The sequence below is a fragment of the Ceratotherium simum genome, chromosome 33 (genome assembly GCF_057802395.1).
Source record: "Ceratotherium simum simum isolate JZ-2026a chromosome 33, ASM5780239v1, whole genome shotgun sequence".
Classification (NCBI taxonomy): Eukaryota; Metazoa; Chordata; class Mammalia; order Perissodactyla; family Rhinocerotidae; genus Ceratotherium; species Ceratotherium simum.
In genome coordinates, this window is record NC_141932.1 from 7198489 (window position 1) to 7270577 (window position 72089).

Below are 72089 nucleotides of genomic sequence, written 5' to 3' on the forward strand. Positions count from 1 at the left end.
AGAGGTGAGCAAGCCAAAAAAGATCACAGGATTCAAGGACTCACATTCTAATCGAGAGCACAGACAATAAACCAGTAGAAATTTCAGTTTGGGATATGCACCAGAAGCAAATAAACAGTGACACGATATGGAGAACTGCAGGGAGATGCCTTAAGGCTTATTTTCTCAAAAAAAAAAAAAAAAAAGAGCCTGAAGCAAGGATTATGTACAGATGCTTTGTTGGGCAGTGAGGAAGAACTTGTCAGAACTACTCTGATGCCCAAGTGGCAGCCACTGGGAGATGATTAAGGTAACAGTCCAAAGAAAGCAGAGTTTGAAGGTTTTTAAAGTTGAAATCATGCAAGAAAGGGGACTTTCTTGTAAAGGGAATGAAGGTCTGAGGCAGAAACATGGGAAAGGCTGAAATGCTGACCTGAAACAGGCTACCAAGCAAAAAAAATGGAAATATTGGTCGAGTTGCACAGTACTGGAAACTACAGCAATTTTCAAATGAGTGACACCAAGCACTGGAAAAAGCAATCTGAATTGAGTGCAGAATGCTAATGAAATAGTACAGTGTGCTGAAGCCCCAGAACTGAGGACTAGACAGACACTTAAAAAGTATATATAAAGTATGGTATTAGAAATTATATATGGTATTAAAGTAGCATATATTTCTTATTTTTTGATGGACTATTGGAGACTATATGAACTGTTTTATGTAAAATGGAAGTTGCAGGCAATTTTATGACAAACTTTTGAGCACTAGTAAGCAGAAAAGAAAGCCAGGCCAAGGTTGCAACATGTCACTAGCAACTTACCTTGATAAATCTCTGAGTGTATGAACCCTCCCTCGCCCCCCAAATCCAGAATCTTATGGCTCTTTGTAAGGGTAATTTTAAAACTGAAAAAGGAAAAGAAGGTTCGAGATGCTACCCCAGCCCCTGCCCTTACACACACACCCAGGGGGGTTCAGCCTCTCCTGAAACCACACCCTCATCTGAATGTAGGAATGTCCTGGTTCCTGCTCTGGCGTGGACAGCTGCTGATTCTGCCTGTCCAGTATCCCATCAACTTACGTGAGAGCTCCTGACATTCTTGTTAACATCCCGAGCCCTACCCTCTGTCTGTGACCCTCAGGTGAGCTCCAAGGTGGTTACGAGGCTCGGTTGCCACCTGAGACGTTTGGAGTCCACCTCGCCGTGGGGATAGTTCCCAGGATAGACTCATGAACCAGTCAGTCTGTGAGACTCCATTCTGCAAAACCTGTGGAAGCTTCTGGGAGACTTTTTCTTCCTGGTACTGCAAGCTCTAAGTATGACGGATCCTGGTGTCGTCAGGCCCACCGTGTGCAGCCTCAGCATAAATGCTACTCTAAGACAGCAGAGCCAAAACTCAAGGCAGATGTCTTGAGGTTTTGTGTGAACCCTGGGTCCCCCTGTGGCTACAGCCAGCCAGGGATACCTCTGCATGAGTCAATCACTTCTTATTCTCCCTACTGTACCCTCTTAGGCTACTCTGAATTACGTTTTTGCTCCTTGAACCAAGAGTCCTGACTAGTACATACTCTTCCCCTATTTCCTTCTCCATTACCCGTCCATCCAGGTGGTGTCCTCGCATCTCAGCTGTGTTCACCAGAGGCCTCCGCAGTACTGCCTCTCTCCGTGTGGCTTCCAGTTTCTCAGTGTTATCTCCACCATGATCCTCACTGTCCTCCCTCCTCACACCTTTCACCCTCTTCATGGTCCTCCTTCCCCTGCTAACACTCATCTTCCAACTCCTCCTCACACACCTCATACTCCTTCCCCTGCCCCTCCATCTCCTTCTCTGTTGAAGCAGGAATGTCTAGAAGGACAGCACCCATCCATGCCTGTAGACTGAAGCTGGAGGGGACCCTGGGCCTCTTCTGCTGATATTGGCATAAGGTCCACAGGAGAGGGGGCACTAAGAAGGATGAAATCTCCTACAAGGATGATTATTAGGGGTGCTGAAGCCTAGTCCAGAAGGACACCCAGCTCTGATACCCAGGTCTGGCACTCCACCCCCTGAACATGTTCCATGTTCCCTCATTTTCTTCTTCCCCTAGAGGATTCAAATCCCTAACCCAACTCTAACACTAAGGTATAGATAACCCAAGGACTAAATAGCTTTGAAATGTAACCCCAACGCTGAGATTCTGGATTCTCTGTCAGCCTTAATAGGACACTGCTCTGGACGCCAACCACACCACATCCTGTGCCCAAGGTTCTCCCACCGGCTTTAGCATCCACCCTAGGTCTCCCAGGCTACTCTCCTTTTCTTCAGTCCCAGGACCTATTCCCGAGTCCTTCCTTCTCCATGCACCAGGCGCTCTCCCACCCACCAGGCCCCTCCCCAGCTTTTCTAACCCGCTCTCATTGGCTCTAGCCCTCCCCCACCCATATTCTCAGATTCCCACCCTGGGCTCTAGTCTTTTTTTTTTTTTGAGAGGAAGATTAGCCCCGAGCTAACATCCTATAAGAGTGGCCCTGAGCTAACATCCATGCCCATCTTCCTCTACTTTATATGGGACACCGCCACAGCACAGCTTGATAAGTGGATGCGAACCCTCAAACCCCGGGCTGCCGAAGCAGAGCGTGTGCACTTAAACACTATGCCACCAAGCCGGCCCTGGGCTCTAGTCCTTTCCCCAAGACAACCCACTCCCTTCACTCTAGGACTGACCTATCTTAAGACAGCTCAGGTCTCTCCCAAGTCTAACTGCCCTCAATACTCGATCCTGGGCCTGGCTCCTTCCCCAGGACAAGTCCGCTCACCTCCCTCGAACACCATGCCCCTGTCCCTGCTGTGGGACCTCCAGGATCTGGTAGAGGTCCAGTTTGCTGGCCCAGTTCCTTCCTGAACAGCTCATGTGTGAATGTCCAACAAAGAGACCTGTTCTTACACAATTTTAATTTTAGCCATTCTGGTGAGCATCTAGTGACATCACATGGTGGTCTTACTTTGCATTGCCTCGATGAGTAATGATGCTGGACACATTTTCATTGACTTATTGGCATTTGGTGATCTTTAGTGCTTATTCAAGTCCACCTCCTCCCCTTCCTTAACTGATTTGTTGTTTGACTGCTGACTTGAAGGATTCTTTATATTTTCTACGTGAGTCCTTTGTCAGGTGTACATAGAGTGAATATCTTCTCTCCTTCTGCTTCCTGCTTTTTCACTTATCTTCCTGGTGTCATTTGATGAACACAACTTTGTACTTTTGATAAAGTCCAACTTATTAACTTTTTATTTTGTTTCGTGTCTTTTGTATGCTAAAAATCACTGTGTAGCCCAAGACTGCGACAATAATCTACATTTTCTTCTTGAAGTTTGATAGTTTTTCCTAAACTCATTGCTCCCATAGGGGTCTTCTTGTAATAATTCCCTAAGAGCAATGTGGTAATGATGAGAACAACAGCAGCAGCTACTATTTATTGAGCTTACACAATATTTCAGATACACTTTCAAGGAGTTTACATGTACCAAACACAACCACCACAATAGCAGTGTTAGGTGTGCTTCTCCCCACTTCACAAAGGATGCACAGTGGTAACAGGTAATTTGCCCAGTGTCTCACAGGGAGTAGAGGTGGGATGGTGATAACAGGTGGGGTATGTACCATGACAAAAGGCTTCCCCACAATACATCAGCACAGTTATTCCCTAGAATGAACCTGAAATGTGATAGAGATGGAATGGTACTGGAAAGCTTCTACGCATTCATTAAACTAATCTATCCAGTAAAAAAATCTACACTGAGTATGTTGTGATCGTTAGGGGTGACTTCTCCATTCTCCAAATTTACCTCTAGTATGACTATTCTGATATTTTATAAGTAGAAGAGTGACCAGTGAAGGCTTTCTTACGTTAATTTGTATCACGAATGTTCCTCATGTTGTGGAAGGCATGAATGTTGTATAGAGGCTTCCGTACATTCTTTGTATTCAAAAGGTTTTTCAACATTATGGATTCTCTGATGTTCCCTAAGATGGTTTACATGGTTACATGCCTTTCCACATTCCTTACACTCATAGGGTTTCTCACCAGTATGAATTTTCTGATGCTGTGTAAGTTGATGGCCGTGACTAAAGGCCTTCCCACATTCTTTACATTCATAGGGTTTCTCCCCTGTATGAATTCTCTCATGTTTAACAAGGCTTGACCCATAAATAAAGGCCTTTCCACATTCCTTACATTTATAAGGCGTTTCACCAGTGTGAATTCTCTCATGTTGAGTAAGGTGATAGCCACAGTTAAAGGCCTTCCCACATTCTGCACATTTATATGGCTTCTCACCCGTATGAATTCTCTCATGTTTAACAAGACTTGAACCCCAACGAAAGGCCTTCCCGCATTCCTTACATTCATGAGGTTTCTCACCAGTATGAATCTTCTGATGTTGAGTAAGATAATTGACACGAGTAAAGGCCTTCCCACATTCTTGACATTCATAGGGCTTTTCACCGGTATGAATTCTCTTATGCTGAACGAGGCTTGAGCCACAAATAAAGGCCTTCCCACAGTCTTTGCATTCATAGGGTTTCTCACCACTATGAATTCTCTTATGTTGAATTAGTTTATACACACGGCTAAAAGTCTTCCCACAGTCCTGGCATTCATAGTCTTTCTCACCAGTGTGAAATCTCTGATGTTGAGTGAGTTCATCACCACGTCTAAAGGCCTTCCCACAGTCTTTACATTCATAGGGTTTCTCCCCTGTATGAATTCTCTTATGAATAACGAGGCTTGAGCCCCATCGAAAGGCCTTCCCACAGTCCTTACATTCATAAGGTTTCTCACCAGTATGAATTTTCTGATGTTGAGTAAGTTGATTACCCCAACGAAAGGCCTTTTTACATTCTTTACATTCATAGGGTTTCTCACCAGTGTGAATTTTCTGATGTTGGGTAAGTTGATAGCCACGACTAAAGGCCTTCCCGCACTCCTTACATTCAAAGGAATTCTCCCTATTTTGAAGTCTCTGCTGTGGTCTAGCAGAAGTATTTTCTCTGTAAGTGGGTGTTTTCCCATAGTTGATTATCATCTGATTGAAATATCCCTCTTGAGGGCCATGTGGTCCTTCAAACTCACCTTCACACATCCAGTCAAGGCCAATGGATTTACGTTTTCCATTTGAGTTCCTTTTGGAAAAATTTATTTCATAAATGCCCTTTTCTGTAAGTAAACTCTTGGTCTCATAGGGTGACTCCAAATCTGGAAAAAAATAACATATTTTGTTTCTTTTTAAGGAAAACAAAAACAAACAAACCTAACTGCAAACCAAAAACTTCTCTGATAGAAATAAGACTTCTCTAGTGGAAAAAATATGAATCTCCCAGGGCTCCTGTAAAAATGTAGAGTCCATGTCTGGCACCACAATTCTTAATAAGGAAACACTGGAGACAGTCCTGCTAAAGTCAAATGAGAAAAAGGTACTATTAGTCCTACTATTTCCTATCAGCTGACGCCAGTAAGCAGAAGAAATTAGAGGGGCAAATCTCAAAAATGAAGATAAAAAGAGCACAATGTGTAGATGATGTGATGACATACCTGGAAAACTCAGGAAAATCAAATACAGAACTACTGGAAAAAATAAAAATATACAGTTGGATAGTTGTGTATAAAATTAATATTCTAACATGGATATATGTACATGAAAGTAATATAATTAAAAATAATTCTGGATAAAAAGACCCAACACTCAAAAGCAATAAGAAAGACAATGTGTAGGATTAAGTTTAATAAAAATCTAAAACACCTATGAAGAAAAGGTTAGAAAATCTGAGCATTGACAAGTATGCAACTGCAAGGGACCGAAAAACATCAAACATGTTTAAATCCATGAGTTCGCAATGATACTAAAGAGTGTTAAATGACCAACTTTGGAGCATGCTAGGAAACCTGCCCTTTATAATAAAAACTAATAATTTTTTCTCTAAAGAACAACCTTTTTATCCTTCTTATGGAATATGAACAGTGTCACTACATAACCAACTAGCAGATGGAGCACAGTTTCTCTTTAAAGAATTACTGCAGTGGGTAAATGAAGAAGCAATGATAGGCTCTCACCATTCTGAACCCCCAGTGATACTGTGAATCTACGCACTGGGTGTCAGTGACTGCTAACAGCACAGAGGGCCATCGCCAGATATTGCCTCGTGATGGAAGAACATAGCAGCACCCGGGAAGCAGTGGGGCCCAAAATTAGATAAAAGGAAAAGAAAAAGCACACTTGAAGATAGGATAACGATCAATTTTCAGGAACTACCAAGGGCACAGGATTACATTATCTACATCCTTGCTACTCAAGGCGTGGTCCACAGACCAGCAGCATCAGCAACACATGAAACGAGTGACATATGAGAAGAAAACAAGGTGAGACGGGAACGGAGTGAAGATCAAGTTCATGTGGTGACTTCTCTCCCTGAGGCCTTGGGCCTTGGGCCTTTGTAGGAGCTTTCCAAACGCCTCAGGGGTGAGCCAGCTCCCGGCCCGCTGGGCTGCCAGTCGTAACCATGGCTTGCCCTAGGCAGCCTGGCTCCCACTCTCCTCTGCACTGTCGTTTTGTCTTTTCCCTCTCAACCATCAACGTACTTTCTCCCTTGCTTCCAAAAGACAATCGCATCTGGCTTAGAAATGCAAGAGCCTGCTTTCAAAGAGAAAAAAAAAGCCACGTGACGTAGAACTTGGGAAAAAACGGTAAGTTCAAAAGTTTTTTGATTGAGCCTTAGTCACATTCTTGACAACCTAAAAGTCAAAATGATAAAGACTTCAAAAAAGAGAAAGGATTAAAGTACAAACAGGACCCCAGACAGGGAGGGAAAAGGTCTTATTTTAAACTTCTGAAGGCCTTATCCCCGGAGGCAAGTAGAACTTGGTAGTTGACAGTATGGATTCTGGGGCCAGAATTCTCAGGTTCAGTTCTTGCTTCTGCCTCCTCTGTCCGACCATGCCACTTTGTGCCCCAGCAAGCTCATCTACAAATTAGACGTAACAATCGTGCCTATCTCATGAACTTGTGAGAATGAAATGAAATGTATTTATACATACACACATACATGGTGCTTAGAATGATTCCTGGTTTAGAGTAAACACAATATTAGCCATTAGTATCATGGGTGTTATTTTGCTAACAGAAAAATAAGAAATTTCCTGAGATGTTTACAAGATATTATCATCGGATGTTTAATTCAAAGTTCATGGATTCTGACTTTCAACCTCACTTCAGGTACAACTGGTAGGAAATGGAATATGCTCAGTTTGGGTTTACGTGGATTCTGTTCATTCAGTCCTCCTCTATGTCAAAACACAGAGGTGAGTCTACTAGAGAAAATCAAGTCACTCTATCAAGCCGCCATCCTGACAGAGGGATCCCCAAAGTCCTGCAGGCCCAATAGCAATTTGGGTGTAAACATATCATAGGATGAAGCTTAGTGTCCCTGAAGGTGGTTGTGAAATAAATATTCCAGAATTGGAATTCATCCTTTGGTCATTAAGGAAGAGAGGTAATTACAGGAAGGGCCAGACGAAGGTGGGAAGATCACTGATGGATGAGGAGGTGAAGGTGCATAATGCCCATTTCCAACTCAGCAAAGCTCAAAGCATTCCTTGGGCACAGGAAGAAGAAATTCAACTAGTTTCTTGAAAGACAGTCCTCATATCCACAGTGGAGGGAGCTGACATTCCAGGGAGCAGAGTCTGAGTTGGCTGAGGCAGGCAACTTACCCAGAGAGACCAAGTTACTGTAGTTCTCCAGCATCACGTCCCAGTACAGGTCCCTCTGCGTCGAGTCCAGACAGGCCCACTCCTCCTGAGAGAAGTCTATGGCTACATCTGAGAACGTCACCAAACCCTGAAAATACAAATGCACACATCCCTGATGAAATGAAAGGACACAGTTTCAAGATGAAGGGAAGGAGAGGAAGGGATACCCTCTGGGCAGGGTGGATACAGTCAGCAGACTGAAAGCCTGTGACATGGCTCAGGGTCAGAGAGGACATGACCATGACTGAAGCAGAATCCTCACATTACTGAAGAGCCCTATTGCTGCGGAAAAAACCCTACACCCTGTGGATTTCTTAATCACCCCAGCCTGTCAGGAAATGGATAAAACAATCCAAGTTTTCCTCCCATTCACAAGCATAGAGCCTGCTATGTGCCTGCCTCATAAATTCCTACAGCATCCTTTTCCCTTTACAGGGAAAGAAAACAATTCCTAGGGTTTTGTTTCCCACATATTTCTTTTATATTCAAAAATAGTGTTTGCATGTCTGAATGCTTTCGAGTCAGGTTATCTTTCAAGCAGTTTTCCTTTGTAATGACAAACGCATTTTTTTTTTCTTTTTTTTGTGAGGAAGATGGGCCCTGAGCTAACATCTGCCAATCTTCCTCTTTTTGCTGAGGAAGACTGGCCCTGGACTAACATCTGTGCCCATCTTCCTCCACTTTATATGGGATGCCGCCACAGCATGGCTTGACAAGCGGTGCGTTGGTGCGCGCCCAGGATCCGAACCGGCGAACCTCGGGCTGCCACAGCGGAGCGCGCGCACTTAACCGCTTGCACCACCAGGCCGGCCCCACAAAAGCATTTTTTAATTCCATCATATGGACGGGTTAGACTTAATTATTATGGTTTACATGCAGGTTGAACACAACGTCCAGGTTTTTCCCCAGTTCTGGGAGTATATGATCGTCTACTACTTCTGCGCTGGATGACCTGCTGATTGTTACCATCCACCACCCTGCCTTTTCTTTGTTCCTGATTTATAGGGTACTGGTATCAAATAGTGCAGAAGCATACAGAGGTCTGGCAGGTCTGTTCAACAACCAAATTTATGTCTCGGGTTCCCTGGTAAGAACATGATCTCTAAGTCCACGGGCCCTTATCACAGCCCTATCCAATTCTAAAAGCTTCGTCAACCTCGAGCTCTCACCACACACTAAGACTGAGACCAACGGATGTGAACATTTCCTCTCATCTGCTTAGAAAAAAGATTAGCAGAGAATTTTAGTTTTCTCACGTGGTCAAACGGGACCAACATCTCTAACACATCAAACCACAGACTTGACTCAAATAGTTCTCTCAAGGCACTTTCTTCCTCCATTGTCCCAACACTACTTGTGACAAAAAGTGAGCACAAAGGACATATTGCATAATCAGCTCAGTGGTTAGGTGAGCATTAGCTGCACAGGTGGGCACAGGGCTACGTGGCATCATCATTCATTGGAACAGGACGAACTGGGAGACACGTAATTAGATGGGACGTGCTTGGGCAGGAGGCTTCAGGGGAATTCATAAAACTATCAACAGGACCTAAATATCATATTTCAAGAAGGAAACAGAAATACATACTTACGTGGGCCATAGTTTTAGAAGTCAAGAACTGATCAGTCCTCTTGGGGTTTCCTTGACCAAAGACACAAAATCCAGAGAAGCCAGAACTAGATGAGGAAAAGGAAGGATTAAAATAAGTGTGCCCTGGTCCCAAATGACTTTATAAAACCTTTTTACTCCCCCATCTTTGCTTCCAAAGAAACCCCCAGCCTCTTCCCCCACAACATGCCTACATAAACACAACACAACTGGAGGAGATTAAAAGGATTCTGGAAAAAAAACAAGCTCTCCCTGAAACCCCAGGAAACCCAGCCGCACAGACAGAGCCGACGAGCTTTTATGATTCATTTTTTGCCTTGAAGTCAGACCCAGACACTTTAGCAGGAGGATTCTGGCCAGCTCCCCGTTGGGGGTACATATTAAGAATCTGGCCTTGATGTCTGGCCTTTGCTCTCAGCTTCTGAGAGGTAACCTACATCACTCCTGATAGGAATGTCTTTGTTTTGGGTAGGGGCTGGCCATACCCAGCAGCCTTAGGGTGGGAGCTGGCCACGCCAGAGAGACCAACCAGGTGATTCAGGGTGGGGCTTTGGGTCATGGGGTATCAGTTAACCTGGAGACCGAGATTAACACCTGGGCAATGAACCAATCAATCATGCCTACATGATCAGTCAACCAATCACGCCTATGTGATGAAGCCCCAACGAAAACCCTGGACATTGAAGCTCAGGTGAGCTTCCCTGGTTGGCATACTCTGAGCATCTTGTCATACACTGATGTCGGCAGAATCACGAGTCCTGATGTGATGGGGAGAGGACGCTGGAAGCTCCGTGATGGGAACCCTCCTGGACTTCACCTTATGTGCTCGTTTCCTTGGTTGATGTTAATCTGTATCCTTTCCCTGTAATTAACTGTAACCACGAGTAGAACAACTCTCAGTGAGTTCTATGGTCCTTTCAGTCCTGAATTATTGAACCTGAGGGTGGATTCAGGAAACTTAACTTGCAGTTGGTGTCAGCACTGACGGTGGTCTTGTGTGGAGACTGTGCCCCTAAACCTCATAGTCTGGCTAACTCTGGGCAGAGGGAGTGTGATCTGGACCTGAGACTGGGTGTGTTTGGGGTGCTCGGTCTCACTCTGAGCACACCCTGCTTCCTACAGTCACACCGTCCAAGTGAAGGAGGGCTGCATCATTTAAACTCGAACTTATTCTGCCTCTAGATAGAGTGATGACAGTCAAGACAGGGCAGGTGGAAGGAAGGAGTGGAGGAGGAACTGCTCAGGCATCATTCCAAAAACCTAACCACACAAATACATGCAGAATATTAGAGTAAAACATTGGTATTAGTGGTTATTAAATGCCAAGTTGGAAGAAACACTTAAAGACATGAAAAATATTTCAGATATATTGTGCAGGAAAATCAAGCTACCAAAACAAAATGATACAATAATACATTTGTAAAATGCGATATATGAATATATATACACATATATATACATACATAGATATATGAATATATATATAGACACACACATACACAAACACACAAAAGACGTCAATAGAAAGATATAAAACTAAAAATAGAGATATAGAAAAAGCTTGGAAAGAGAACCTTTGTGCAGAAAAGAGTTAAGAGTTGGTCTGAAGCTGCTATCCTTAGGCCTGCTTGCAAGATTGGCTGGGCTTCCAGAGTGTTCCCACATTCCCTAACTGATAAGAGTGGCTCCAGTTCTTAAATTGTTTGTACAATGTGGTTTATGCTGAACACTTGCTTTTCTCCGACTCTGGAATTTTATGTGTTAGGCACAGGGTGCCTATGTGACTGACCCCTGATAAGAACTCTGGACTCCTAGGCTCAGGGGAGCTTCCCTAGTAGACTACACTGCATACTGCTGTCGTAACTCCTTGCTGGAGGAATTAAGCACGTCCTATGTGACGGCACTGGGAGAGCACTCCTGGAAGCTTATGCCTGGTTTCCTCTGGACTTTGTCCCATACGCCTTTCCCTTCGCTGATTTTGCTGTGTATCCTTTCACTATAATAAATCTTAGCCAGGACTAAGACTATACACTGAATCCTGTGAGTCCATTTAGAGAATCACTGAACCTGGTGGTGGTCTCCACGATCCTGACACATCCTTTGACCCTGGTTTTCTTGTTTTAAGTATACCTCATTGGGCCTTTTAACAACAGCCATGCACTGGCTTGACATATACAAATGTGTGTGCATTCTTTTAAATTTATTAAGAAGCAGTCAGACTCTCAAAAGACAGAGAAACTTTCTCTTTTTTAAACAGTCTCTTCTTGAACTTGCAGAAAAAGCTCAGAATATATTATCTTTGGATTAGTTTACTGAATGACTTTTGTTTCCTTTCATTTCTTAATACCTAAACCAACTCTTTGATGTCTACACATGCCCACACATGCTGGAGCACTGACTAGAAACATGGCTAAAATCCTAAACAATGCCATAGATGCTGGCAGTTGTCTTGATGCTGCTTAGTTTTACGTCTTGACGGGAGGGTGGATTTTACTCGTGAACTTGTCCTTTCAGCCATGATGTCCTGGAGACAACTGCTAAATCATCTTACCCTATTAGTCTTCACTTTGTATCAAACATTATTGGAAAAAATAGTCAGGTATAGAACTTAGAAAGTAAACTCCATTTAGCTCCACATAGAACCCATGTGTTCAGAATTATCTGGTCATGACCTGGCGTCAGTGGCTACAGTGGGAATATCCCCTTACTAGCACCTCTCTGGGCCTGTCACCTGTAATCTTCCACAGGCTGCCCTGTGCTTCTTCCCTTCCTTTCTAGATTCTAAGCGATGCACAGGTAACAATGTCCTTCTAGTCCTCCTGTCATTCCAAGTACTAATACCACAAGGTCAGGCACATGGCTGGTACTTAACAGAAGTATGATTTTGACTCAAAATTCCACTTCTCAGAATTTATCCCAAGGAAACAGCTACAGTAGTACACAAATACTTGTGCAAGGAGCTTGAAAGAATTTTTTTTCTGGAACTTTTTTTTTTAAAATTGATATAAACGTAGATTCACATGCAGTTGTAAGAAATAATACAGAGGAATCCTGTGTACTCTTTACCTGGTTTACCCCAATGCTAATACACTGCAAAACTATAGTACAATATCACCACTAGGACACTGACAATTCATCGATTTTATTCAGATTTTCCAGAGAATCATTCTAAAAAATGAAAAAATAGAAATATACGTATCTCACAGTAGAGGGCAGATTAAATAAATTATGGTTTGCTATAACGGCATATGTTAACTTATAATAATATTGATTCATATTAACTGAGAATGAAATTTAAGATGAATTACCAAGTGAAGAAGGTAGGTTTAAAAAGGTTTGCATAATTGGGAAGGAGAGGTCTTGGTGAAGTTAGCAACAAGGCTCTGGGGTCTGACGTTTAGGATGTGATCTTAGCTCTGACAGTTACTAACCCCACAGTGTCTTTTCCCCACAGGTGAGACTGGGATAAAAATGGTACCTATCAGGTATGACTGTCTCAACTATTAAGAAGATAAGCTACGTAATACACAATAATATGTAACAATCATTTAATACAAGTTAACTGTTATGAATGAAGATCAATAACATTACACATCCTTTAATCCATTTTCATAAAAGAAACTCAAGCCTGCTGTTTTCCCTTATGTTAAAATATGTGCTTCTCAAACTTGCTGTCTATATAATCAATGCTAACTAAAAACTTTCAGAGGCTCTTAAGAATGAAGTTTTTCTTTTTTAATAATTTTATTTTAATTAATTTATTTTTTCCCCCGCAAAGCCCCAGTAGATAGTTGTATGTCATAGCTGCACATTCTTCTAGTTGCTGTATGTGGGACGCGGCCTCAGCATGGCCGGAGAAGCGGTGCGTTGGTGCGCGCCTGGGATCCGAACCTGGGCCGCCAGCAGCGGAGCACGTGCACTTAACCGCTAAGCCACGGGGCCAGCCCTGAAGTTCTTTTTAATTAACAACACAAGCAAAGAAAGATTCTAAGACATTACAAGGAGGAAATGTTCCCTCCTCACCAACAATAAGAGGGACAGACATGATTCTGTATCAAAAATCCAGCTCAAAGAACCTAAACTGAGAAGATGCCAAATTGAGAACACCAGCAGTGGCTAAACCTTGTCTTCTATGTGATACGGGAGATTTATGTAAATATTTTAAACTATTGCCATCTTATACTTTTTTCATATATCTGCCCTTGGAAATGATACTTGTACAGTCCACATTTGTAAAGTCTCAGGGATTACTGTCATGTTCTGTGAAAGAAATATTAAAATCCTAGAGAATCCAATTCTGAAAGGCTGTCTTTCTTCATAACTTGTTGCCCTGAGATTAGTTCCAAATGATTCATCTCTAAACCTTTAAGGTGTAAATATGTGAGAGATTTTTTTTCAAAGCAAGAAGGGGATCACCGCATGCCTCTCCCCTCCCCACACGCACACAGGTATAATGTGACTCACAGCTGAGATGGATTCCTTTTACAAACTAAGATTTGGAGAGTCTTTGGCTCATTTACATGATCAATTAGCAAGATTCAATGCTCCAGAAACTAAACCACACATGTATGCTTAGAGGGGGAGGGGAGGGCTGGAAAAATACACACCTGGACGGTACAGTTATGGGGAATTTTGAGTTTCTTCTTTAGTTTCTTCTTTATGAGCTCCTTAGGGGACTGAATTTTTTGCAGCAGGCCTGCATTAATCCCATTATAAGAAATATAACTTAAGAGTCCCAAATTAAAAAAAAAAATTAACAAAGAAAAGGATCACAGTTAAGGGGAAGCGAGTATACTGCTGTCATTAAGGGAACTCTGAATGGATAGGCCTGTGGTCGGCAGAATAACTGTCTCCCAAAGACGTCTATGTCCTCATCCTGGAACCTGTGAATGTGTTACATTACATAGCAAAGGGGAGTTAGGTTGCAAATAGACTTCAAGTCGTTAATCAGCTGACCTTAAGACAGGGAGATTATCTAGAATTATCCAGGTGGGCCCAATGTAATCATGAGTCCTTAAAAGCTGATGAGGGAGGTGAGAAGAGACAGAAAAATGTGATGACAGAAGCAGGGTCAGAGTGACTAGGCTCTAGTAATCGGGGTTCCGAAATACGTGTCTGTCACTCAGGGTGATACAGTCTTTGAAAAAAAGGAGTAACTGTACAGTGGAGAAAAGTGACAAACTCTACCTCAGCCAGGTGATCAAGTTCAACCTCCACAATCATAAATCATGTTGACAGCAGGTACCCTTGCCATGATGTGATGAAAGTGGTGATTTACCTCTGTAATCTTCCATCCCCAAGCCCCGAAACCCAGTCTAAATGGGAGAAAAACATCAGATTCCAAAAGAGGGGCATCCTACAAAATACCTGACCAGTACCTCTTAAAACTGCCAAGGTCATCAAAAACAAGGGAAGTCTGAGAAACTGTCACAGCCAAGAGGAGCTTAAGGAGACATGACAACGGAATGTAATGTGGTATCCTGGATGGTCTCCTGAAACAAAGGAAGAAGTTAGGCAAAAACTAAGGAAATCTGAATCAAGCATGGACTTTAGTTAAAGATAATATATCAAATTGGCTCATTAATTGTAACTAATATCCCATACTAACGTAAGTTGTTAATAACAGGGGAAACTGGGTGCAGGATATCTGGGAATTTTCTGTACTATCTTTGCAACTTTTCTGTAAATGTAAAACCATGCCAGCCCGGTGGCGTAGTGGTTAAGTTTGCATGTTCTGCTTCGGCGGCCCAGGGTCTGCAGGTTTGGATCCCTGGTGTGGACCTACATACCACTCACTGAGCCATGCTGAGGCGGCTCACATACAAGATAGAGGAAAACTGGCAGAGATGTAAGCTCAGTGACAATCTTCCTCACCAAAAAAAAAAAAAAAAAAAAAATAATTAAATAAAATAAAACTGTGCTAAAAAATAAAATCTATTAGAACAAAAATATGCACATATGTAGCTGAGAGTGCATAAAATATTTAATACACGACCTTTTTCAGAGAAAGTGTGCCAAAGCCTTCTCTAGGTCCAGAACTCACACTCGATATCAAACAATACTGCTTCTCACAGTTCAAAGATGCAACTGAAACAACCCAACCGTCAGACCTCAAACAAGACCTAGGTAATACAACAAATTTTTATTTATTGATTACTGAAAAAACACCCCTGCCTTTGATGACAAAGAACTTCGCTCAAACCCCACTCTTAAAAGCCTCAGAAAGCTAATAACTTTGTCATTTACCGACTAAAACAATCAAACCTCCTTTCTTACTGTGCTCTGAAAGTTAGACCTATGGAAAAGACCAAAGATATCTAGTGTTTGATTCCATCTAAAAACTAATATCCTCCTGTACTATGCTAAGCGAAATAAGTCAGACAAAGACAAATACCGTATGATTTCACTCGTATGTGGAAGATAAACAAACACCTGGATAAGAACAGATTAGTGGCTACCAGAGGAGGAGGGGGTAGCGGGAGGGCAAAAGGGATAAAAGGGCACATATATATGGTGACATATAAATTCTAGACTATTGCTGGTGGACAAGATGCAATCTATACAGAAACTGATATATAATAATGTACACGTGAAATTTACACCATGTTATAAGCCAATATGACCTCAACCAAAAAGAAAAACAGAAAAAGAAACCAAAAAAACCTAATATCCTCCTTACCAAATCACTCTCAAATAATGGGCAAACATTAACCTCCCAGCAGCACTCTTCTATATCATCAGTTTCTTAGAAAACGAGGGTAGACAGGAGGATGTGAACAACTTGCCGAATGAATAACTGAATACTCACTGCAGAGGGTCAGTCAATGTGGAGTACACTGGGGAATTCACCTGCACGGCCCGTCACACCTCTTGGGAAGGAATTACTGAGATAAATCACTATTAGGGAAAACATTTTGGGCCAAGTAAAGCAAACATTCTTAAGTTCTATACACACAAATCATTTATTGAACAAAAAGGCAACTCATCTGAACCTTGATTTTAAGACGTGTAACAATTCTTCTTCCTCCTCAGGATGCTTTTTCTGGAGGCCTGGGGGAAAGAGGATAGAATGAGACACCAGGGCCTTGCTGGAGCACAGACTATATCAGAAAATACCCTCCAAGGCCACACCTGTCCCCAAATCACATCTAAAATCAACCAGAAATAAGGGGGAACTGGGATCTGAGTATTTCAGAAATTCCTGGGGACTAGACTCTAGTAATTGGGGTTCTGAAATCCATAGCTGTCCCCTACCCTACCTCTCAAGTAAGGGACCTCTCCCCTCCAAAAAAAGGAATCTTATTCCTGAGGCCTTTCCCTCCTGTCATTCAAGCAGCCTGTATGGAGAGCACTTCCAGCTGTAAACCCGCCATCTCAAGATTATGTCTGTACCCTTCTTGTTGGTCATTTTCATTACAGGGTTCAGGCTGACTTCCCTTTGGGGTGATTGCGCCTAGGCAGGTACACGGCTGGAAGGTGAAGGCAGAGGGAGCAGCAGGGACATCAGAGCTACACACTGCCAGACACGACCGTGCTCACTCAGTCCGGGGCCACACACCCAATCACAACCGCCCACCAGTCACGGCCGAACAATCGCACACACCGTTAGGAGACACACCTGGGCCCTGTCACACCCACCGAAGCCCACGCCACACGGTGCCCGCTCTGTCACCCCCGCAGCGCCCACGCGCGTGTAACTCACACAGAGCGGAGTCGCGGAGCCACAGCCGCGTCACCGACAGACGCCCCCACGCACGCGTGTCACCGCCACGGGGACCGGCCCGGCTGCGCCACCCCCACACACACTCACGCGCAAGTGCGTCACAGCCACGGGGACAGGCCTGTCCCCGTCACCCTCACCGACGCTCCCACGCAATCTGGTCCCGGGACATGGCCCGGCCCCCGTCCCTGACACACACACACACACACACTCACACACACACACACACTCGCACTTGTCTCCGCAGCCACAGGCCGAGGCTCCATTCCGGGCCTCCTCGCCCCGGGCGTCTCCGTCATCGCCATCCACCGCCGCTTCCCGCGCTGGTCTCCTCTTGGGATGCTAACAACTCACCACCTGGGGCCCAACGACCAAGCACGGGGTCCGGACCTGGCGCAACAGGTGAAGTTAACCCGCAACTGCGTCCCGGGAGAATCACAGCCCCAAAAACCCTTGGCGCAGCAAGCGCGTCTCCCAGCATGCAACTCGGCGCGCTCCTAAGCGGGCCGTACCTCGGAGGCCTCTGGGAAATGTAGTCCAGAAGCCCGGGAATCCGCGGAGCTGGAAGCGCGGCGTCTCCATTCTCCAGCATACCACTGTACACAGCCCTAATGGAGCTGTGCCTCACAGACTTCTGGGAAATGTAGTTCAGAGTTAAGGAATCACCAAAACACGAGAGTCCCAACGTGCTCCCACTATGCATTTCCGACCCTTCTATGAGGGTGGCTAAAGAGTAATCTGTGTTGTTACTCGTTATTAAGTGGTTGGTTTTTTAAGAGTAAGTGAGACTTTTCCCTTAGATCATTATTACACTTACTTTTTAAAAAAATGTTGTTTTTCTAATTCTGGCATTAATTCTATATCTATTACCTGGACTATTTCTATAAAGTAAGGCTTTCCCTTATAAAGTGAGACTCTGTGGTTACATCTAATATTGATCTCATTGTAAAGACAGGATGTTTGCCTCTTTAATACTTTCTAAACTAATCAGTTGTTTTAAAAAATACCTGGAATGTTGATAAATTTATTAATTTTGGCCTTTTAAAAAAAGATTATTATGAAGCTATGGATTTTAATTGCATCAGTGTGTTTCAAATTACAGAAATTAATATTCCTTATATTGGTCTAAATGTTCACAATCATAGCAATCATATCCTCTTCACAGAACTTTCTGTTTTCTTTTGAGTTGATTCCATTAGTTATTGAAAATATCCATGCTTTGGGACCCAGCCAGCTCTCCCAGGCTCACGTTATTCTTTCTCTATTCCAGATACAAGATCAGCCACTTCTTCAAAAAGCTCTGGTTCCTTTTGTTTGGAAATGACATTAGAGAACACAATCTGGGTACTGTTGGGCTGACACTGCTTTTAGGCATTTTCAGTGGACAGAAGTAGGAAAAGCATGCTTGTGTTCCTATTCTTATTTTCAAATCAATTTTAACCTTATAGCATTTTTCTATCAATTTACTGAATCCTAACTTTATTAACATAATTATTTCCTGTTGCCTATAATATAAAGGAAATATTTTCAAAATAACATTGGTGATAGTACTATACACGGTATATAACTGAAGGAAATCTGAAATGCTCTTTGTAATTCCTTTTGTCTTTAGAATGGCTCCTATTAAGTGTGTGAAGTCAAGACATTGCATTGTTTCTTTGTCAGTGATGAACTATTTAAAAATGGTGTTGGGATGATAGGGAAGTTATTTGGAAAAAGATCAAATTCATTTGATACCTCAAACTATATGTTTGATTAGTGATGTAAATGTAAAAAAATAACTCATAAACTTGATAAAATGTGTTGTCCATGATATAGAAATAAAGACTCCTTTCTAACTGTAACTCAAAATGAAGTCATAAGAGACACATCATGGTTAAAGTGCTGAAAGCCAAAGCCGAAGAGAAAATCTTTTTTTTTTTTTTTGTGAGGAAGATCAGCCCTGAGCTAACATCCATGCCAATCCTCCTCTTTTTGCTGAGGAAGACTGGCCCTGAGCTAACATCCGTGCCCCTCTTACTCCACTTTATATGGGATGCCACCACAGCATGGCCTGACAAGTGGTGTGTCTGTGCTCACCCGGGATCTGAACCCCGGCTGCCAGCAGCGGAGCTCGAGCACTTAACCGCTACGCCACGGGGCTGGCCCCAAAGAGAAAATCTTGAAAGCAGCGAGAGAGAAATGACTCATCACATAGAGGGGAACAACAATGTGATTAATGCCTGGCACTTCATCAGAAACAGTAAACAAAAGAAGACAGTGAAATAAAATATTCAGAGTGCTGAAAGAATAAAAAATCAAACAAGAAGGCTATATCTAGCAAAACTATCGTTAAAAAATGAGGGCAAAGACAGAGAAAGACAAACACTGTATGATTTTACTCATATGTGGAAGATAAACTAACACATGGACAGTTTGGTGGTTAGCAGGGGGAAGAGGGTTGGGAGGTGGGCACAAAGGGTGAAGGGGCACATTTATATGGTGACTGGCAAACAATAATGTACAACTGAAATTTCAAAATGTTATAAACTATTATGACATCAATAAAAAAATTAAAAAAACCCATGAGGGTAAAATAAGACATTTCCAGATGAACAATATGCAAAGATTGTTTACAACTCATTAAGAAACCAACTTAACTAAAAAACAAATGGGAAAAAGATTTGAATAGACATTTCACCAAAGAAGATATATGAATGGCTCATAAGCAAATGAGAATATGCTCAACATCATTAGGCATTAGGAAAATGCAAATCAAGACTATAACGAAATATTACATCTACTATAATGGCTACTACACAAAAGAGTGAAAATATTGTTACGCCAGCTGTGGAGAAACTGGAACCCTTATGTATTTCTGCTCAGAATGTAAGGTAGTACAGCACCTTCCATTTATAAAACATCTATATATTTAAGGGAAATGTATTATTTTCTAGGAGATTATGTTACAAATATTGACTGAAAAATAAACAATCTGAATAACCAATTTTAAAGATTTTATTTATTTTTATTTTTCCCCCCCAAAGCCCCAGTGGATAGTTGTATGTCGTAGCTGCACATCCTTCTAGTTGCTGTATGTGGGACTCGGCCTAAGCATAGCCGGAGAAGTGGCGTGTCGGTGCGCGCCCGGGATCCGAACCCGGGCCGCCAGCAGCAGAGCGCGAGCACTTAACCGCTAAGCCACGGGGCCGGCCCTGCACCTTCCATTTATAAAACATCTATATATTTAAGGGAAATGTATTATTTTCTAGGAGATTATGTTACAAATATTGACTGAAAAATAAACAATCTGAATAACCAATTTTAATATACAAATTAAAGGGCATTGGAGGTCTCTAAATCCTAACAAAGTCTGATTAATTTTAAGCCAGATATAGTTCCAAAGTGATATAAACTCTTCCAAAGAAGAAAAATAAGTTTGTTCAATTATTCTATTAGGATACTAAAAAAAATGATGAATAAAATGAATTGGATGGAACTTGAGGGTATTATGTTAAGTGAAATAAGCCATACAAGAGAAAGACAAAGACCGAATGATTTCACTCATACGTGGAAGATAAACAAACACTTGGACAAAGAGAATAGATTAGTGGTTACCAGAGGGGAAGGGGGTGGGAGGAGGGTGAAAGGGGTAAGGGGACACATATGATGGGTGATAGATAAAAACTAGACTATTGGGGGCTGGCCCAGTGGCATAGTGGTTAAATTCTTGCACTCCGCTTCGGCAGCCTGGGGTTCCTGGGTTTGGGTCCCAGGCACAAACCCATGCACCACTCATCAAACCATGCTGTGGCAGCATCTCTCATACAAAATAGAGGAAGATGGGCACCGATGTTAGCTCAGGGCCAATCTTTCTCACCAGAAAAAAAAAAAAACTATAAAAGAAAAAAATCATTAAATTGGTCTCATCAAAATCAAAACTTAAAAAAACCCAACAAACTAGACTATTAGTGGTGAACACGATGCAGTCTATACAGAAACTAATATATAACAGTGTATACCTGAAATTACACAATGTTATAAGTCAATGACCTCAATGAAATAATTTAAAAAATTAACAAAATGAAAAAAAAAGAAAACATTAACTTGCATTTCCATTAAAGACATAATGTAAAAATATAAATATGACCGTAGTCACTTAAATTTAGCCAGCTAGCAATTAATATTCGCCAAATTCAATTTATTTTGTTAATTTAAAAAAGATTCAGGGCTGGCCCCGTGGCTTAGCGGTTAAGTGCGCGTGCTCCACTGCTGGTGGCCCGGGTTCGGATCCTGGGCGCGCACCGACGCACTGCTTCTCCTGCCATGCTGAGGCCGCGTCCCACATACAGCAACTAGAAGGATGTGCAGCTATGACATACAACTATCTACTGGGGCTTTGGGGGAAAAAATAAAATAAAATTATAAAAAAAAAAGATTCAATATTAGAACATTGAGGTTATACATTAAAATAACAGATTTAAACAGAAAATACATTTGAGCACTGTGGATCTTTGAATAAGACATTTGATAATCAAATCATGCCAAATATGAAATTTAAAAAATTCTTTTTGTGAAACTGAATAAAGGAAACCTCATTTAAAATGGAGTCAAGAGGCCAGACAGGGGCGCTCTCACGCACTACCACTCCATGTCAATTACACACCAATTATAGACCCCAACAGAAAGAGACTACCTTGCATTCCCAGCAGGAAAGTGTCTCTACTTTACTACCCTAGCAGGAGAAAGGAAGATTTCTTCTTGCCCAGCAACAAGCCCAGCCAATGCGAACTGTTGCAACTTAGCAAATGAGAAGCCAACACCACTTTGAACTCTCACTTTCCTCCAATGGACTTTCCTTCAAAGCACCCCCTCTCAGCTTCCTCCATTTCTCTATAAAGTAACGTTTGCTGGACTTTCTTTGCTGGACTTGCCTATAGTTTTTGCTATAGCATGCTTGTCCTGAATTGCAATTCTCTGCTATTCCCAAATAAACCCATTTTGCTGGTAGTTTTATTTTTAAGGTCGATGTCTTTAAGCAAAAAAGTTTCAGCAAACATTATGATCAGCAGTAAACACTGGGAGCATTTCCATGGAAGTGAGGCTGAGACTAGGGGCCGGGTCAGGGCTCTGCACAGGATGCCTGGGCACAGGACCCAGAGAAAACGGAAGAGGAGAAAACAAGAAGAGAGAACCAAATAGCTAGAACTGTTGTTCACAAATGACCTGAAACAGCAGAGGATTTATTTTCACTGTTAGGACTAATAAGAGAATTGAGAACATAGGGCAAATCCTTAATATACTGACATCAATCTTTCTTCTTTAGTAGCAGGAATTAAAAAACAACACAAACAAAAAGAGAAACAGCCTGCATCCCCATTAGCAAATATACTGTGAACTCTTCTTACAAGGCATTTCCAGACTTGTGTGAAGAAGCCATAAAACTTTACTGAAGGACATAACAAAGACATGATTAAAGACTGAACCACATCATTATTTTTTTTTTTTAAAGATTTTATTTATTTTATTTTTTTCCCCCCCAAAGCCCCAGTAGATAGTTGTATGTCATAGCTGCACATCCTTCTAGTTGCTGTATGTGGGACTCGGCCTCAGGATGGACGGAGAAGTGGTGCCTCAATGCGCACCCGGGATCCGAACCCGGGCCACCAGCATTGCAGTGCGCGCACTTAACCACCAAGCCACAGGGCCGGCCCGTGAACCACATCATTATTGATATTTAACAGACAACATGAGGGAAGAAATGAAGCTGTTGAATATTAGGTGACCTGGTTAAACTAGTTTTTGACTGTCAATATAAAAGATAATCAATATCCTTACTATTATAAGTTGAATTATGCCCCTCTCCAAAGAAAATATGTTGAAGTCCTAACTCCCAGTAATTCAGAGTGTGTTCTTTTGAAAATAGGGTCATTGCTGATATAGTCAAGATGAGGTTATACTGGAGTAGAGCGGGCCTCTAATTCAACATGACTGGTGTCCTTATAAAAAGAACACCACAGAAAAAGATACACATCTGGAGAACACCTCGTGAAGAGGGAGGATTGCAGTGATGCACCTAGAAGCCAAGGCACCTCAAAGATCCCTGACAAACACCAGAAGCTAGAAGAGGCAAGGAAGGATTCTCCCCTGTGGGTTTCAGAGGGAACATGGCTCTGCTGACACCTTGATTTCATTAGACTTCTAGCCTTCAGAACTGAGTCAATGAATTCCTGTTCTTTTAAGCCACCCAATTTGCAGTACTTTGTTACAGCACCCCTAGGAAACTAATACACTTATCAAATGCACAATGAAATAGTGTAAAATTATTTACAAGACATTCAAGAATATTTTCAACATATAATGATTAGAAAAGCACTGAGATCTCATCTCAATCTGATCAATATATTTAAAAGGAAAAGTAATTTATTTATTTTTATTTTTTATTTTTTATTTTTTAAAGTAACATCACTGTATTTATTATTTTTTTATAAAATGCATTTGCAGAAATGTTTCCTCAGAAACTGGTACTACAAAAATAAATATAAAACAAATATACATGCTTACATATGTTACTTATAACATAAATATACATTATTTACATGTTCAAAAATTCAAAATGTCCAGCGTGTTTTGTCCATGATTCTCAACATGTCTGAGAAGGAAGGAAAACAATAAAAGCACAAACAAACCACACACCATTTATATTTTTGCTTTTAAAAGATTGTTCAATACAAATATATGAACACAATAAGTTTGGGGGTATAAGTTCTAAGAGCAAAAATAGGTGTCCCATTTTAATCTATGACCACTACATTTTATAAGTGACTCACGTGTCATTCTGCTTTGTTCTCTCATTAAAATACATCCATTATGGTACAGATTAAAATTCTCTTTTATAGAAAGGCTTTCTGAAGAAGTTATAGTAAATAAAAAAAAGTCACTTTACTTGAAAGCCAACAAAAAAGTTATTTATTAAACTTATATATCTAAAAGGAGCTTTAATCAATGAAAACTAGGAGTTGGATTAGAAAACATCAAAAGGATGGAAGAAAGACACTGTAATTTCTGTTTGATGTATTCTGGTAATTTTTCGTTTTCTCCATACCTAGTTGTCTGACCATTTGGTGATGTATAACTGATAGAAGACACTCCTGCCTGGACAACCAACTGAGACCCATCATTAAACTGAACCCACACAGCTCCACTAGTTAACTGTGTAGCCCAACCAACATTTTTCACAAAAACAGATTTCAAAAGTTGTGCTGATTTCGGAAGACAATCTTTTACACCACTAGAAGAGATGCTTGCTCCAGAAGCTACAGCTGTCAGGCCAAGTCCTTCATTTGTAACCATAGAAGGATTAAGTACCGGTGCGTGTTGCAAAGAAGCAGCACTATTTTTGATCATTCTACTCAAAGATGGTCTCTCTCTCACTGGGGGGTTTGGATCCACAGAAGGAGGAGGTGATAAGGCCTTAGGTGAACTAGTATTACCAGGTTTTCTTCCTATGATTATTGGGAAAAAGGGAGCACTTCCACTTTTCTTTTCCTCTTCTGAAATTATGGATTCTAGTGCTAAACAAATACGATGACCCTCATTAGCATGGTCCATATAAATTTGTATTTCCTCTTTCAAGCTATTAACTTCACTTTCACCTTGTAAGGTGTAAGATTTCCCACTCTTTTCAATCACCTGAATTAAATCTTCTGTTTTGTGTATCTTTGCTCCGTCATAAAACCAAACCTCAAAATCAGCACCAGGAAAAGTAATTTAGAAGTTAAAAAGAAAACACATTTGGGATCACATTTAAATCAAATTTGAGAATACAAGAACGGAATAAAGATGCCACATGGGAAGAACACTTTCCACTGGGGCTTTGGGACTGCAAATACACTAGGACTAGCACCGTCATGGGATGACCCTTGGGGCGGAAGAAACACGAGGATTCACAGAACAGGAGACTGTCACCCTGCCCAGAGGGGGGACTCGCCGGGGTAGTGACTGCGAAGGGGAGGCCAGCGGAAGGAGAGATCCCGCCTCAGGAGAACGCGATGATGGGGGGGTGGTGCTGTCTCAGGACAGGGTGAGGTCTGCAGAATCCCAGGACCAGCGAGAGGACGCGGGATTCCGGGCTGCACGAGGACAGACACGTCGGGCGCTGCCCCCAGGAGCAGACACCCGCTAAGGGGGCGAGGACGAAGGGCGAGAACCCACGTACCGAGTGAGGCCTTTACACGGCATAGGGGTGGGCGAGGAGGGTCAGGGAAGGGTTTTAAGCAGGAAAACGACGAGGCAGGCGGTGTCCACACGGCCGGAAGGCAGAAAGGGAGCCGGGATCGGCCTTGGAGCCATTTTAAGCAATAACGGACGCGGATCCCAGGACTCGGACACCAGGGCTCACCACGGGACAGACGGGCGGGTGCGGGGGTTTTAACGTGCGTAGCGACCCCCAAACCCGAGCTGTGGCGGTCTGAGGACTGCGCCCCCAAGTCCAAGCTTGAAGCAGAAATGAATCTCCAGCAGGAGAGCGCGACCTCCGCTCCTCTGGATCCGCTTCCGGGTCTGCCGGAAACTGCGCAGATGGCCGTGATGGGAGGAGCAGGGGGCGGGGCCTGGGCGGGGCTTTGGTCGGCGAGGGGCGGGGCCGGGCAGGGTGCGTGGTGGGATCCTGGTAGGAGGATGTAGGGACGGGGCCTGGAAAGGGGCGGGGCCTGAGCCTACCCTCTGCCCCGCCCCCCGGGTATTTTAAGATCCGTGCGACAGAACTCGAACGTCTGGGTTTGGATCCGTTTGAATTTAATTAGTGTAATGTGGAGCGGAGGTGCTTCCTGCCTATTTTAAGTAAATGTTTCAGACAATTTAAGGTAAAAGTTTAGAGTGGTGTGGGACACTTATATTGGAAGGTGAGATGTTTTCCTCTAAATAAACTGAAAGCAGTTTTAAGTGAAAAGCTGTTTTCGGTAGCGGGTGGAGACACGTGTCCTGTGAGTGAGTGAGATGAACGGGGACGCTGGGACCTCCATGGGGGTTGATGTAAGGCAGTGGTTTGACCCGGGAATATCTACAGCCCGGACAGTTCGAACGGCTCATTTGATTAATCAAGGACTGGAGTCGTCTGTGTAGGGGATAGAATTTGGAAGGTGAAATGAAAACTCTGTGCGGAATGTGCAATTTTATACCAACTTCCATTGGGATATAATTTCGATTTCCATTCCCTGGGCACCTGGAAAGCAGAGAAGCAATCCTGGGTTCACGTCCAGGGACTTTAATGGGACAAGGGCCTGGGCAGGTGGATGGAGGGGAATCTGATAATTTAGGTTGTCAATCCATTGCTTTAAAACATGTTTTTCTTTCTTTCTGACTTTTTTTTTTTCCTGAGGAAGATTCACCCTGAGCTAACATCAGTTGCCGATCTTCTTCTTTTTTGCTGAGGAAGATTTGCCCTGAGCTAACATCTGTTGCCAGTCTTCCTCTATTTTGTATGTGGGTTGCCACTACAGCATGGCTTACAAAGTGGTGTGGGTCTGTGCCCAGGATCCAAACCTGGGAACGTGGGTCTCCAAAGTGGTGCGCACCAAACTTAACCACTACACCATGGAGCCAACCCTAAAACATATTTTTCTTACAATCTGGTGAGATATTGGCATATTCAATATTTTTAAAATAATTAACTCTACCCAAACAATTAAAAAAAAGCATGTTGTATAAATATCAAGGCATGAGAATGGAGAGCATAATTCATATTAATAGAGAAATGGCCCCAATTTTACATTTTCTTATAAAGCCACATGCTAATACTTTTAAAAGTTCAATGTCCATAGGAACTCCAGACAAAATATCAGGAGACACATTGGAAGTTGACAGGCACTGAAGTCCATAGGATTTTCAATATTGTCATCTAGGACAGTGTGTCTCAAAAACCCTGATGCCAGCTGCATAGAGCAATTCCATCAGAATCTCTGTTAATTTTTTAAACTCCTAGGTAATTCTAAAGTGATGCCCATTTGAGAAATAGCACTTAGGATTTGAAGGAGATTAAGTCATGGACTTAGCTTGTTTCTTCTGAAATTCTCTTTAGTACAGTCTTTGGTCTGTAGGAAGCCATAGGACATCCCTCTCAGTCTAGGGTCATGTATGGTCGGTATAGAAATGTGAAAGCTTTGTTTTATCATGGTTGCTGATGTCTACATCGGGAGCTGTAGGCTCCAAAGGGCAATTCAGAGAATAGGGAATTCTGAGTGCTAGGGTAGGGGAGACCATCTTCCTGCCTCCATGTAAGTGGGTGTCTGCAGGGATTCCCTCCAATTGTGGTGTGAGTTAATACCAGCTACCGAGTGAGAGGATATGAGGACAGAGGAGAGGGTCATGTGTTTGAGACCTGGCCAGGCCTAGTTTCTCATGACTATGTTCTTCACACCCAGGAGTGTCTTTTTAGGATTCCCAGAAGAGTGTCCACATTCTGGGAGGAGGGAAGGAAGAAAAGAGGAGGGAAACCAGATTCTTTCCAAAAGCTGTAGGCTTGGTGACTTGATTTTTCTTCCTTCCAAATTGCTGTCTTTCAGAAAACTTGATTTCTTTTCACAATTTTCTTGCCCAGAAAAAATCCCATTGCAGGGCCAGCTTACTAATTTTTGACATTTCAGGTAATTAGATGTAACAGTGATGGCTTAAACATCTCTGAGTATTCTCTCCCTAATGAATATACCCTCAATGAGAAATAATCCAATAGTTTGAAAATATTTGAAAGATAAACATATGTAAATTTGTTTTAAATTGCATTTTCCTATTTGTGACTATGATTGAGCATCTTTTCATACATTTGTATGAGATTATATTCCGTTTCATAAAATTTACCCACTTTTATTAGGTTAATTTTCTCTTTGACCTGTTGCATTTTTTAATATTTTCAAGAAATTAGCTTTTCTCTGTGATTGTAAATGCAATTTTTTTCCAGTTTTTCCTTTGTCTTTTAAATTTAATTTGTCCATCTCATTAGCCATTTAAAAATATTGTTGGATTCAAATTTATCACTCCATTATTAATTAATGCTTATATTTTGTGTCATTCCTAAAAAGACTTTCTTCACTCAAATATAGAAATAAGTTCCTGCGTTTTCTTCTAGAACTTTTATGCTTTTAATTTTTGTTTGTATAAATTACCTTTTCATTTGAAGTTTATTTGTAGGCTCACGAATTTTATCTCATTTCTCATGTGTGTAATAATATATTTAATCAATCCTTATTTTCAGATATTCCATTTTTATTGTAAGTGATATGATGAATATCCTATTTGCTAAATTTTATTCATAAATATATATTTTTTTTGTGTGGAAGATCGGCCTTGAGCTAACATCTGCCAATCCTCCTCTTTTTGCCGAGGAAGACTGGCCCTGGGCTAACATCCATGCCCATCTTCCTCCACTTTATATGGAATGCCGCCACAGCATGTCTTAACAAGCGGTGCGTTAGTGCGCACCTGGGATCTGAACCGGCAAACCCCAGGCCGCCGCAGCAGAGCGTGTGCACCTAACCGCTTGCGCCACCGGGCTGGCCCGATATTCATATTAATTGTAGGATAAATGTCTATAAATCTTCCTTCCATTTACTCTTGTTGATCTTTTATAGACTAATTCAAGGCCTTGCACATCTATGAGGGTGATCTCCAATGTTCTATCCTATACCATCTTTCCCATGAGACAATCGCTACTCCCCCTATTGTGCAGAATGTCTACAAATGGCCTATATGTGTGATTGATAAGTTGACTTTGAGAGTCATGGCTTTAGGAGGCAGAACATGGCACACGTAACCCAGAAATACTTGGGGAAAAAATTAATATTTGGACGGAGAGGGCAAAATTGCAGCCAAGTAATTTATAGTTAGAAGGCAAGAGGACATTTATTGTTTACACACACACACACACACACACACACACACACGACAAACGTAATGATTAAATTGGTCTAGAACTGTAATAGATCCCAAACAAATTTTTTGCCTAATCACTCACCTACTAAGAACTCTTGTTCACTCCAGTGGAGGAATATGTTGTACTAGACGTTCAGGCAGACTCTGAAGACCAGTCAGATACCACATATCTGGTGTTTATCCTTGGTATTTCCAAGTGAAGGCAGCATGGAGAGATTAACCTCACAAAGTCAATGGCCATTCAGAAGTTAGAAAGACAGCATGGACCTCTGCAGTGCAAGAACCCAGGAGGGCTTGTGAAGTTATGCGTGTGCCACCTAGACTCAGTCCAAAGGGCAAGAAGAGACCAGGAAGGGTGTTGCTATCCTAGAAAGGTGATAAGAATCTTGGAGAAGGCCACTGGGATGAGCAGAGTGGGGACATGTTGTGTGAGAGGGAAAGTCCTGGAATTCAAATGGAGCAGCAGGAGAGGAAGAGAGCAGAGAAGGGAAACATCGTTTGCAGTGGAGAAGTGAGAACAGGACAGAATGCAAATGAGTCACTTGACTTTGAAGTCTCCATTCTCTGGGTCATTTCTGACTCCTGAAACCTCACCAGTGTATGTCTGGAACACAAGGGAGGGCCACTTAACGTTTATTTTATAACTTTTATTTATTTATTTTTAAATTTTATTTATTTATTTGTTTATTTTTCCCCAAAGCCCCAGTAGATAGTTTTATGTCATAGTTGCACCTCCTTCTAGTTGCTGTATGTGGGATGCGGCCTCAGCATGGCCAGAGAAGCGGTGCATCGGTGCGCGCCCAGAATCCGAACCCTGGCCGCCAGCAGCGGAGCGCGTGCACTTAACTGCTAAGCCACGGGGCCGGCCCTATTTTATAACTTTTAAATTTTGCAATATGCACACGAAATGCCAAGACAAATGTGTTTTTAGTATTGCTGATTACAGAAAAGAACAGACATCCTTCTATGTCCAATTTCCCAATGAATCTAATCAAATATGTATGCAAACCTGATTATTCTGATAATCCTTTCGCTGTCCCATGTTTTAAGTTTTTGGCAGCTGACTTATGCTCAAGAACTCCCTAATGGCTTTGTGGAAGCTTGCTTAGGCTGCACAGAGTCTAAGACAATTGTGTCATACCTTCACTGGCTTTCCCTTGGGCTCAGACTTGCATCACCTTCTGATGACTCCCTGTCCCTTGTCTAGGTCCTTCCCTACTTCCTTTCACTCAGTCATTTCCCCTGATGAAAGCCTTGGCTATTTAATCCCATCTTGGCATCTACTTCTCTGAAGACTATCTTAACAAAAGTACTTGAGAGTGAACTGAGAAATTAGACGGACAGCTGGAGATTTGAGACTGGCTTACCTACTGCCTGACAGGCAAGGAGGAGGCTGTTCTCATTGGTGGGTGGTGCACAGAGGTAGTTAATTTCTAAGGATTTCACTAGTGGTGACCAGAGAAAATTTCCCAGTGGAGGGGGATGCTATGGCAGGTGCAATGATGCAGATATTTGAAAAATATGGGGAGAAAATACCTACAAAGACAGCAGAGTTGGCTGGTTACTAAGTTTTATTGAGTTTCTGCATAAGGAAAAAGAGAGACTAAAAACCAACAGCAAGCGGCTAATGGCTAAAAATGAGAGCCAGAGAGTCTTGATGATAGCATATAAAGAGGCCCTCATTGTCTGTAGTGGAAGAGAAGACCCAATCCAATGGCAGGGTTTAGACATAACTGTTAGTGTTGTAGAGTTCTAGAGATGTTTGGATGCTCCACCATGGCAAGTCTGTTATGCTAAGATCAGGGACCTGGGAGGAAAAGCTTGAGATCCTGAAAACTGGGATAGGGACTTCTGGATGGAAGCCCCTGCAGATGTTGACTCTACAATATCCCAGGGACCTTCTGGGTGTGTAGAGGTGGCCCACTCTTTCCTAGTAAGAGCTAGCTCCACTGCTATGTTAGAAGATGCTGCAGAATACTCTCTTACAATGCAACAAGGGTCCCCTTGGGAGCTTCTCCCACTTTCTCTTCTGGATGTCAGACCCATAACTCATGCTAAATCTCGGTATGTCTTGGCTCTGGACATGCTAAGACTGATAAGGAAGGAAAGACACTGTACACATGGAGAATTATAAGAAGTAGCCAGAATGTACCAGCAGGAGCCAGGGGAGTAATCTTGGGATTCGATTTATGGGTGTTTGATCAAGAGTTCAGGCAAGTAAGGCTGGATAAGCAAAATCTTGTTTATTTGGCTTCTCAGTACCTTGAGTTTGACAATTTAGCAGGGACCCCAGAAGTTGGGACAAATTTGCTTCTGGAGTAGCTCTTAGAATCCAGGAAGAAACAATGGCCAATTTTCAGTCAAGGATAAATGTTTGAGTTGCTTTGGTGGACAATAGAGGAATGAATAAAGATGCTGTGGGAAGTGGGCATGCTGGGGTGGCTATATTGTGTAAGGGCAAAAAGCTCACCAAAGTATTATGTTCCAGAGGATGTGCTCTTCACCAAGGCCATTAGGAATATGCTGGTGATACAGGCACCACAAACACTAAGAAGTTCAGTGGGGGCTGTCTCTTCAGGTGAGAGATGACAGAGAACAGACATTCTAGTGTGTGGCTAAGAGCATGGAATTCTGGATCCAGAGGTTTGATTTCCACCTCTGTGACTTACTAATTATGTGACCTTGACAAGTTTCTTAACGTCTTCAAGGCCTCAGATTCCTCACTGGTAGAATGAAAACAGACAGTAACAGTACCCACCTCATTGAGTTGTTACGAGGATTAAATGAGTTAATATTTGTAAAAAGCTTAAAACAAGTCTTGGTACACAATAAGCACTTAATACATGCTTGCAAATGAAATAGGTAGGTAGTGAATCAGAAGTCTACGAGGAAAAAGTAGAAGTCTCTTCACCTATAAAATGGGATAATGAGAGTCCTTATCCACAAGTTTGTTGTGGAGAGATGCTCATTCTTTTTGTCCACTCAGTGATACATTATTAGGGTTTTACTTTGAGGCATAAGATGCGTCTCATACTTTAATATACCCAAGATGGAACGTTGTATTCCTTCTTCATCTTGATTCCTTTCTCTGGTCTTCTCCATGTGGATTAATGCCACCATAAGATCATCTAATCCCAAACTCATCATCCTTGGCACTTCATTTCTCTCACCTACGTGTTCAAGAGATCAGGAAATTACTTTGGATGTCCTTCCCCTGTCATCCACCTTGTTCAAACATCCCAATATTTTTCTTGTTTTTTTTTAGCAGCTTCCCAATGAATCTCTTTCCTTCATAAGCCTTACTTTACTTTGCAGTCATAGAGAAGCCTTTTACAAACATAAACTTCATATTGTCACTTCCCTACTAAATTCCCCGCCATGGTCTTTGATTGCTCTTAGTTTGAAATCCAGATGTCTTACCAAGGTGGCTTTCTATAATCTGGTCCATGACTACCTGTCAATTTTCTTCCCGTAACAATTCCCTTCCATGTACACACACTCCTGACACATGGAACATATTTCTCTTCTTCCAGCACTCTTTGTCCTTCCTCATTGCAAAGGCTTTGCGATAGCTCGGTCCTGTATCTGAAATGACCAGCTGCTTCCTCTTTCCATGGCTGACTCCAGCTCATTCATCTTGTCTTAGCTCCAGTATTGTCTCCTAATAGAGACTCTAAAGGACACGCTTATGCATCCCCTTAGATCCCCTCAGAAGAACCACCTCCTGGTCGTTATTGGCAGATTTATTTGTAGGTTCTTCATTTTTATTTTATTGTTTTGCAATTGTAGCTTGCTTTTCGTCATAACTTGTAAATGATTGTTGTTTGTCCATACGAAGACTATTGTTTTCTCTGTGCTAATGTCATGGTCTATTATTATTTTGTAGTAGATGTTTCCCTCAGTTCTTTTGTGGTCCCAGGTATATAATTACATCATCTTCAAATAAAACGAATCTTATATCTTCATTTCCGATTTTTATGACACTTGAAATTGCCTTGGCTATACTTCCAATGCAATGTTAAATAAATAGAATGGGCAATCTTGTGCTCCTTGGTGTTGTTCCTGACCTTAGTAGGACTTTCTCTAGTGCTTCCCCATGAGTAGATGAAGACTTTGTTTCATCAGATTATAAAAGACCCACAAATTCCTAATTTTTAAGTGTTTTCACTTAGCATCAATGCACGTTGAATTCTGCCCAATAGAGGTCTTTATATTTATGAACATTGTTACAGGATTTTTATCTTTATCTCTATAAATATGATGAACTATGTCACTACAATCACTCTTAAATTCCAGGAATAAACTGCACTTGGTCATCATTTACTATTTTTTAGTGGACTGTTGCAATGTATTTGCTAGTACTCATTTTACATCTTTGCATCTATAGGCAGATGTGAGGTTTTTCTGTTGTATTCTGTTTGGCACAATTTTGTAGGTTTTGGTATCTGTGTTCTATTTAATGTCCTAAGTTATTTGGAAGTTTTACTTCTTCTTCAATACCCTTGAATTAGATAGGTACATGGGCTAATCTGATGTTTAAAGTACTGGTAGAATTTTCATGTTAAACCATCTAATACTGGTGATTTTATTTGTGCAGGATACTTTTACAAACTTCTCCCTTCCTTCTATAGATATTGGTCAGTTTAGACTTCCTATCTCTCCTGGGGTCAATATTGGTAAAGTATATTTCCCTGGCAAGTGTTCATACTATCAGGGTTTTCTAATTATTTGCTTTGGGTTATGCAAATTAACCCAATGATTTCAATGATCAATTACTGACATCGTGTTCTTCCCATTACTGTTACTAAATTGAAAATCCTTCTGAGGAATTTTGAGTGATCCCATTTCTCTCCCCATAACACAAAATATGGGACAGCTCAGGAGTCTGAAGATTGATAAAGAATTAGATTTTAGGTAGAAGAACTTCTCAGGGAGGCAAATAGTTCAGCAAGGCAAGCATGCTACACAGCCAGTCCCTCAATTCTCTGACCTCAGGATTTCCTGCTCTCTCCTGTGAGACCCTGTCTGCGCCCAGGGATCACGGAAAAGAAAGAGCATCTCCTAAACTCATCAGCCTCTTCATAGATGTGCATTAGATACTTGTAATTGTTTCTGATAATTGGTAACTGGGACAAAGTTTTTCAAAAATATTCTCAGCTCCCCAAGACTGCACTGTCATTGCTGCTATAGGTGAAAAGATAATTGCAGTTCTGAGGGGAGGTGAGGTCACATAATCACAAACCTATACCTCAGGATCTGTTTGCTTCCTTCTCATATACACTTTGGCTGTTGTGAACATCATGCTGAGCCCACAGTCCTGATAGCAGGAAGGAATTTGGTGAGTATTTTCTGTTTCAGTCTGAGAGGCAGAGTCTTTAAGGGAAGGAGACCTATCAGGAGACTGGGTAGGTGCTCATGTCTGGAAAAGCGGTTCTTCTAGGGTAGAAACAGGTCCAGTGCCAAAGCCACACAGGAAGGAGGATAATTCTTGAGGCGCATGCTGAGCCTGTGGAGACTGACTGGGGGCTCTAGACCCTATTTCAATCCCGACTGATCCTAATGTAATTTATTGCAATCTGTGTGGATTGTGGATATTGATTTTTAATCTATGCAACAATGAAATATGTATCGATTCTGCAATGAAATCTTCATGTAAAAAATCCTATAGTATGGTAATTTGGAAATTAATTTGCTAGCTAGTCAATCTGCCCTGCAAGGAACAAGGAAACATTTCCAGGGCTAGCAGAGGAACTTCTAAAATAAATCCATGCCTGTGATAATAAGTGGGATGGAGCTAACTGAATAATCTGCTTGTGTGGAGAAGTAGCAGATATCAATTTTTTTTTTGCTTACTCTGAATGTGTGGAAATGTTTAATGTAATAGCGTGTTTAATGTTTAGTGTGTAATGTTTAATGGAAGCAGCGATTGTGTGTTGACAAAAACATCTAGTCTGTTGATTACGGTAAGATGATTTTCCCTCTAAAAGTCAGAGAAGGAACATTCAAGGAAAAGATAACTTCATGACTTTAGGTTTTTTAATAGGAGAAAAAAAAAGTCAGAGACTTCAGTAGTTTTCAGTATTAAATTATTTTGTGATGTTTTCTCTGGTTTCAAAAACAGTTGTAATGTCATTTCCAGGCTTACTTTTCATCTTCTTACTATGTAAACTTACTCAGTGCATATATCTCCATATTCATTTTTGCATAATTGACATATGTTTTGGTGTCTTTAACAATTCTAACATTATTATAGTAGAGTTTCATTTAATAATCCTTCATTAATAAGCAAGTAGTCATATGTTCTATAAGTAATAACAATTTAGGGTCTTATCTCCAATGCTTTATTTTCTCTTCATGTTTCATGTCCCATTACTTTGCACATAGTTATTCAATTATACATTCCCTCATGATTGGGATGAAAAAGAGTCTCTTCTTTTTATTCCAGCACTGAACCATCTGTATATTCAATAAACTTCACTTTGTCTCAGATGATTATTGTTCTAGGATTATACTAAAATCAGGGCATCTATATTCTATTTGGATCTCTGAACATTTACAGGTGATATTTGCCTATGAAATAAGCAATCAGACATAAATGGTAAATTTCCACAATCACAATTTTAAAAGAAAGCATAATCTGTCTTAAAAATGAATGAAATATACACACAAAAATGCGTATGTATGTGGAGTATTGGAAAAGGATAACGAAGTCTGAGGCTGTGACAGCAGAGGGGTTAAGCACATTGTCAACTACTGAAGCTGCCCCTTAGGAGGTGATTTTAGAAACATCACTTAGCTTCTCTGTGCCTAGGTCTCCTCACTTGTCAAAGGGGAATTATACAACTTATCTTGTAAAGTTGTTTTAAAGTTCTAAATAAAACATGAAGAACATTGTGTGTGCGTATTTAGATCTTAGCTAGCAAATCTCTTAGGGAAAGGAAAATATGTGTTAGTAATAACTTATGGGTGGAAATTAATTGTCAGTGGAGAATACTGGATTTCAGTTGCTAAGATAAAACACAACTCATGTTTCTATGCAGGGTCCTCTGACTATGAATGTATCATCACAGCGAAATGGCAGAATGGCCACCAGGGATTTGGTGATAGGAGTTTTGTTCTTATCACAAACCACATTTGGGATCTGGGGGAATTGCTCTCTTTGTTATCATTATATCTTCTGTTACTTCACTGGATGCAGGGTAAGGTCCACTGGCTTGATTCTCAGGCACCTAACTGTAGCCAACTCCTTAGTCATCACCTTTAAAGGAGTTCCCCAGACAATGGAAGCTTTTGGGTTGAAGATTTTCCTCAATGATTTTGGATGCAAACTTGTTTTGTATGTTCTCAGGGTGGGCAGGGGTGTGTCCCTTGGCACCACTTGTCTCCTGAGTGTTGTCCAGGCCTTCACCATCAGTCCTCGAAACTCCAGGTGGGCAGAGCTTAAAGTCCAAGTTCTCAAATGCACTGGTCCCTGCATTATCTTGTGCTGGATCCTGTACATGCTGGTAAATATCATTTTTCCTCTTTATGTGACCAGTAAGTGGAAGAACAAAACCATCACCAAGGAAAAAGATTTGGGATACTGTTATGGGATGTGGACTAACAAAAGCACACAATCACTCCTTGCAGCAGTTTTAACTGCTCCTGATGTTGTATGTTTGGGGCTCATGCTCTGGGCCAGCATCTCCATGGTTTTCACGCTCTACAGGCATAAGCAGCGAGTCCAATACATTCACAGGAACAACATCTCCCCCAGATCCTCTCCTGAGACCAGAGCCATGCAAAGCACCCTTGTTCTGGTGAGCACCTTTATATCTTTTTACACCCTCTCCTCCATCTTTTCGGTTTGCTTGGCTCTTTCTGATCATCCTAGCTGGTGGCTGCTAAACATCACTGCTATGTTTGCCTTATGCTTCCCATCAGTCAGCCCCTGTCTTTTGATTCATGAGCCCAGAGGACTCAGGCTCTTTTCTGCCTGCTGCAGAAGGAACACCCACTTCCCTAAACTGTTTAGATAGCTGTAAATTTTATTTTCTTTTTTATTTTCACAATGTGCACACATATATTAACTCATTCCTTCCAGACGTTTAAGCACCAGAATGAGCAGTCACATAACGGAGAGGGTGTGAACAACAGAGAGAGTCTCAGCCTTTATAGAATCCACAATGTAGCAGGCACAGCAGGCACTAAACTAAATATTATGTGGAATGCTTTTTAAATTTCCTTATTATTAAATGTTTCACATTAAGGAGAAGCTTAGAGTCTAAGAATCCATTAAAAATGGGGTATTTAATAATTTGGAGATAATGAAAAGTTTATGAATGTGTAACTTTAAACCCCATATATTAAAATTTACCTGGAATTAACTGGGCAGAGAAGTGTGAGAAGAGTTTAGGAAAATGGGAAAGCCTGTATGATGATCAATCAAGAACATGAGAAGGAAAAATAGTCATTCTCCTGCAGATGGCCTTGGATGGAGCTGAAGATAAAATATTTATCACGCGCTGCAAGTTGTTGAAGGCCACGTTTTGTCTTCTGACCTCAAATCCTGAAATAAATATAGTTTTATATCCAAATATTTACATTTTGCTTTATATTTCTATAGTTATATATATATATTTGGATATAGTTTTCTTTTGGGGGGTAGCATGTTTAAAAAATACTTTCACTTAAAAAACGGGCAGAATGACCTGGTTGAGGCAATGTGTGCACAGGAAGTGGGTCAGGGGGTTTTAACAGGAATTCAACTCAGAGCTGATGAATATGAGAGTCAGAAAAAAAAGACGACTAGATTTTTGGATTTTAGAAGGTAGAACATTCTGTATTAAGCAATACTACCAATTAGCCTGTTGGGAAGACAGAGGCTTCATAGTGGACTCGGGGTTCCCAACATGGGGTAATGAGTCTATTGTGGAGGTGTTCACCATTCATAGAGGAGCCAAGGAGGAGGATTCTGCGGGTGAAGCTCATGGAATTGTTTTGTATGTGGAGGAGTATTGCTCCTTTGAAATATTCAAGAGTATAAAACTTACAGAATCAAAACCTCAAATGGAGAATCCCATTGCTGGGAGAAGTTAGCACTGTCCATGATGACTACACTGGGAGAAGACAACGGGAAGCTTCTTGCTTGGAGCTCTCCTGGACTCTGCTCGATGAATCTCTTCCCTTGTCAGATTTTAATCTGTACCTTTTCACTGTAATAAACCATAACTCTGAGTATAATAGCGTTCAGTGAGTTCTTTGAGTCCTTCTAGTTAATTATTGAATCTGATGGTGGTCTTGAGGGCTCCTGAATTCTGCAGACACACTTAATATTAAGAATAAATGGCTGAGGGATGGCCCCGTGGCTTAGCGGTTAAGTGCACGCACTCCGCTGCTGGTGACCCGGGTTCGGATCCCCGGCAGACACTGACGCACTGCTTTTCCGGCCATACTGAGGCTGCGTCCCACATACAGCAACTAGAAGGATATGCAGCTATGACATACAACTATCTACTGGGACTTTGGGGGGGGGAGAATAAATGGCTGAAAAAATCATAGTGTAGAGATGTGAAAAACATCTTGAGACAAATATAATCAACTTTGTACTAATAAACTAGAAAAATAAAAATAAAAAGGTGATTTCTCTAAAATCTAGAATATCAAAACTGAATTTAAAAGAATTGTAAAGCAGGAAACCATAAATAACATTTAAATACTGGAAACATTAACAAAACTTTCTGGTTGTTTTTTAAGTTCCTTTCTCCATATTTTAAAAATTTAGGTAGGCTTCTTTCAAATCTATTTTACAAAACAGAAAAAAAGAGAAATCTATAAAAAGATTTTATGTGACTGTTATATCCTGATACCAAAAATTTGAAAATAAACCAATATAATTTATGAATTTACATATGAAATTCTTAATTAAAATATTCATTTTTACTGAGAAGGGTTTATTTCAGGAATACAAGACACGCCAATAAGAGAATCTACTAATGTGATCCAACATATAACATTAAATGAGAAAACTGTTCACCGAGTAAATAGGTTTTTACCCTTGTAATTTTTTCTCATCTGTAAATTAACTTAGAAAAAATACTCAATCAGAGAACATTTCAATTATTAGCAATCACTACACATCACAATGGAAGAGTAAATAAAAAAATTTAACGGATGACTGTATGTTTGTTGGATATTGAAAATGTAGATTTTATAATTATTTCGGTGAATCCTTTCATTTCCTTATATCTTTTTGATCATGAGCATTCTATTTCCTAATCTGATAATGTTGTGATTTTCTGATCTGTTCCATTGTATTTCAGAAAATCTAAATAGATAGGCTCATTGTTTGCTGTGAAGCTAGTCCTGAGAAGAAAACCAAAGACTTGAAGCCAATCCTTCAGATGAGTACAGACCTCATAGGTGCTGTGACTGCCACTCCATGAAAGACATTGACCTAGCATAGACTGACCTAGCAAAGCTGTTCCCAGATTTTTCTCCATCAGAAACAGTGCAATAATGGAAGCTTGTGGTTTTAAGCTACTTAGTTTTGGGGTAATTTGTTATAAGATATAACTCATGCAACCTATGAGCCATCAATCCCACTTTTCAGAACCACCCAATAATACTCACACATATTCAAAATCCAGAAAGTACAGTGATCTTTTTAGAATCATTGTACATTCTAGACAACACATAAAAACAAATCATTAAAGTCTAAAATGAGAAAATATAGATAAACTCTTGTACATTCATACTCTTTAATGTTAGGAAATATCTCCCAAAGTAGTCTTGATTAGTAAAAGCAATTGGTGGTATAATATGTGCCATGTAATGTTTATGTAAAATATTATTGAAAAATAGCAGTACACTGTATGTTATTACTATATGTATTATTCTGCATTTAAAATGCATATAAAATGGTCTGGAAAGACATGGCTTTGCACTGATGATGGATTTATGTTGCACTAGGAAACTAGTATGGAACAAGGAATTGTCAAGGAGAACCTATATTTCATTATTTTACAAAAATTTCCATAATATTAATTGTATTTTATTCAACAATGTAAAAAAAAATTTATTTTGGAACATATTTTCTCAAACCCTTAACTGTGATTAAATCAAGGGGTTATTTGCTATAATTGATGGGGTGGAAAAATGAAGTCTTTCACTTTCTACTTCTGAATTGTGTTTTCTTCACTTCTGACATTGTATTACTAGAGGATTAAAATACACATCAATAAATAAGGTAATTTCATCACGAAAAAAATTGAGACTTTGAGTATCTCAGGGACATGAGCATACTGAAGATCTCATCAGAAACTCAGGACCAATGCCTCTCCCATGCTGATAACACTGAGAATCATGGTATTCACAAACTTCCCTCCTGACAGCCTTATATCTGTGGTCACATCTGCATACAGGGAAATTAGAAACTCCTAGTCCTAGCTCATTATTACATCAACCTAACCATCCCCAGAAACTGATCCCTTCCACAAAATGCTGCTCATTTGGTTCACACTCTATGGGAATTTCTGTCCTCACCAAATTTCTTCTCTCAGCCTGGAAGGCCAGGTAAATATTAGGACACTGAGGCACTTGATGGTCACCTGTAATGGTCCAGGTGGCATCTTGAGGAGGGAGGGTCAGTTATTCCCAGGGAATGATGTGGATACAGTCTCCCTTACACACACTGCACTCTGTCTTGAAGGGACCACCTCCTCCTTTAGGCCACCTCACTGATTCTCATGAAACCACTATCTCACAACCCTTGTGTTTACCTAGGGCTGCACTTTCTCCTGAGAAAGATCTTTACTGAAACAGGCAGCTTTTCTAGTGACTGCCTGGAGACTCTTTTTTTTTTTTCATAATAATATTAATAAAAACAAATTGAAGAAGTTATACTAAAATGCGCTCTCATTTTTTTCACCCCTCACCTGTTATAAGATCTAACCCCCAGCCATGAAAATAGAGACATGACTAGGTGCTGGATGGATGTCAAGTAAGTGGTGTCTGTTGCCTATTTTCAGGAGTAGAAGTCTGAGCACTTTTTTTTTTATTTGTAATTTTTTTCTTTTTTTCGTGAGGAAAACTGGCCCTGAACTAATACCTGTTGCCAATCCTCCTCTTTTTGCTTGAGGAAGATTAGCCCTAAGCTAACATCTGTGCCAATCTTCCTCTATTTTGTATGTGGGTTGCCACCACAGCATGGCTTGATGAGTGGTGTATGTCTGCACCCAGGATCCGAACCCACGAACTCTGGGCTGCCAAAGCAGAGTGCACCGAACTTAACCACTATGCCACTGGGCCAGCCCTCGATTTGTAATTTTTTTTTAATTTGTGAAAACAGCTTCTTAGTATGAAGAGATGATCAATAATAAAGAAATAAATCAGTGGTTCAAAGTATGAGCTGGAATGCTGATGGACAGAAGTTCTACATTGTGTATGAAGATGGGGCTGTGAGAGTTAGTTCAAGTGGATGGTAATGCATTGATTACACACAGAACTAAGATCATGATTTAGCTGACTTTTCTGTCTTTAGAGATTTAAGTTAATTTTCACATTAGTATTCTGAGAGAAAAATAAATATACAAAGAGAAAACAGTTTATATACAATTCTCTGACATTTAAGAACCATTTGTTTTTAAGTATACTCAAAGAAAAATATCTATTTTTAAAAATTTACTACAGTGGCACTGAAGAAAAGTGAGTGAATTTTTCAGGATTATTTAAAATATTTCCACCTAATTATATAATTTATCTTTGCACTTGTTAGATTGTATGCATATGTAGATTTTAGTTAAAATGGTCTTCCACATTCCTCCCCTGTGCTATAAGGTGGGCTATATTGGGTCTTTTTCCTCAGTTCCTGGCACGGAACTTCTAAAGCCCTTGGAATTTCCTGAGTGACAGGAGAGTTTTTCATTATTCATAAAGAGCCATTTCGATAACACCTGAGTTAATGGTGATGAAAATAATAAGAATAATAAGTTTTCACATATTGAGGTGTATGGGGAATCTATTCTGGTTTAAATCTTTTTTTTTTGTTTGTTTATTGCAGTAACATTGGTTTATAACATTGTATAAATTTCAGGTGTACATCGTTATACTTCTATTTCTGCATAGATTACATCATGTTCACCACTCAAATACCAATTACAACCCATCACCACACATATGTGCCGAATTATCCCTTTTGCCCTCCTCCCTCCCCCAGTCCCCTCTGGTAACCACCAATCCAATCTCTGTCTCTATGTGTTTGTTTATTGTTGTTATTATCTACTACTTAATGAAGGAAATCATATGGTATTTGACCTTCTCCCTCTGACTTATTTCACTTTGCATAATACCCTCAATGTCCATCCATGTTGTCACAAATGGCTGGATTTCATCGTTTCTTATGGCTGAGTAGTATTCCATTGTGTATATATACCACATCTTCTTTATCCATTCGTCCCTTGTTGGGCACTTAGGTTGCTTCCAAGTCTTGGCTATTGTGAATAACGTTGCAATGAACACAGGGGTGCATGTATCTTTACGCATTGGTGTTTTCAAGTTCTTTGGATAAACACCCAGCAGTGGAATAGCTGGATCATATGGTAGTCTGGTTGAAATCTGATTCAGCCTAAAACTTGTTTTTCCCAGAGCAGCCTGACTTACAGCCCACCAAACATGCATTGTCCATCTGCTTCAAACATTTTCCCAAAGCAAAGAATGCACTCTAAAGATAGGGATGTAATGTCTTCCTCTCTCTTATGCCAATACCAGTACTGCTTTGAAGATAAGTTTTCTTCCCAGAGAACTAAGACCAAGTTGACCTGCCATGTATGTGTTAAACTGCAGCAAAACATCTCCTTTTGACTTTGGGAAAAAAATTGTATTCCTGTCATGCTTGATGTATGTTCTTTGTTCTGAAATGGTACATAATCATACTGCAAAACACGCTTCCCTGGAGTGCTTTCTTCCCTTCAGAAGGGAGCACTTCTGGACTAGCTCTTAGCTCAATAAATATCACCCTTTCTTATCTATAGATTGGTTATTGATTATTTGCATCGACAATGCTGATGGGGTGACTTAGAGTGAGGCCCCTAGATAGACTCAAGATGGGACTGTTCACACAAAAGACCAAGTGATTAGAGGGTTGAAACTTTCTGCCTCACCCACTGACTTCTGGGGAAGGGAGGAGGGGCTGGAAGTTGAGCTCTACATAAACTCTTGAAAAATGAGATTCAGAGAACTTCCTGGTTGATGAACACATCAAGGTGCTTGGAGGGTGCCACACCTAGAGAGGGCATGGAGTCTTCACACCCCTCTCCCCACACTTTGCCCTATGCATCTCTTCCATTTGGCTGTTCCTGAGTTGTGTCTTTTAAAATAAACTGGTAGGGGCTGGCCCCCTGGCTTGGTGGTTAAGTGCGCATGCTCTGCTGCTGGTGGCCCAGGTTCAGATCCCGGGCGCGCGCTGACGCACTGCTTCTCCCGCCAAGCTGAGGCGGCGTCCCACATACAGCAACTGGAAGGATGTGCAACTGTGACGTGCGGCTGTCTGCTGGGGCTTTGGGGGGGAAAAAAAGGAGGAGGATTGGCAATAGATGTTGACTCGGAGACGGTCTTCCTCAGCAAGAGGAGGAGGATTGACACAGGTGTTAGCTCAGGGCTGATCTTCCTCACACACACAAAAATAAATAAATAAAAATAAAAATAAACCTGTAACAGTAAGTAAAGTGATTTCCCGAGTTCTGTGAGCCATTCTAGCAAATTATTAGACCTGGGTGGGGGGGGTATGTGGGAACCCCCAATTTATAGCCAATCAGTCAGAAGTACAGGTGACAACCTGAACTTGTGATTGGCATCTGGAGTAGGGGGCAGTTTTGTGGAACTGAGTCCTTTAACTTGCGGGATCTGAGGTTAACTCCAGGTAGATAGTGTCAGAATTGAATTGAATTGTTGGGCACCCAGTTGGTCTCAGGACAATTGGAGAATTGGTTGATGTCAGAGTAAACAGCCCACATCCCCCATATGAGCCCCAGGATTGTTTCTATTCTCTTACCTAAGAGAAACTTATCCTCTAAATTTTAAATCCGTGTAATTCTAAGTATTTAATTACTTTTAAAAAGTTGTATTAGTTCTGGGAAAAATAGAAGGGTGCCCTCTACTGGGAATAACCTTTTTGAAATTTCTGCTGCATGTAAAGTTGTGATCTAGTCAACTCAGTCTCCAGCCAACATCACCTTTAGAATTTCCAAAGAAAAAGAGATATTAACTTAGGTATTTCAAATTAAAAATCTGTAGAGTGTAAATAATGATACCGAAAATTTGAAAATTTAGTTTTACTATTTTTGTTGTTCATATAAAAGAATAAACATCCCTATCAAATGTCTCTGGAAATACTGCAAAATTAATATTTAATTATTTAAAAATCAAATCTGAATATCTCCAAAAGAGGACATCTTTTGTGGCCTCAAGAGGCACACTTAACACAAAACATATGGAAATACAAAACAAAAACTTAGATTAAAATATTTTACAATTTTCAAGTTAAAATTATTCTTCCAGGTAACTCTGAGAAAAAAGATAAAGAAAAATTGAATACATTAGAAATATATTTAGAATTATCCCTTTCGCCCTCCTCCCTCCTCCCTTCCCCTCTGGTAACCACCAATCCAATCTCTCTCTCTATGTGTTTGTTTGTTGTTGTTATTATCTACTACTTAATGAGAGAGATCGTACGGCATTTGACCTTCTCCCTCTGACTTATTTCACTTTGCATAATACCCTCAACGTCCATCCATGTTGTCACAAATGGCTGGATTTCATCGTTTCTTATGGCTGAGTAGTATTCCATTGTGTATATATACCACATCTTCTTTATCCATTCGTCCCTTGATGAGCACTTAGGTTGCTTCCAAGTCTTGGCTATTGTGAATAGCGCTGCAATAAACAAAAAATTTAAAAAAAGAAAATAAAAAAATAAAAAAAATAAAAAGAAGACAAAGCAAAAAAATATATATATATATTTAGAAATTAATTACTTAAGCAAACACAGGATGCTATCCAGTGCCTGGAACTGACTCCAGGGATGCATTTCTGCTTCTTAGGTGAATGGGGAATGCAAATGGAATTATGTTCTGATGGGAGTCAGCATGAAATCCAGCATTCTGCCCAGGCAGAGTTTTGCATTCCACGTTTTACTCTCCATCACCTACATGGACAAATGCAGTCTCTCCTTAGGTAAATAAACTGTTCTAATCGTGGGAGACTCCGATGTTCTCGAATCCAATTTCTGCCTCGTGTCCGTCCTCCACAGCGGTTCCTGAGCCCCCAGGGCCTGGATGGCTGGCAGTCTCTTGCGGCACTCGCATCTCCACGAATTTGCAAAGAGCTTTGAGCTAAACCATTTTCAATTTGTTAAGAAGAAAACATCTCAACTTCCAATAGAAGTGGCCCACACAACTCTGAGCATCTACCTTATGCTTTTGGAATGTTTAACTTAAAATAGCGAGGAAGAAACCCTGGTCCACTGGGTATCAAAGAGATTCAACTAGTGACAAACAGGGAGAATCAATGGCTGGTCAAGGGTGTGTTATTTAGTTTCCACATACTTGTGAATTTTCCCATTTTCTTGCTGCTTCTGATTTCTAGTTTCATTCTATTATGGTTGAAAAAGATACTTTTTTTTTTCTTGTGAGGAAGATCAGCCCTGAGCTAACATCCATGCCAATCCTCCTCTTTTTGCTGAGGAAGACCGGCCCTGAGCTAACATCTATTGCCAATCCTTCTCCTTTTTGCCCCCTTTTCTCCCCAAAACCCCAGTAGATAGTTGTATGTCATAGTTGCACAACCATCTAGTTGCTGTATGTGGGACGCGGCCTCAGCGTGGCTGGACAAGCGGTGTGTCAGTGCGCGCGCCCGGGATCCAAACCCAGGCCGCCAGTAGCGGAGCGCGCGCACTTAACTGCTAAGCCGCGGGGCTGGCCCCCAAACAGATACTTGGTGAGATTTCGATCTTCCTGAATTTTTTGACTATTTTGTGATCTAATATGCAACCTATTCTGCAGAGTGTTTTGTGTGCACTTGATAAGAATGTGTATTCTTCTGCTGTTGGGTGAAAAGTTCAACATATGTCTGTTATGTTCATTTGGTCTATGATATGACATAGAATAAATAATTCTATAAACTCAGACCAGCAAAGTATAAAGCCTGCTTTTTAAAGCAGATAGCGGGGCCGACCCTGTGGCTTGGTGGTTAAGTGCGCGCACTGCGATGCTGGTGACCCGGGTTCGGATCCCGGGTGCGCATCGAGGCACCACTTCTCCGTTCATCCTGAGGCCAAGTCCCACATACAGCAACTAGAAGGATGTGCAGCTACGACACACAACTATCCACTGGGGCTTTGGGGGGAAAAATAAAATAAATAAAATCTTAAATCAGATAGTAAATTCATTTTATTTAGCAACTGAGTAAAAATTTAACCAACCTAAATATCAAAGGATAGGAGTTCTATGAAATAATCTGTACCTCATCCATCCAACTGAAGGCAGTCAGACATTGAAGGACTCATCTGTGGCTTTCAGTATCAGAAAAATTCTCACAGTATAATAAAGAAGTTAACACAGAATTTTGGATTTGTGTTCAGACTGACATAGTTCAAATTCTGGTTCCACTAAATTTTTACCAACTTTTAAAATTATATACATATAATTTTATTGAGGTCATATTGGCTTATAACTGTGTAAATTTCAGGTGTACGTTATTATATTTCAGTTTCTGTGTAGACTGCATTGTGTTCACCACCAACAGTCTGGTTTCCATCTGTCACCATACCTATGTGCCCCTTTACGCTTCCGTCTTCCCTCTTCTAACTTTTTTAAATGGTGGTAAGAACATTTAACAGGAGATCTACCATTTTAACACATTTTTAAGTGCACAGTACAGTGTTGTTAACTAAAGGCACAATGTTGCATAACAGATTTCTAGAACTTATTCATCTTAGTTCATACAACTAAAACTTTACACACGTTGAATAGCAACATCCCATTTTCTCATTTCCCTGAGCTTTTGGCAATCATCATTCTACTTTATGTTTTTATGAGTTTGGCTATTTTAGATATCTCATATAAGTGGGATCATGCAGTGTTTGTCCTCTGTTAATGGCTTATTTAATTTAGCATAACGTCCTCCAGGTTCATTACGTTGTCACATATGGCGGGATTTCCTTCTTTTTAAAGGCCAAGGGTCCGCCCGTGGCTTAGCAGTTAAGGGCGCACGCTCTGCTACTGGCGGCCTGGGTTTGGATCCGGGCGTGCACCGATGCACCGCTTCTCCGGCCATGCTGAGGCCACCTCCCACATACAGCAACTAGAAGGATGTGCAGCTATGACATACAACTATCTCCTGCGGCTTTGGTCGGGGGCAAAAAGGAGGAGGATTGGCAATAGATGTTAGCTCAGAGCTGGTCTTCCTCAGTGAAAAGATGAGGATTAGCATGGATGTTAGCTCCGGGCTGATCTTCCTCACAAGAAAATAAATAAATAAACAAACAAACAAACAAATAAATAAATAAATAAAGGCCAAAAAACATTCCATTGTATGCATATGCCATTTTCTTTATCCATTCATCCATCGATGGACATTAGGTTGTTTCCATATCTTCTCTATTGTGAATAATGCTGCAGTGAACATGGGAGTACAGAAATCTTTTCAAGAATCTGATTTAAATTCTTTTAGATATATACCTAGAAGTGGGCTTGCTGGGTCATATGGCAGTTCTATTTTTAATTTTTTGAGGAACTGCCGTACAATATTCCATAGTGGCTGTATGGTTTTACATTCCCATCAACAGAATACAAGTGTTCCAATTTCTCCACATGCTTGCCAACACTCGTTATCTTTTGTTTTGTTGTGTTTTTTTTTATTGAGGTAACATTGGTTTATAACACTATATAAATTTCAGGTGTACATCATTATATTTTTATTTCTGTGTAGACTGCATCACGTTCACGACCCAAAGACTAATTACCATCCATCACCTACACATGTGCCCTTTCACCCCTTTTGTCCTCCCTCCCGCTTTCCCCTCTGGTAACCACCAATCTAATCTCTGTATCTATGTGTTTGTTTGTTATAGTTGTTTTTGTTTTTATCTTCCACCTATGAGTGAAATCATAAGATATTTGACTTTCTCCATTTGACTTATTTCACTTAGCATAGTAACCTCAAGGTCTATCAAAGTCACAAATGTCACAATTCTGTCTTTTATTATCAGTGAGTAGTATTCCATTTTATATATATGTACTACATCTTCTTTATCCATTCATCCATTGACGGGCACTTGGGTTGCTTCCACATCTTGGCTATTGTAAATAATGCTGCAATGAACACAGGGGTGCATAAATCTTTTTGAATTGTTGATTTTATACTCTTTGGATAAATACCCAGTAGTGGAATAGCTGGATCATGTTGTATTTCTATTTTTAATTTTTTGAGAAATCTACATAGTGTTTTGTACAGTGACTGCGCCACCTTGCATTCCCACCAGCAGTGTGTGAGGGTTCCGTTTTCTCCACATCATGTTCAATACTTGTTATTTATTGTCTTGTTAATTATAGACATTCTGGCAGGTGTGAGGTGATATCTTATTGCAGTTTTGATTTGCATTTCCCTGAAAGTTAGTGATGTTGAACATCTTTTCAAGTGTTTATTGGTCATCTGTATATCTTCTTTGGAAAAATGCCTGTTCATATTCTCTGCCCATTTTTTTTTTTCTGAGGAAGATCAGCCCTGAGCTAACATCTGTTGCCAATCCTCCTCTTTTTGCTGAGGAAGATTGGCCCTGGGCTAACATCCGTGCCCATCTTCCTCTACATTATCTATGGGACGCTGCCACAGCATAGCTTGATAAGCGGTGCATAGGTCTGTGTCCAGGTCTGTGTGAACCTGCAAATCCTGGGCCACAGAAGCGGAGTGTGCAAATGTAACCACTATGCCACTGGGCTGGCTCCATCCTCTGCTGATTTTTTGATTGGCTTGCTCATTTTTTGTTGTTGTTGAGTTGCATGAGTTCTTTATATATTTTAGAAATTAACCCCTTGTCAGTTATATGATTTGCAAATATTTTCATCCATTCCATTGGATGAGAACATTCCATCCAGTTGGTGGGTTGTCATTTTGTTTTGTTGATGGTTTCCTTTGCCTTGCAAAAACATTTTAGTCTGGTGTAGTCCCATTTGTTTATTTTTTCTTTTGTCTACCTTGCCTGAGTAGACGTGGTGTTCAAAAAGATACTGCTAGTCCAATGTCAAAGTGTCTACTGCCTATATTTTTTTCTAAGAGTTTTGTGGCTTCAGGTCTTGCATTCAAGTCTTTAATCCGTTTTGAGTTAATTTTTGTGTATAGTGTAAGATAATGGTCTTATTTCATCCCTTTGCAAGTGGCTGTCCAGTTTTACCAACACCATTTATTGAAGAGACTTTCCTTTCTCCATTGCATATTGTCTGCTTCTTTGTCAACAATTAGCTGTCCATAGATGTATGGCTTTATTTCTGGGCTCTCAGTTCTGTTCCATGGATCTCTGTGTCTGTTTTTCTGCCAGTAGCATGCTGCGTGGTTACTATAGCTTTGTTGTATGATTTGAATTCAGGGAATGTGATACTTCCAACTTTGTTCTTTTTTCTCAGGGTTGTTTTGGCTACTCGGGGTCTTTTTTTGTTTCATATATATTTTAGGATTCTTTGTTCTATTTCTGTGAAGCATGTCATTGGGATTCTGAATGGGATTGCATTGAATCTGTATATTGCTCTAGGTAATATGAACATTTTAACTATGTTTATATTCTTCCAATTCATGAACATGGAATATCTTTCCATTTCTTTATGTCTTCTTCAATTTCTTTCAATAATGTGTCATAGTTTTCAGTGTATAGGTCTTTCACTTCCTTAGTTAAACTTATTCCTATGTATTTTATTCTTTTTTTCTTGCTATTGTAAATGGGATTGTATTCTTGACTTCTCTTTCTGCTAGTTCACTATTAGTGTATAGAAAGGTAACTGATTTTTGTATGTTGATTTTGTACCCTGCAACTTGACTGTGTTTTTTGATTGTTCTAATAGTTTTTTGGTGGATTCTTTAGGGTTTCTATATATAGAATCATGTCATCCATAAGTAGAGTTTCACTTCTTTCTTTCCAATTTCGATCCCTTTTACTTCTTTTTCTTGTCTAATTGCTCTGGCTAAAACTTCCAGTACTATGTTGAATAAGAGTGGCAAGAGTGAGCATCCTTGTATTGTTCCTGTCATCAGGGGAATGACTTACTATTTCTCCATTGAGTATGTTGTTGGCTGTGGGTTTGTCATATATGGCCTTTATTATGTTGAGGTACTTTCTATCTATACCCATTTTATTGAGAGTTTTTATCATAAATGGATGTTGGATCTTGTCACATGCTTTCTCTGCATCTATTGACATGATCATGTGATTTTTATTCTTCATTTTGTTAATGTGGCTTATCACATTGATTGATTTGTGGATGTTGAACCATTTCTGCATGCCTGGAATTAACCCCACTTGATGGTGGTGTATGATCTTTTTAATGTATTGTTGTATTTGATTTGCTATATTTAGTTGAGAAGTTTTGCATCTATGTTCATCAGCGGTATTGGCCTGTAACTTTCCTTTTTTGTGTTGTTGTTGTCTGGTTTTGGTATCAGGGTAATGTTAGCTTCATAAAATTAGGAAGTGTCCTGTCCTCTTCAATTTTTTGGGAGTGTTTTGAGAAGGGTAGGAATTAAATATTCTTTTTTTAAAATAATTTTTATTTATTTATTTATTTTCCCACCAAAGACCCAGTAGATAGTTGTATGTCATAGCTGCACCTCCTTCTAGTTGCTGCATGTGGGACGCGGCCCCAGCATGGCCAGAGAAGCAGTGAGTCAGTACGTGCCCGGGATCCGAACCCGGGCAGCCAGCAGTGGAGCATGCGCACTTAACTGCTAAGCCATGTGGCCGGCCCTAAATATTCTTTAAATATTTGGTAGAATTCTCCAGAGAAGCCATCTGGTCTTGGACTTTTGTGTTTTGGTAGGTTTTTGATTACTGTTTCAATCACTTTACTTGTGATTGGTCTATTCAGATTCTCTATTTCTTCTTGATTCAGTTTTCGGAGGTTGTATAATTCTAAGAATTTATCCATTTCTTCTAAGTTATCCAATTTGTTGGTGTATAGCTTTTCACAATATTCTCTTATAATCTTTTGTATTTCTGTGGTGTCTATTGTAATTTTTCCTCTTTCATTTCTGATTTTATTTATGTGAGTCTTCTCTCTTTTTCTCTTAGTGAGTCTCGCTAAGGTTTTGTCAATTTAGTTTATCTTCTCAAAGAATCAGCACTTATTTCCATTGATCCTTTCTATTTTTTTTAGTCTCTATTTCATTTATTTCCACTCTTATTTTCATTATTTCCTTCCTTCTACTGACTTTGAGCTTTGTTTATTCTTCTTTTTCTAGTTCCTTTATATATAGGGTAATCTTGTTTATTTGAGATTTTTCTGATTTGTTGAGGTGGGTCTTTATTGCTATAAATTTTTCTATTACTACTGCTTTTGCTGCATCCCCTAACTTTGGTATGTTGTGGATTCATTCTCATTTGTCTCCAGGTATTTTTTGATTTCTCCTTTGACTTCTTTATTGATCCAATGGTTGTTCAGTCACATGTTGTTTAGTTTCCACATATTTGTGACTTTCCCAGCTTTTTTCTTGTAGTTGATTTCTAGTTTTTTAGCATTATGGTCAGGAAAGATGCTCGATAATTTCAATCTTCTTAAATTTATTGAGGCTAGCTTAGTTTCTCAACATGTGGTCTATCTTTGAGAATGTTCCATGTGCACTTGAGAAGAATGTGTCTTCTGCTGTTTTTGGATGGAATGTTCTATGTATATCTATCAAGCCCATCTGGTGTAGTGTTTCATTTAAGGCCACTATTTCCTTGTTGACTTTCTGTCTGGATGATCTATTCATTGATGTAAGTGGGGTGTTAAGATCCCCTACTATTATTGTGTTGCTGTCAATGTCTCCCCTTAGGCCTGTTAATAGTTGCTTTAAAACCTTTGGTGCTCCTGTGTTGGGTGTATATATATTGATGTGTTATGTTGAAGGGATTTTTTTTTTGGATCATATGTAAATGGATATGGAGAAAATAGAACACTTGTACACCGTTGATGGGAATGCAAATTGGCAGAGCCACTAAGGAAAACTAATATGAAGATTCTTCAAAAAATTAAAAATAGAACTACCATGTGATCCAGCAAGTCCACATCTGGGTACATATCCAAAGGCAATACAATCGCTATCTCAAAGAGATATCTCTGCCATAGATATCTCTGTGTTCATTGCAGAATTATTCACAATAACCATGATATGGAAGCCACCTACATGTCTATTAACAGATTAATGAATAAAAAATTGGTATATATTCATACAATGAATATTATTCAGCCATAAAAGAACAGGAAATACTTCCACTTGCAACAACATGGATGAACTTGGAGAACACTAGGCTAAGTGAACTAAACTAGACAATGAAAGACAAATACTGTATGATCTCCATTTTATATGGAGTCTAAAATAGTCAAATTCACAGAAACAGAAAGTATAATGGTGACTGACAGGGGTGGGGAGTTGTTACTCAAATGGTACAAACATTTATTTATAGGATGAACAAGTTTTGGGGATCTAGTGTACAGCATAGTGACTATAGTTGATAATACTTCATTGTAACTTGAAATTTGCTAAGAGAGTAGATCTTCAGTGTTCTCACCACACACACACACACACACACACACACACACACAAATGGTAACTATGTGAGATGATGGATTTGTTAATTAGCTTGATTGTGGTAATGATTTCACAATGTAATACTATATCAAGCCATCTCACTATACACCCTAAATATATACTTTTTTATTTGTCAATATTTCCTAAACAAAGTTGGAAAAAAAATAGCCAGAACATTTTTGTGTTATCCCTTTTCCACTCCAGTTTAATCTGACCACTTCTACATGAAATATGCTTATCTCCCTCTGTATAATCATATTTCAAGTGACTATCATCTCTGTAAGAAAGTAATGTACAAATTTAATTACTTGGACCCAAACACACCTTTTATCCGAGACTTATTTCCATTCCAACACCACCCTGTATTACTTCATTATTTTTTAAGGACAATCTTTTCTTCAGTTTCTTGAATGACCATCTCATATGCCATTCCTTTTGCATGGAACTTTTATAGAAATTTCATGCTCGGTTACTTTCTGATTAAATTTATTATGTCAGATTGAACATTCACGTTCAAAGACATTTCTGTAATTCCCAGATTGTTTCTGGACCTACTGCATACAGGAAAACAACCACTTCTTGGCTTTGCCTATGTTTTGAAGAATGTTTGTGCTCCAATTCTGACATAATAAAAATCCCTTTATTTATAGTGGTATTTCCAAAATATCATAATAATTTCCAAAACATAGAAAGAAAATAAAATATATCAAAGCAAAATTAAAGTGTTTAAGTAGTGAATTTGGCATTTATTCCTGTAAAGCGTAGGGTTAAATAGGTAAATAAATTTGTGTTTATTCATTACTTTCTTACTGATTTCCAAAGCCACATCTGACGTGTCAGTATATACTTTATGTGAATATATAGGGGACATATATTACACTTTATTAACCTCTGTGTTTATTGTTATACCAGTAATATCTTCTCTTTGTTAATATTTTGTTAAAATAGAGGGTGATATCTGGAGGAGTGAATTCCTCACATTGTAATATTTCTTCATATTTGTCTACTTTTATTATTTTTGTCCCTATGCTCTTATTTGTTAATTTTTCAATTGCACTTTAATGTTCTAAGAAAAACCTGTTGAGATTTTGATTGGAATTATTTGAATTACACGTTAGTTTTGGAAGAATTAATTTTTTATGATTTTTTTCAACTATGGATAGATTCAACTCTTCTTTTATTTAAATGCCCTATAATGTCCACCAAGAATATAATTTTCCTTATAAAGCTTTGGGCAGCTTTTCCTAGATTTACCCTGTGGAACTGTTTAACCTAGGCTGGTATTGTCAATAATATTTCCTTCAAATTATATTTTTACTAATGGGAAATACATGTGAATACTATTGATTTTGGTAAATTGATCTTGGATCTAGTAATTTTGCTGATATCTCCTATTAGTTCTAACAGTGTTATATCATTTTACTTAGATTTGCTCTGTCATTTATTGCATCTGCCAATAACAAAAATATTGGATCTTCATTTCCAATGTACTTGTTATAATAATTTTTTAAATAGATTTTATTTTTAGAGCAGTTTTAACTTCACAGTCTAATTGAGCAAAAAGTCCAGAGACTTGTCACACACCCAAGCCTCCCCACCTTCAACAACCTGCACCAGAGTCTTACATTTGTTATAATGAACCAACATTCACACATCATTATAAACCAAAGTCCATAGTTTACATTAGGTTTTATTCTTTGTTTGATACATTTTATGGATATTGACAGGTGTGTAATGATACCTATCCACCATTATGGTATCATACAGAATTGTTTCACTACTCTAAAAAACCTTTTGCATATGTATTCATACCTCTCTCTGACCCTGGCAATCACTATCTTTACTGTCTCTATAGTTTTGCCTATTCTAGAACGTCATGTTGTGGGGATCATTTGGTATGTAGCCTTTTCAAATTGGCTTACTTTACTTAGTAATATTCATTTAAGTTTCTTCCATTTCTTTTCATGGCTTAATAGTTCATTTATTTTTAACACTGAATAGTATTCCATTGTAAGGATGTGTCACAGTTATTTATCCTTTCACTTGTTGAAGGACATCTTGGTTGCTTCCAAGTTTTGGCAACTATGTATAGATCTGGTATAAACATTTGTGTGCAGGACTTTGTGTGGACATAAATGCCCAAGGCATTTTGGTAAAAACCTATAAGTGAGATTTCTGGAGCACATGAGAGGATATTTAATTTTGTAAGAAACTCTCATCTACCTCCCAAGGTGGCTATATCATTTTGCTTTCCCATCTGCAGTGAATGAAAGTTCCTGTTGTTCCATCTCCATGCTAGTATTTGGTTGTGTCACTGTTTTGGATTATATTCATTCTAATAAATATGTAGTGGTATATCATTGTTTTAATCTGCAATTCTCTAATGATGTATGATCATAAGCATATGTTCATATGCTTTTCTATGTTTATATTTTCTTTGGTGTGGTGTCTGTACAGATCTTTTGCCCATTTTAAAAATTGAGTTGTTTTCTTATTGTTGTTTTTTTAAAAATAATTTTATTTATTTATTTTTCCCCCAAAGCCCCAGTAGATAGTTGCATGCCATAGCTGCACATCCCTCTAGTTGCTGCATGTGGCACATGGCCTCAGCATGGCCAAAGAAGCGGTGCGTCGGTGCGCGCCCAAGATCCGAACCCGGGCCACCAGCAGTGGAGCGCGTGCACTCAACCACCAAGCCGTAGGGCCGGTCCCTTTATTGTTGAGTTTTAACAGTTCTTTGTATATTTTAGATAACAGTCCATTATCAGATATGTCTTTTGCAAATATTTTCTCCCAATCTGTGGCTTTTCTTCTCATTCCCTTGACTGTCTTTCATAGAGCAGAAGTTTGTAATTTTAATAAAGTCCAACTTAGAATTTATTTCTTTCATGGATCATGCCTTTGATGTTGTATCTAAAAATTTATCACAGAACCCAAGACCATCTAGATTTTCTCCTATGTTATCTTCTAGGAGTTTTATATTTTTGTGTTTTACATTTAAGTTTATGATCCATTTTGAGCTAATGCTCTGCTAATGGATGTCCTCTTGTTCCAGGACCATTTGCTGAAAAAGCTATCCTTTCTCCATTGAATTGCCTTTGTTCTTTTGTGAAAGAGATGTTGACAGTACGTGTGTGAGTTTACTTCTGGGCTCTGTATTCTGTTCCATTTAGCTATTTGTCTATTGCTTTACCAGTGACACACTATCTGAATTAATTCAGCTTTATATTAAGTCTCGAAGTGTCAGTCCTCTGATTTCTTCTTCCACTTTAATATTGTGTTGGTTATTTTGGGCCTCTTTCCTGTATATAGACTTTAGAATGAGTACATTGATATATACTAAGAAAGTAATTTTCTTGGACTTTGCTAGGGATTTCATTGAATCGACTGATCGATTTGGGAAGACCTGACATCTTAACAGTATTTAGTCTCCCTATCCATGAACACGGATATAAGCTGTACTTGATCATGGTGTAATATTTTATGGGTGGCAATATTTGAAAATATTATATTTAATAATTTTGGATCCTTAGGCATATATGATGTTTGTGAAATATTCCTGGTGATCTTTGTAAGATTTTTGAAAATTATTAGGAAGTATTATTCTTCAGTATTTTTGGATGGCCTAAGTAGCGTTGGTTTATCTGATATTTAAGAGTAGTTGGATGCTATTGATAAACCATATCAACTGGTGCCATTTCAGTGAGGAATCTCTTTTAGAAATATTGCTGTTTATTCTATGGAAATTGCTTAGCTCAGAATTTGTACCTCCGCTTGGACCAATATTGATAAAATATGTATTCTTAGAGATAGCCATGTCAACTAGACTTTCCAATTAATTACACTGAGTTGTACAAAGCATTACTAATGATTTATAATATATGTTCATTTTATCATCTTCTTCCTTATACTCTTCTTTTCTTAAAAATTCCTTCTCAGGCCCTTTGCATCCTTCCACTTCTTTGCTCATAACCATCCCTGTTTTCTGTTCTCAGGCTGGGCATAAACAGACAATTATTTTGGGGGGACAGTGGATTTCTTAGGGAAGCATGGGGTCCCATGAAATACATGTGAATCACTGCCACCCCCTCATCTGCCAGATCTGAACTTTTCCAGCTTTTGCCACATGAGACCTTGCCCAGGTATTATGGAAAAGGAAAAGTTTCTCCTACACACTAAGCCTGTCATTTTGCAGAGCTTCGCTAGAAACTTATACCTGTTTCTGGGAATTGGGAATTGGGAGAAAGTTTTCAAAAAGCAGTTTCAACAGCCACAGCTGTGCAATGTTATTGAAACTAAAGGTGAAGTGATAATTGCATTTCTGTGGGGAGGTGAGGTCACAGAATCACAAACTTATATCTCAATACTGGCTGCCTCCTTTCCACACAAGCAGGGGGTATCATGACCGTCATACTAAACCCACTGTTCTGTCATCAGAAAAGATTAGGGTGAGTATTTTCTGTGTCAGTCTGAGTGGAACAATCTGTAAGGGAATGAGGTGCACATATTGGGATCTATGTCTATGTTGGCCCTCATGTCTGGAAAAGGGAATTTTTGGGGGTATAAATTGGTTTAGTGTCAAAGTACACAGGAAAAAGCAATAATTCCTGAGGCATAGGCTGAGTTTATGGAGAAAGACTGGCAATCTGAGATCCAACACCAACCTCTTAACTGCTCCTAATGTGCTTTAGTAGATCCCTCCCTGATAGTGATTCTTGGAGTTTGTTCCAAGTAGTAATAAAGTCTGATTTTTATGATTCTTAAGACTGTAATTCGGAAATTATTGCACTATTCAATCTAATTTATGAAATCACAGAGAAATTTACATGATTAGTATAGCTATCTCATTAAAGTTCTGTGCACCTGATAATGAGTTTGATAGAGATAATTGCATTATCTATATCTCGACAGAAATAATGTGACTGAGTGACATGCTGAATTATAATTATTTTTCTCTATAGGTTTGATATGTCTAATGGAGATAGTAATTACATCTCTTCTGAAAATATTTGTAATCTATTGATCAAGATGAGACAATTTTTCTTTGTGAAATTAGGAAAGAAAACTTTCAGGAAATGGTAAATTCACATGTGACTGATTTGGATAGCAGAAAAATTAAGGACTTCAGCATTTTTCAGGCTCAAATGTGTCTTCTGATAATTTAACTGGTTTTCAAAGTTCTAACATCATTTTCAGTCTCATCCTTGTGTTTCTCCTATTTCAACTTATTCGATGCACAAGATTTCATGCCTTAAAATTCCATTTTGCACACTTGTTTTGTAGTTTATCTTTCTCAAATCACATATTAATTAGTTTAAATTAATTTTTTCAAAAATAATGAACAGATAATTGTGTGCTGTATAATGAGGAATAATTTAGATTTTACCCTAAATGTTTTATCACTTATTTAAATTATTACTTATTACAAATCTCATAGTTTATGGCAAAGTGAAATACTATACAATAATTTCTGTTGTGGGTACTATTAGCAAAAATTCATATGATTAGTTCTATTTGTATACTAACATTGACCCATATTCAGTAAATCCAATGTATTCATGGAAAATATTTGCTGCATCTACGTTTTATTAAGACTCATCTTCATTCACAAGTGATATTGGTCAACAGAATAAATATTTTAACAAAAATGAGAAATTGGCACAAACATCAATTAAATTTTAAGTATAACAATATATGCATATATCTTGATTATTTAAAGATACAACTAGGTAGCTATGAGAGTATAGCACAATGTTAAACAGCAACATTATTGCAACCAGCTACCCAGGTTCAAATCCTGACTGTTCCAATATTTAAATGAGTCATATAAGCTCATTTTAGTTAAACTCTCCTTGTTTGTAAAAGGAGAATAGTATTACGTCTAACTCATATACTTGTAAATACTAAATAATTTACAATAGGTAAAGCATTAGTAACAGTGACTAAATAAGCACTATATAAACACATTAAACTTGGGAAATCTTTAACAAAAGAAAAATTGTATATTTGAAAAAAATTCTCAGGGAGAAGTAACAGTAAGTGGAGAATTCTGAATTTATTTTCCATGAATAGTTAGCCCACAACCCATGTTTTCATGCAGAATCTTCTCTTTGTGAATGTGAACACTGAGCCATGGAAAATAACAGAATGGCCTCACTGCATTTGAAATTTGCAATGATCTTCGTATTTCAGATAGTCATTGGAATCTTGGGGAATTTCTCACTCTTACATCATTACATATCCCTTTACTTCAGTGGATACAGGTCAAAGTCCACAGATTTAATTCTCAGGCACCTGACTTTAACCAACTTTTGGTCATTCTCTCAAGAGGAATCCCAGAGACAATGGCGGCTTTTGGGTTGCAACATTTTTTCAATGATTTTGGATGTAAACTTGTTTTCTATGTTCACAGAGTAGCCAGGGGTGTGTCCATTGACACCACCTGCCTCTTGAGTGTCTTCCAGGTGATCACGATCAGTCCCTGGAACTCCAGGTCGGCATTGCTTAAAGTGAAAGCTCCCAAATACATTGGCCTCTCAAATGTCTTCTGCTGGATCCTAAACATAATACTAAATATTATGACTCTTGTGTATGTGACTGACAAATGGAACAACAAAAACATCTCAAAAACTATAGACATTGGATACTGTATTACTGAACTTCATGACAAAGACATAGAGATACTATATACAATATTTATATCCTTCCATGATGTTTTGTGTTTGGGACTCATGACTTGGGCCAGTGGGTCCATTGTTTCCATTCTGTACAGACACAAGCAGCAGGTCCAACACATTCGTAGGACCAAAATGTCCTTCAGGTCCTCCCCTGAGATTAGAGCTACCCAAAGCATCCTTGTCCTGATGAGCACTTTTGTATCTCTTCCATTACTTATGTTTATTTTTTTATTTTTCATAACACCACTTGGTGGCTGGTGAACACCTCTGCCTTAATCAACACATGCTTTCCTACTGCCAGCCCCTTTGTTCTCTTGAGTCATGACCACTGTGTATCCAAATTCTTCTTTGTGTGCACTGGAAGAAATACACAGTTCCCTCATCTCATCAGAAAAGTATAAGCTATTTGACTTTCACCATGTTCAGTCAATTTTGTACTCATCCTTCAAGGACTTGTAAGCAAAATCACAGTCAGTCTCATTGCACATAGAATTTTGATTGAGACAGAGATTCTGCTGCAACAATAAATAGTAAATAATAGTCATTGTAAATGAAACTATATGTAATTATTATGTAAGTACTCATGTAATTGTATTTCACTAATGGTTGCAGTGGAGAAATTCAGAGTCCAATAAATAACAAAACAGTTAGTCCTAAATTAATATAGAGATACTGGAAATGTCATTGAGTGTATAATTTTTAATGTGAGATATCAAATTTACCCAAGATTTATAGGCCATGTGATAGTAAGGATAGTGCCTTTAAAACGAATAACATGTGTCATGTTCCTTCAAGAAACTCATGGTGGAGGGTTCAGAGTCTCTGTATTGTAATGCAAGCTGCCTGACATGAAGCTGGATGGAAAATGAGGTTTTGGTTATTGTGCACAATGACAGCCAGGTTGTGAATATTGTGCCTTACATCCTTAGAGAAATGGTCATAGTTCAAAATAAGAAAACGTATATAAAGAAATATGAGCATGTTAAAAACATTTTCGGGGCCGGCCCGGTGGCTTTAGCGGTTAAGTGCGTGCACTCCGCTACTGGCAGCCTGGGTTCGGGTCCCGGGAGCGCACCAACGCACTGCTTCTCTGGCCATGCTGAGGCCGCGTCCCACATACAGCAACTAGAAGGGTGTGCAACTATGACATACAACTATCTACTGGGGCTTTGCGGGGGGGGGTAAAGGAGGAGGATTGGCAATAGATGTTAGCTCAGAGCCAGTCTTCCTCAGCAAAAAGAGGAGGATTATCATGAATGTTAGCTCAGGGCTGATCTCCCTCACACACACACACACACACACACACACAATAAAATAAAATAAAATATTTTCGGGGCGGCCCCGCGGCATAGTGGTTAAGTGCGCGCACTCCGCTGCTGGCAGCCCAGGTTCAGATCGTGGGCACACACTGACGTATCGCTTGTCAGGCCATGCTGTGGCAGTGTCCCATATAAAGTGGAGGAAGATGGGCACGGATGTTAGCCTAGGTCCAGCCTTCCTCAGCAAAAAGAGGAGGATTGGCACGAATGTTAGCTCAGGGCTGATCTTCCTCACCAAAAAAAAAAATTTTTTTTCAATTAAACATCAGAATAGTGAGCTTCAAGAGACTAAGGAGAACACAAGATTATATGTTGCTGATGTTTTATTTTTTAAAATTTTTTTTTTGAGGAAGATCAACCCTGAGCTAACAGCCATGCTAATCCTCCTCTTTTTGCTGAAGAAGACCGGCTCTGAGCTAACTTCTATTGCCAATCTTCCTCCTTTTTTTTTCCCCCAAAGCCCCAGTAGATAGTTGTATGTCATAGTTGCACATCCTTCTAGTTGCTGTATGTGGGACATGGCCTCAGCATGACCAGAGAAGCAGTGCATCGGTGCATGCCTGGGATCCGAAACTGGGCCGCCAATAGCGGAGCGGGCGCACTTAACCGCTAAGCCACAGGGCCGGCCTGATGTTTTAAAAAGTACAGGTGGGAAGCAAACATTAAGTAGACATTTTATCATTCATTTATCGATGAAATTGATAAAAGTGAATCAATTTCAAGGATCTTTAGAAGGTAGATTGTTCTGGGTCAGGTCTTGGTGCCAATTGTCTGGTTGATAAGAAACAGATCTCAGGGTGGACTTCTCCATTTCCAATTTGAGGAGACAAACTTATAAAGAAGTGTTTCAATGGTGCTGGCCCTGTGGCCTAGTGGTTAAGTTCGGTGCACTCTACTTCAGTAGTCAGGTTCTCAGGTTCGGGTCCCAGGCACAGTCCTATACCACTCTTTGGTCATTCTGTGGTGGCGACCCACATACAAAATAGAGAAAAACTGGCACAGATGTTAGCTCAGGGCGAATCTTCCTCAAGTATAAAGGGGAAGATTGGCAACAGATGTTAGCTTAGGATGAATCTTTCTAAGCAAAAAAAAAAAAAAAAAAAAGAAAAAGAAAACAAAAGAAGTGTTTCATCAAGTTTGGATTGGTAGAGGACTAGCAATTTGGAGGCCAGACATGAATCTATTGACTCTATATTGTTTAAGGAGTTTTATTGCTTTTGAAATCACCAACAGAGCAAAATGGACACATTCCAAAGAAAAGGGTAGATATGAACTCAAACATATATTAACTCAAAATAATTTAATGTAAATATCTGTAATTAAATTATAAATGGTGGCAATTTTAATGTAAATTTTTTATTTTGGAATAAATTTAAACTTGCAGAAAAATGACAAAGATAATACAGAGAGATCTCATATTCTCTTTACCCTGTTTCTGTTGTTAACATCTTACATTACCATGGTACATTTCAGAAAACTAAGAAAGCAACATTGGCACAATACTATAAATTAAATTGTAGACTTTATTGATATTTCAACAGTTTTAACACTAAAATCTTTTTTTTTCTCCTCCAGGATTCAATCCAGAATACCACATTACATTTATTCAACATCTCTCCCAATCTCCTCTTCTCTGTGTCAGTTTCTCAGTCTTTCCTAGTTTTTCATCACCTTGGCAGGTGTGAGAAGGACTGGTCAAGTCCTTTTTAGAATATCTCTAAAATTTGATTTGTCAAATAAAGAAATAAGGAATCTAGGTAGGGCCGGCCCCGTGGCTTAGTGGTTAAGTGCGCGTGCTCCGCTGCTGGTGGCGTGGGTTCGGATCCCGGGCGTGCACCGATGCACAGCTTCTCCGGCCATGCTGAGGCCGTGTCCCACATACAGCAACTAGAAGGATGTGCAACTATGACATACAACTATCTACTGGGGCTTTGGGAGAAAAATAAATAAATAAATAAAATTAAAAATAAAAAGGATCTAGGTAAAGGTTAAATGAAGAAGTTTATTCAATAATCAAAGTGAGGAACTCAAGTCCTGGTAAACAGTCCAACAGAGTATTTTGAAGAACTGCTCCAAGATCTACAGATCTGAGCGCAGTTTATATACTTCTTTTTTTTTTGTGAGGAAGATCAGCCCTGAGCTAACATCCATGCTAATCCTCCTCTTTTTGCTGAGGAAGACGGGCTCTGAGCTAACATCTATTGCCAATCCTCCTCCTTTTTTTCTCCCAAAGCCCCAGTAGATAGTTGTATGTCATAGTTGCACATCCTTCTAGTTGCTGTATGTGGGACGTGGCCTCAGCATGGCTGGAGAAGCAGTGCACCAGTGCGTGCCTGGGATCCGAACTCGAGCTGCCAGTAGCGGAGCGCGCGCACTCAACAGGTAAGCCACGGGGCTGGCCCTATACATTTTTTTTTAAACAAAGCAGTATACATACAGGAAAGTGCTTACATATCTAGCAGTGATATACTTCAAAGCTAACATAAGCAAGAACTTTTGGTTATACATCAAACAAGGCTTGTAATGTTGGTGTTATCTATGTGTGGAGGGAGGCAAGGACCAGGGTCATTACTTTTCCCCCTGAACCTCTAAGAAATGCAGCTGTGAAAAGTGAGAGTTAGCTACCCTTTATCGTTTCCTGTTGTGGATTTGTCCAGCTGGAGTCTTCAGTCATGAACTGTGGGGTTGCAAGGTCATTGTAACACAGGCTTAGGATGGCCTGTATGGCTGCTTCACAATAAGACATGGATTTTTGTACTGACTTTAAGCCTATGCAGCTCGCTTGCTAGATTCACCTGTTAGACCAGGGAGAGGGGTCCCAAAAGTTTGTTCACAACCCCTCCCTTTGGTCATCATCAACCCACAGTTGTATTCACGACCAGTGAGGTGTTCCTTCTGTTTTCCTCTGACATAGTGGTGTATCTCTCATTTTCTTACCTATCTTACAAGTCATTCATTAATGCATTCTGGATCATTTCTACCTTCCTAGCTAGTATGACCTGGGCCTTCTTCAACACCTTAGCATAACATCAGAACAACAGAATAATAAATGCAATCAAGATTATAATTGTGAACACAATTTTTAGGGTATCAACATGAGTAGATGAGTAAAAAAGACAAGAAAACCGTCCAATGAATCCTGAACAGATGTTTGCATATTTTCGAACTAGTGGGATAATTCTTTTCCCTCCTTTATGTACACTTACTTGTGCTTTATGACAAGTCTCCTTGGACTGCGGAAGTGCATCTTGCACTGCCTAAGAAGCCAAATCTAATGTCTCCTCAGGCCATTCATTTTCCATGATCTTAACTTCAACTGCAGGGAGGACGGTGGGTTGGTCTTTGTTGGAACTCCTAATAGGCATAATTTTTTTATCTATATTATCATAAATCTTATTAACCTCTGGTAGATGAATCTTTCCTATAATTTCTGTACTGCATGCATTGCCTGAGCTGTTTATCTTAAATTCAGTTTGGTTGCAATAGTGATCTGGTAGTTGACCAGTATGATTTCTTATTCCCTGCAAGTAAAATTGACCCCTTCCTATATAACATATATTGTAAGTCCACGCAGGAGGATGGGCCTTTTTAAAATAAGAAATGTGAATCCGTGATTTTATGCCTTTTAGCTTCACAGCACATGGATTGTTTAAGCGTGCCCGGTATGGTCCTTTCCAATGGTGCTGAAAAGAGTCTTTAATTTGATATCTCCTCCAATAAATAGAATCTCTAGGTTATAGTCCATGATCCTTAAGCTCTTCATCTCCTGGGAGCTCACTGTGAAAGGAATCAACTACCAACCTTCCATTTTTTCCTAGTATCTTAATAAGACCTTGACAATAATACAAGATATCTCCTTTGAGTTGGTCCATAAATTCCTTTATCAAATGTCATAGGCTGTCCTGTTATTATTTCAAGAGACAGCTGATGTTTACCAAAAGGTGTAGACCTAAGATTGAGGAGCACTAGAGGAAGAGCTTTTGGCCAGGAGAGATTAAATGCTTCTGAAAGTTTTGCCAACTCAGTTTTGATAGTGCTGTTAGTTCTTTCCATTAATCCCAAGGACTGGGGGTGATAAGCACAGTGAAAGTGCTGCATTATTGGCCAAGTGTCACAGATAGATCTCATTACTATCCTGGTGAAATGAGTTTCCTTGTCACTTTGTAATTTGATAGGAATTACCCAAACAGGAATTATTCTTTCTAGTAACAACTTAACTACTGTTAAATCTTCTGCTTTTCTGCAGGGGAAAGCCCCAATCCAATGTGAAAACATACAATCATTATTAAGATATATTTATATCCTTGAGATGGTGACATTTGAACAAAGTTCGATTGCCACACATCAAAGTGTTCCTTAGGAAGGGGAAAGTGACCTTGTGACACATGAAGCAGGTTCCCAGGATTATACTTAGGACACATAGTACAAGGAGCCTAGGCTTTGTGAACCATTGTGGGAGAAAGTTTCCAAAAATATTGTCTTCTCCATAAAGTCATATTTTGGCCCAATGAGTTAATGGATATATATGCTGGAACAGTGGCAATTGAGCTCCAATAGGCACTATGGGTTTTTTTATTGGCCCAAAGTATATTTGTATGGTGGAGTCCAAAATTCCCCCATTTTGTTGTTATATTTGTTTCTCTTCTTCCATGGTGATTTCTTGAGCCTGTAGAAGGAAATCTTTCAGTGCATTAGCAAGGTTAACAAGGAGCAGCGGGCGTTCTCAAGGCTGGAGAGGTTAAGTTTTTAAAGCTGCCTGCTTAGCAGCTGCATAAGCAAGTTGATTTCCCTTAGCTTTTGAAGTGTCATATTTAGAACGCTCTGGTATTTTAATAATTGCCAATTGTTTTGATAGTGGTATATCATTGAATAATTCAATTCAAAAAATTGAATCTTTCTTTTCTTTTATTTTTTGGTGAGGAAGATTCACCTTGAGCTCACATCTGTTGCCAATCTTCCTCTTTTTTGCTTGAGGAAGATTTGCCCTGAGCTAACATTTGTGCCAACTCTCCTCTATTTTGTATATGGGTCACCACCACAGCATGGCTAATGAGTGGTGTAGGTCTGCATCAGGGATCTGAACCCACAAACCCTGGCCACTGAAGTGGAGCACACTGAACTTAACCACTAGGCCACAGGTCTGGCCCCTGTTTTTCATTTTTTATAGGTTGTCCTGAAGGGGTTAACCCTTCCCAATGTTTCCACAGCATTCCAAAGTCGTATGCTACTCCAAAAACATAGTGACTATCAGCATAAATATTTGCCACCTGGTCTTAGGAAATTGACAATATCAAGTTAAAGCAATTAATTCAGCTTGCTGTGCTGACTTTATTTATGATAAATAAGAACTCTCAATTATGTCCACTGAGGATGTTATTGTACATCAAGCCTGGTATTGTCCTTGTTTATCCTTTATGTGAGATCCATCTGTAAACCAAATTAGATCAGCATTAACAATAGGAGTTTCTTGTAAGTCATTCCTTGGAGCAAGAAGGTAATCTGTTATTAAAATGCAACCATGGTCATTTTCCTCCCGTGGTACTGGAAGTAAAGTTGCAGGGTTAAGATTATTACATTGGGCTAAGGTCATATTAGGTGCAGAGAGCAACAAAACTTCCTAAGAAGCTAATATGCTTACAGAATAGCACTAGTCTGATGACAATTTAGAAGAAATTCAACTGAGTGTGGGACATAAATAGTTAAAGGATACCCCAGCACTATTTCTTCTGTAGTCTTTTACAAGAGAGCGGTTGTTGAAATAGCCCTCATACACAGTGAAATGTCCTTTTGCTATTGGGTCTAATTGCTGACTATAGTACCCTATATGTCAATGCTGACCACCATGTTCTTCAGTTAATACGCCTAAAACATTTCTTTTCTCTTTGTGTACAAAGAGAAAAAAATGGCAAGTTGAAATTAGGGTGACTTAAAGCTGGTATCTGATCCAAGATGGACTCTAAGGGGTTTACAGCTTTTTCTCCTTCTGGTGTTCATTCAATCAAATCAGATTACTCAGACTTAAGTAATATATATATATATAAAGGTTGAGCAATGACTGAAAAGATGGCACCCAATTCCTGCAGTGTCTAGTCAGTCCTAAAAAACTCCTCATTGTTATTTCGTTAGTAGTTTTATGAAGCCATCAGTTTCTCCATCATAGTTCTGTAATTTTTTTACCTAGTTCAGTTTTAGGATCTGAAAGTTCATCAGAAACTCGCATTCCAGAGTAAAAGTCAGAGTCCTTGTCTTGAATCTCTCTGAAGATGAAATCAAAGGTGAAAGACAACCTTTCACAATTTCTTTATCAAAAGCCAACGAAAAGTCCAAGAAAATTATCTTTTTTTGTGTGTGTGTGAGGAAGATCAGCCCTGAGCTAACATCCATTCCAATCCTCCTCTTTTTGCTGAGGAAGACTGGCCCTGAGCTAACATCCATGCTCACCTTCCTCCACTTTATGTGGGACGCCGCCACAGCATGGCCTGACAAGCAGTGTGTCAGTGCGTCCCCAGGATCTGAACCCGAGCCACCAGCAGCAGAGCAAGTGCACCTAACCACTACGCCATTGGGCCAGCCTCAAAAATTATCTTTTTAAGAGAAAGAACACCAAATTCTAATTTTAGTATCAGCTTACTTTGATATTAAAACTTGTTTACTTAATTAAATTCACTTCAATCTTAGCCAACTTGACCATGCACAAAATTCTTTCTTCAGGGTTTTCTCACAAACTTTTTACCACTTTCTTTTGTTTTTCCTCAAAAAGAATTTTTTTTCAGTTTATTTCTTTCTAAGTGGATGCTCATACTTTAATTGCAGGGGTTTCCTTATAATTCATCTTGTTCATATTAAGCTAATTTCAATTTTCACCCTCAGGACTTGCCTCCTTTATTTAGAGAGTCTCCTTCTTCATCTATTTCTAGTCAACCAGAGGAGAAATTTGGACTAGACTTTCTGCAATTTGCCTTTCTGCCTCTCTATTGTCCTTTTCTCCTTTAAATCAAAAGTAGACAATGTCTCCTTCCTTTTTAAAAAAATTATTTTATTGAAGTCATAGTGTCTTATAACATTGTACAAATTTCAGGTGTACATTATTATATATCAATTTATGAATAGACTGCCTTGTGTTTGCCACCAATAGTCTAGTTTTCATCTGTCACCATGCACGTGCCCCTTTACCCTTTTCCACCTCCCCCACTCCCTTCCCCTCTGGTAACCACTAATCTGTTCTCCTTATCTACTTCTTTATCTTCCACATATGAGCGAAATCATATGTATTTGTCTTTCTCTGTCTGATTTATTTTGCTTAGAATAATACCCTCAAGGTCCACCCATGTTGTCGCAAACAGCACACTTTCATCTTTTTTATGGCTGAGTGGTGTTCCATTGCATTTATATATCACATCTTCCTTATCCATTCGTTTGTCGATGGGCACTTATGTTGCTTCCATGTCTTGGCTATTGTGAATAGTGCTACAATAAATAAAAGGATACATAAATCTCTTTGAATTGTTGATTTCATGTTTTTTGGATAAATACCCAGTAGTGGGATAGCAGTGGATCACATGGTATTTCTATTTTTAATTTTTTGAGAAATCTCCATCCAGTTATCCATAGTGGGCTGCAGGAGTTTGCATTCCCACCAGTGGTGTATGAGAGTTCACTTTTCTGAACATCTTCTCCAACACTTGTTATTTTTTGTCTTGTTAGTTATAGCCATTCTGACGAGTTTGAAGTGATATCTCATTGTAGTTTTGATTTGCATTTCCCTAATAATTAGTGATGATGAACATCTTTTCATTTGCCTGTTGGCCATCTACATATCTTCTTTGGAAAAATGTCTGTTCACATCCTCTTCCCATTTTTTGACTGGGTTGTTTGTTTTTTTGTTGTTGAATTGTATGAGCTTTTTATACATTTTGGAAATTACCCCCTTGTCGAATATATGATTTTTGAATATTTTCTTTCAGTAGGTGGATTCTATTTTCATTTTGTTCATGGTTCCCCTTGCCTTGGAAGAAGCTCTTCAGTCTGATGTAGTTCCATTTGTTTATTTTTTCTTTTGTTTCCCTTGCCTGAGTAGATATTATACTTGAAAAGATACTACTAAGACCAATGTCAAAGAGTGTACTGCCTATATTTTCTTCTAGGAGTTTTATGGTTGCAGGTCTTACATTCAAGTCTTTTATCCATTTTGAGTTAATTTTAGTGTATGATGCATGATAATGATCTACTTTTATTCTTTTTGCAGGTGGCTGTCCAGTTTTCCCAACACCATTTATTAAAGAGACTTTCCTTTTTCCATTGTATATTCTTGGCTCTTTTGTCAAAGATTAGCTGTCTAAAGATGTGTTGTTTTATTTCTGGGCTCTCAATTCTGTACCATTGATCTGCATATCAGTTTTTGTGCCAGTACCATGCTGTTTGATTACTACAGCTTTGTAGTATAATTTTAATTCAGGGAGTGTGATACCTCCAACTTTGTTCTTTTTTCTCAGGATTGTTTTGGCTACTTGAGATCTTTTGTTGTTCCATATAAATTTTAGGATTTTTAGTTCTATCCCTGTGAAGAATCTCATTGGGATTCTGATTGGGATTGCATTGAATCTCTGCATTGCTTTAGGTAATATGGACATTTTAACTATATTTATTCCTCTAATCCATGATCATTGGATATCTTTCCATTTCTTTATGTCTTCTTCAATTTCTTTCAATAATGTCTTATAGTTTTCAGTGTATAGGTCTCCCCCTCCTTGGTTAAATTTATTCCCAGGTATTTTGTTCTTTTTGTTGTGATTGTAAATGGGATTGTATTCTTGCCTAATCTTTCTGCTAGTTCATTATTAGTGTATAGAAATGCTACTGATTTTTGTATGTTGATTTTGTACCCTACAACTTTTTATTATTTGTAATAGCTTTTTGGTGGATTCTTTAAGGTTATCTACGTATAGAATCATGGCATCTGCAAACAGTGACAGTGTTCCTTTTCCTTTCCTATTTGGATACCTTCTATTTCTTTTTTTGTCTGTTTTTGGCCTGAGTGTTCTGGCTGGCTACAACTTCCAGTACTAAGTTGAATAAGAGTGGTGAGAGTGGGCATCCTTGTCTTGTTCCTGTTCTCAGAGGAATGGCTTTCAGTTTTTCACCATTAAGTATGATGTTGGCTGTGAATTTGTCATATATGGCTTCTATTATGTTGAGGTACTTTCCTTCTATACCTATTTTATTCAGAGTTTTTATCATAAATGGACATTGGATCTTGTCAAATGCTTTCTCTGCATCTATTGAGATGATCATGTGATTTTTATTCTTAATTTTGTTTTATGTGGTGTATCACATTGATTGATTTGTGGATGTTGAACCATCCCTGCATCCCTGGAATAAATCCCATTTGGTCGTAGTGTATGATCTCTTTAATATATTGCTATATTTTATTTGCTAACTTTTTTGAGGTTTTTTTTGCATCTATATTTTTCAGCGATATTGGCTTGTAATTTTCCTTTTTTGTGTTGTCCTTCTCTGGTTTGGATATCAGGGTAATGTTGGCCTTGCAAAATGAGTTAGAAAGCATCCCATCTTCTTCAATTTTTCAGAATAGTTTGATAAGGATAGGTATTAAACCTTTGAATATTTGGTAGAATTCACCAGAGAAGCTGTCTGGTTCTAGATTTTTGTTTTTTTGGGAGGTTTTTGATTACCGTTTCAATCTCTTTACCTGTTATTGGTGTATTCAGATTCCCTATTTCTTCTTGATTTTGTTTTGGGAGGTTGTATGGTTCTAAGAATTTATCCATTTCTTCCAGTTTATCTAGTTTGTTGGTGTATAGCTTTTCACAATATTCTCTTATAATCCATTGCATTTCTATGGTGTTCATTGTAATTTCTCCTCTTTCATTTCTGATTTTCTTTCTTTGAGTCTTCTCTCTTTTTTTTCTTAATAAGTCTGGCTAAGGGTTTGTCAATTTTGTTTATCTTTTGAAAGAATCAGCTCTGACTTTTATTGATCATTTCTATTTTTTTAAATCTCTATTTCATTTATTTCTGCTCTGATTTTTATTATTTCCTTCTTTCTCTTGACTTTGGGCTTTGTTCTTCTTTTTTCTGGTTCTTTTAGGTATGGGGTAAGCTTGCTTATTTGAGATTTTGCGCTTTTGTTGAGATAGGCCTGTATTGCTATAAATTTCCCTCTCAGTACTGCTTTTGCTGCATCCCATAAGTTTTGGTATGTTGTGTTTTCATTTTAATTTGTCTCCAGGTATTTTTTTTAATTTCTCCTTTGATTTCCTCATCGATCCAATTGTTGTTCAGTAGTATGTTTCTTAGTCTCCACATATTGTGACTTTCCCAGCTGTTTTCTTGTAGTTGATTTCTTGTTTCATTGGCACTGTTGTCAGAGAAGATGCTTGATATGATTCCAATCTTCTTAAATTGATTAAGGCTTAGTTTTTTCCCCACATATAGTCTATCTTTGAGAACGTTCCACGTGCACTTGAGAAGTCTGTTTGGTCTGATATAAGTATGACTACACCTTCTTTCTTTTGCTTGCCATTTGCTTCGAGTATCATCTTCCATCCCTTCACTCTGAGACTATGCTTGTCTTTAGCACTGAGATGAGTTTCCTGGAGACAGCATATTGTTGGCTCTTGTTTTTTAACCCCTCCAGCCATTCTGTGTCTTTTGATTGGTGAATTCAATCCATTTACTTTTAGAATGATTGTTGATATATGAGGGCTAAATACTGCTATTTTATTTCTTGTTTTCCCCTTTGTTCTATATTTCCATTGTATCTTTTCCATTGTATTGTTCTCTGCCATTTTAGTTTGGTGCTTTTCTGTTATGTTTATCTCAGTTTTCTCTTTATATGGGATTTGTGACTCTGCTATGATTTTTGGTTTGTGGTTACCATGAGGTTTGTATAAAAGATCTCATAGATGAGATAGTCCATTTTCTGAGAGCCTGTTATCTCCATTAGCCTATGCAGGTTCCATCTCTTTCCTCTTCCATTTCTAGGTTTTTGTTGTCAAAAATTATTCTTTTTTGTTTTGTGAGTTTGTGACCAAATTGAAGTGGTTATAGTTATTTTTGATGCTTTCTTTTCCTTCATCCTTTTTGTTATAATTGTTTACTAACTGTTCTGATATAGAGCTGCAATTTTCTGGTTCTTTCCATCTATTTATCTACTTGCTCAGAGCTTTGTAAACCTTTTCTTCTTTGTTTCAGGTAGGAGGGCTCCTTTCAACATTTCTTGTAAGGCAGGTCTATTGGTGATGAACTCCCTCAGCTTTTGTTCATCTG

General features: G+C 39.4%; 3 protein-coding genes across 3 annotated transcripts; 2 read left to right on the plus strand and 1 right to left on the minus strand.

Moving 5' to 3' along the window:
* Positions 1-3405: 3405 nt before the first annotated feature.
* ZNF331 (zinc finger protein 331) lies at positions 3406-25604 on the minus strand. The gene is made up of 7 exons (XM_087422058.1): positions 25290-25604; positions 17605-17726; positions 16365-16422; positions 14751-14864; positions 9356-9440; positions 7725-7851; positions 3406-5213 (listed from the first exon to the last, which is right to left on the minus strand). Exons 2-7 carry the CDS (start codon positions 17672-17674, stop codon positions 3877-3879), a joined length of 1791 nt encoding a protein of 596 aa, XP_087278184.1. The 5' UTR covers positions 17675-17726; positions 25290-25604; the 3' UTR covers positions 3406-3876.
* A 10474-nt stretch (positions 25605-36078) lies between these two features.
* On the plus strand, positions 36079-37014 carry LOC101401697 (vomeronasal type-1 receptor 4-like). Its single transcript, XM_004439165.2, has one exon. It carries the CDS (start codon positions 36079-36081, stop codon positions 37012-37014), a length of 936 nt encoding a protein of 311 aa, XP_004439222.1.
* Positions 37015-58951: 21937 nt separating this feature from the next.
* On the plus strand, positions 58952-59882 carry LOC101401695 (vomeronasal type-1 receptor 2-like). The gene is given in 3 exon segments (XM_014794166.2): positions 58952-59111; positions 59114-59680; positions 59683-59882. Coding segments are annotated over 3 exon segments (927 nt in total).
* The last annotated feature ends 12207 nt before the right edge of the window (positions 59883-72089 follow it).

Bases quoted from the DNA above. Each gene is read 5' to 3' on its own strand.
- ZNF331 (XM_087422058.1), bottom strand. From the start codon at position 17,674: ATGGAGACGCCGCGCTTCCAGCTCCGCGGATTCCCGGGCTTCTGGACT. The intron at 14,865-16,364 runs GTTCAGATGAGT...CCTTTGTTTCAG, and splicing joins TTACACGTCTTAAAATCAAG to GAGACCATCCAGGATACCAC. The intron at 7,852-9,355 runs GTAAGTATGTAT...TTGTATTTTCAG, and splicing joins CTTCTAAAACTATGGCCCAC to GGTTTGGTGACGTTCTCAGA.
- LOC101401697 (XM_004439165.2), top strand. From the start codon at position 36,079: ATGGCCACCAGGGATTTGGTGATAGGAGTTTTGTTCTTATCACAAACC.